General features: G+C 47.0%; 2 protein-coding genes and 1 long non-coding RNA gene across 5 annotated transcripts; all 3 read left to right on the forward strand.

The window, feature by feature from the left end:
• Nucleotides 1-12,073: 12,073 nt before the first annotated feature.
• Nucleotides 12,074-43,296, forward strand: VDAC1 (voltage dependent anion channel 1). Of its 3 annotated transcripts, none has more exons than XM_048960292.1 (9): nucleotides 12,074-12,095; nucleotides 34,389-34,458; nucleotides 35,011-35,060; nucleotides 35,632-35,784; nucleotides 35,875-35,927; nucleotides 37,712-37,939; nucleotides 40,898-41,048; nucleotides 41,518-41,575; nucleotides 42,338-43,296. In XM_048960292.1, the coding sequence occupies exons 2-9, from the start codon at nucleotides 34,392-34,394 to the stop codon at nucleotides 42,427-42,429; spliced, it is 852 nt and encodes a 283-aa protein (XP_048816249.1). In that variant the 5' UTR covers nucleotides 12,074-12,095; nucleotides 34,389-34,391; the 3' UTR covers nucleotides 42,430-43,296. The 3 variants fall into 3 exon arrangements, with proteins under 3 accessions (XP_048816249.1, XP_048816246.1, XP_048816247.1); XM_048960289.1 differs by lacking the exon at nucleotides 12,074-12,095 and adding an exon at nucleotides 28,344-28,498; XM_048960290.1 differs by lacking the exon at nucleotides 12,074-12,095 and adding an exon at nucleotides 28,888-28,910.
• Nucleotides 43,297-44,069: 773 nt separating this feature from the next.
• On the forward strand, nucleotides 44,070-49,839 carry C14H5orf15 (chromosome 14 C5orf15 homolog). The gene is made up of 3 exons (XM_048960293.1): nucleotides 44,070-44,226; nucleotides 47,096-47,691; nucleotides 48,305-49,839. The coding sequence occupies exons 1-3, from the start codon at nucleotides 44,127-44,129 to the stop codon at nucleotides 48,434-48,436; spliced, it is 828 nt and encodes a 275-aa protein (XP_048816250.1). The 5' UTR covers nucleotides 44,070-44,126; the 3' UTR covers nucleotides 48,437-49,839.
• Nucleotides 49,840-50,977: 1,138 nt separating this feature from the next.
• On the forward strand, nucleotides 50,978-56,585 carry LOC125700068 (uncharacterized). Its single transcript, XR_007379770.1, has 3 exons — nucleotides 50,978-51,026; nucleotides 51,944-52,186; nucleotides 55,714-56,585. It is a non-coding gene; the product is annotated as an uncharacterized LOC125700068 (long non-coding RNA).
• The last annotated feature ends 4,363 nt before the right edge of the window (nucleotides 56,586-60,948 follow it).

The raw sequence follows: 60,948 nt of genomic DNA on the forward strand, positions 1-60,948 counted from the left end.
GCATTCAGTGCAGTTTGTTGATTTATTTTTTTAATAATACATATATGCATTTGCACAGTATTGTCTGGGAAATCCTGCACTATAAATGGCAGCTTCTGTGTAAGGCATGATTTAGGTTTGGACTCTTGGTCCAGTGGTCAAGGCCAGGTGAGAGCCAGGACTGGGAGCAGCAGGTCAAGGTAAGTGCAGAGGGTGGATGGAAAAAGTGTGGCTGGGAGCTGAATCACAGCTAGAAAGCTGAGGGAAGGTGGAGTTGTACCACCAGATGTGTGATGGTGATGTGGATTTTAAAACAGCTGGGATCGTCCCAACAAAAAGCACTTAGAGCACGCACAGTTGGAGGCCTGTAGGTATCTTGAAAGTGGAAATCACCAAGAAGCTTGATAGGAATAAGAAATTAATCAACTGAAAAGTGCCTTCTACAACTGAGAAGTAACCTTTTGCTTAGAAAGAGCAAGGAATTTTATTAATCCCTTTTGCTCCTTTTTGCTTACTATTATCCCACCAGCCTGGAATAAAATAAAGCAAGGGATTGCCACAAAGTCTGTGCAGCTTTCATAGCTCACATGCAGTTTGAAGAGAGGCATAAATAGGGGATCCTTAAGCTGGCCTCACATCTGAGTGTCAACTTTTACTTCTGGTGAATGCTAAATGTTCATTTAGCTGAAAGTGAAGCACAACAATTCTGTTTGAGGACCTAATCCAGTTACTTGTGTGTCTGGTTCCCAAGAAGCTCTGAGGAGGCTGGGAAAAGCTTTCAGCCTGTTTGTTGATGTCTGCTTCCCATTCTGATTTTACAGACAGGTTTACTTGTCTACTTACCCAAGTTGTGCTTTTTATCATCTGTTACAAAGACCCAAAGTTGTGTTTTTCATCATCTGTTACAAAGACCAAGAAGCCATCAATCACAGTTAAAACCAAACTCTACAGACTATGAGAGAAGGAGAAAGCTCTTTAAGCCATCCGAAAACGGAGTTAGTCAGAGTCATCATCTGGGTTTTATTGGATTGATTTCCCTTCATTAATTTTTAAAGATTGGTTGCAAAGAAATAGATCCTCTTCGGAACTGTGTGACTATTGGAATGAATATTTAACACACGATTCCCAGAGAGACGGGGATTTGAAACACACAATGTTGTAGTTATTACTAATTAATGAATGTTCTCTTAAATATTTCTGTTTTATATCTTTGCTTCCTTTAAGCCTTGCCAGCAGAGGGGAAAAGAAAGCTTAATAAAAATAAGCAAATTGCTTTTCGGTTTGCTGGGAGTGATTAATTTCCATGGACAGCTGAATGGCTCTTTCAGCAGTGCTGGGAAACTGGGCAGGGATCTTGTGGGATCTCAGGTCCTGCAGCCTGAAGTTGAGTTTGAGTTGCCATGGCCTTGAATGGCATGAAAACGAAACGGAATCACAGGATCGTAGAATGGTTTGGGTTGGAAGGGAGCCTTCCAGGCCACCTGGTCCCACTCTCGCAATGTGCAGAGATGCCCAGAGCTCCATCAGCTGCTCCAGCCTGACTTTGGATGCCTGCACCTCTCCAGGCAGCCCGTGTCAGTGCCTCACTGCCCTTAACATAAGCACCATAAGCACCATCTGTCGTACATCCAGTCTGAATCTCCCTTCTTTCTTGCCTTAGCTCTGCTCCAGCTCTTCCATGTTACAACCACTCCGCTTGACAATTCAGACCTCATTTTCCCGCTAAAAAGTTTCACGTGCTGATTGAAATATGTGATCAAAGATATTTATTTCACAGTTAGGTATTTAGCTGTGTTCCAGCTGTGGCCAAAGCATCCCCTGTGAGCCGGGTGTGCGGCCAGCTGGCACCACGGAGGGCTTTCAAAGCTGTGTGCTGAAGAAGTAAGAGATACATTGGGACTTCAGTACAACGCTACGAATTATAAAAGTTTCCATTGTTTACTTATCTAATGAAGCATCTATCTCCATACAGGCACATGAACGGCAGGTACGAATCTATCTAGATGTCTATCTTTGTTCCACTGTACGTTTGCCAGTAGGTCTCTATACATAGAAACATAAAACGGCGTGTATATCCTGCTGGCTTTTGAAACTTACAGAAAATTACCAACAGTTTCTTTTCTCTAGTTTGCTCAAATGCTTGTGGTTAGGTATTCTGAAAGTATAGAATAAAAAAAAAAAAATAGAGAAAAGAGAAAATTCAGACGCTTTGAAAATCTGTTGCTTGGTTTAAAAAAAAATGCTTTTTTTAAAAACAAATTCTATTTTTTCCTAATAAACCAACACAATTCTTGACTTCTGCTTGTCCTGTTCTGATGAGATGAAGCCAGGTAATGGGCAGTGCTGGGGTCACGAATGCTGTGTGGCACCCATGGGGATCCAGGAGCAGTTTGGTGGCACTTTGGGTTCTGCATTGGGCGTTTGCTGCCTGCAGCCCGGCTGTACGAGATGAAGGCTTTGCTCAGAGCACACAGAGCCCCATTACGTCTTATTAACTGTCTCAAAATCCAACGTGTAAAACAAGCTGAAAGTTGAAAAGGGAGAATTTGAATAAGTCTGAGGGATATTCCTTGTAATTTTTTATTCAAATCAGAATCAAAACATTTGGTAGCAGCACTTAAACATGAAGAGTTAAATAAAAGGGGAAAATTCCTCGGTGAAATCATACCTAATGAACATAATGAGCACAAATCATATTTAATAATTGACTTAATCTGGCTTTCTTATCTCTTGGTTAAATTTGATTCTTTTCCCAAATGTAGGATTTGAATATTAATGGCTAAGGAGTGTAAACACACCTGGCCTTATTATTTGCTAAAATGAGAGTGAATCAGTGGGGAGCACTTGGAATGGAATAGTTTGCATCGGTGCTTGAAATCTCAAAAGGAACAAAGACCCGTAATGTGTTGTTTTAAACAGTTTCACTTTGAAAGTTATTCCAGAACTGTCCACAAATTAGTATTCAGGCAAAGGAAAACCCTCCACACCGGTGGATTTATGGTGCTGCAGTGTTCCTGCTTCCAAACACCTTTCTCTCTGCTGTGTCGTGTGCTGAATGAATTCCGTACTATTCCTAGTTATGAATCTGCAGGGCTTTCTTACTCTTGATTTTGTTAGTTCTAATTTATATCCATTTCTGATGATTTTAGTATGGACTCCTACCAAAAAGAATCAATGGCTGAATCCTGGTGTTCTCCAATAAATGATGGGGCAGTGGCTTCAGTGGAAGGAAGATCAGCCCTGTTTCTTTTCGTGCTCACAGCCCTGTTCAGGTGCACCGTTAAGCACAGGCAGGAAGGTAAACACCTGCTCAAATCCCAGCGATTCTGGGGGTGTTTCAGGATCAGAGTGTTGGGAACATTTAGTTAATATTGCATTTCAGTGCCAGCTGCGCCAGAACTGTTGCAATCCAGCTGGCCAAAATTGATCAGCTTTGTGTGGTACCAAAAATCTTCTCTAAGTTTATAGAAATGAACGCAGAAAATGGTGAATTTGTCTAAAAGGGTCCCAGCTCTTTCAGAAATGAGGACAAACCCAGCACCCAGTGCTGCGAGGGATGGTCCTTGTCCAGTTTTTCTTTTCCTCCAGCTGGGTGCTCTGCGAAGGGCTGAGCATCAGGTGTCTGAGGAGTGCCTCAAGATAGTCTTTTGCAATCAGAGTTCATTTGTGAGTAGCCCAGATCTGAGAGCCCAATTACTGGGCGGCAGTGGCTGGCCCTGTTGGTGGGAATTGCTCTTTTTCTTGATTGAATTGTTTTACTTTTCGCTTTGTTTCCATTGCTTCCATGGCTGCGCTCAAAATGACTATTTGCTTTCTGTAAGCACTCACACTATTGGAGAAAAGAGCAATAAATCTTGACAAAATGTTGGGGAGCAGGCAGAAATGAGCAGGAACCAGTTTGTAGGGTGCTGAGCAGGACGCAGCCCAGCTGATCTGGCAGTGCCTCGGTGTGGTGGTTCCATGGGAAGGGTCACAGTGGTGATGCCCTTCTGGAGAGCCACATCTGGGCATCGTATGCCTGAGCAGAGCTGCCTTTGGTCTCAGGGAGAGCATTTCAGGTGATTCAGTTTGAGCTGTGATGGTATGGGATGATTGCATGGGGCTCTGAGCAGCCTGCTCTAGAGAGAGGTGTCCCTGCCTCCTGCAGGGGGGTTGGAACTGGATGACCTTAAAGGTCCCTTCCAACCCAAACCATTCTGTGACTCTATGGCTGAGGGGTCTGTGCTTTGGAGGAGAGTTTTGTTAACGAGCCACAACAGCCCTAAGTTGTACGGGGAGTCTACGAACCAGCTATATCCCCAGATATGACTTTGATTTATCAGAGCTTCGGGAGGTCTTGTCTTAGCAGAATTTCTGGAAAAGATGGCTTGCATTAAAGAAAGCTGAGGGTTAGTTTTGGGCGTGCAAAGTTTTGGGATCTGCTGCTTGCAGGGGGCGTTTGAGCAGTGCTCTCTGTTCCCTTCTGGGATCTTTGCTGGAGGGACTGGTGCTGCCCTGCTGGTGTGGGATCATAGGATCATAGAATCCTTAGAGATGAAGGGACCTGTGGAGTCCAACTCCCCTGCAGTGAGCAGGGACACCGCAGGCAGAATGGGATGAAAGTGGCTCCTGGGCTCCTGCCACCAGCACAGGGCAGCGAGGACAAAGCCTGGCGTTCAGAGCCGCCGCCTCCCTCACCTCCCTGCTTTCAGATCGATCTCTTTCAGCCGTTCTGTTAGTGAGAATCACAAGGAGGGAAAGTTTTCATCTGAGCGTTCAGACACACGCACACAAATACGAATGATCTGGAAAAAAATCCCCCAAACTCCTCTCGCCTGCCCCGCGCCGTGAGATGGAAACAGGGGCGGCTGCCGCCTGTACTCGACAACGCTGCGACGTGTGATATTTTCGGAGGTATCTCGGGAGCATCTACCACATTTACAGCATGTGAGCCATATCATCTGGAGCCGTTTTGATCTCCCCTAAGCCGTTCTCAAACGCACACATCTCATAACAGGCCCCGCGCGGCGATAAGCATCTCCGAGTTTCTTCTGCGCAGTATCTGCAAACAATTCAAAGCTGTTCCACACAAACAAATGTGAGAACCCCCTGACCACAGACTGCCTTTAGAGCAGACCAAGATTTGATGTTACTCATATCTTCCAGTACCTGTCAGAGTTCAAACAGGAAACCTGGTTTTTCCTCTCATGTCAACAACTTCTCTGCAGCGGCGCTCGCGCTGAGCGGTGGAAGTCCTGTATTTCTTCGGGACAAACAAGCACTTGCCCTGGTACGTCATTGGTGACATTAACAAGAGCTGAATATGTGGTTTTCGGTGATCCTGTGGGTGCTTCTATAGAAACGGACACACTGGCTTTGAGCAATCACACAAGAAAGGAATTCATTCATACAGGATATAGGTAGCACACAGCCGCAGCTTGCTTAGGAAAGGTCAGAAAAAGTGGCTGCTCTTTCTTTCGGCGTTGCGGGGTTTTGTGCTTATGCAGTAACACCTTTCATCGCTGCAGTGTTTGTCACTGGTATGAATATCCTGGTGCCTGTGTCGCAGCAAGGTCACATGAAAATATTCTTATCTAATGAGGGTTTCATCTGAGCATCTTGGCTATTAATTGACTGACGTGACCCCAGCAGCACCTCACACACGATTTGGCCACCTCACACCTTCAATTTGGCCACAGACACTCGTGTATTTTGGCCTCTTGGGAATGGAAATTAGGGATGATAATTAATGTATGTCCCTCCTCAGCTGAGCCCATAATTTATCTCTTAATGCTAATCAATAAACACGGTTCAATCTGAAACTCAGCACGCCCCATTTCCACTGAAATGCTTTACTAACATTTAACTTAACCTCCCCACGAGTGTAGGAAGTATATGACAAAAATAATCATTGACATCAATTAATGCCAGTGACACAACCACGGACTCTATCAAGAGATGCACCGGTCCTGAAGATCATTTTTCCCATTTGATTTATGCCTGACAGATGCAAAAACCATCTCAAAAGCATCTGCATTGGGGAAAGAACACACAGACATTTCCATGGCTTTCATCTCGCTTTGTTTTATGTGATTATAAAACATGCTTTTGTGGCATGCATAATCAAGGGGCAGAACATCTGGCAAAGCCTTGTTGCAGCAAAATGTCCATAAGTTAAATATTATTGTTGTCTTCTTGATTTTTTTTATAACAACAACAAACAGCTGCATCATATTATGACTGGTGCTAATGCTGTGAGTGGTACTTGCTGAAATGATGCTACAGACCCGTGCAATGAGCAGCACTGGCACAGAGCTGCCCTCTGAACCCCACAGGCCAGCTCAGCACTATGCTTCATCTGCTCTTTTTTTCTGTCATAGAATCATCAAAACATAAAAGTTGGAAAAGATGCCCAAATCCAACCCCAACCCGCCCCCCCTGCGCCCCCTGACGTGTGTCCCAACTGCCATACATCTATTCCTGAAGGGTTTCTGCCCAGGTGATTACATTTGATTCTCCTGCAGTTTTTCCAGTAGCTCTTTCAGGGCCAAGCACATCAATTGAAACCCGATGTTACAAAGACTCCTGGAATGGGGTACTGTTGTGCTGTTGGAGTAACTTGGGGATGCTGCTCGCTGTGCTTGCACTGCTCAGCCACAGATCTGAGATCTTTCCCACTCCTGGTAGGGCTAGAAGTTCTTGGTGGTCCTTTCCAGCTGTAATGGTGCTCTGATTCAGTCCTTCATCCTATCTCAGCCTGCAGACAGGTGGCAAGAAGACAGGAATTATTTGCATTCGTTGCAAGAAATCTTTCCTTTCTAATTTCCTTTCTAACTCTCAATAGTCTATGAAACCTCAAGGAAAAACTAAGTACAGATAGAAGGTAGTGATTTATAAACCTGATTCAGAAAAGCATCCAGACTCATCCCCTGGGGTACACAGCTAAAACCAAATATATGCTGCAAAGTCCTTCAGTACCTGCAGCTCAAATCAGCAGTTTGTAGCAGAAATGAGTAGTAAAGCAATTCCAAGCTCTCAGCTATTTGCTCCTGCTGCACAAAGCATTCACATGCATCGATGCTTCATGTTATCCCATTGAAACTGCACCAAAGGACTGCAATCTGGGGGGGCTGGGACCGACCCAGTGCAGTGACATGAGCCCTGTGGCTGTGGCTGGGTCCCTCGCTGCAGGGTGACATGACATGGGGTGACATGACATGGGGTGACATGACATGGGGTGACATGACATGGGGTGACATGACATGGGGTGACACGAGACGGCAGGGCAGCAGGCAGCCCAGCCCTGGGAACCAGCTGTGCTTACATGGGATTAACTGCTGGTGCTCGGTTCCCAAAGGGCTGTGGGCACAGTGCTGCAATGTTCCGAGGCATCTTCATGAAAGTGCCGCCAATCCCTCTTATTCGGGGTGTGATAAGTTGCAATTAGGTAAATATAAGTAATTACAGCCAAGCAGTGTTTTAGGGCAAACTGAGCTTTACCCGGTAATTGTAGGCATTGCTATTTTCAGCCTGCACACAGTAGCATGTGTTTTCATGGCTGTGAAAGCTTCCTAGCAATTGGATGGCAGATTACTGTTACAGCAGGGAGACAACAGAATTATTGTTTTGCTTTTTCGTGGATTCTGTTACAGACAGTAGAGTTGGCCATGCCGTAATGCATAGGACATAAATGAGTTCATCTTGGTGGAGATCAGCGTGTGCACAAGGAGCGTATGCTCCAGCATCCATAGCAGTTGAGATTAACAGATTCCTTTGGATTCCTGGAGGGTTTCTAATGGCTTGAGCAAAATGATGGAGAATGTAACACCACACCCCTGGGAGCGGGGTGCTTGCTGGCCCCTGGGATGTCCAGTGGGTGCATCTCCAGGCTTTGAACTCCACCAGTGTGTGCAAAGCTCAGGAGTTCCATTCCAAACCACGCATTTCTATACTATATTTCGTATTTTTTTCTGGCATCCTTGCAGATTTAAATTGCTAGGGTGCAGCCTGACTCCAGCCTGGGTGACAGATGGCGATCTTCCTGGCTCTGTTAGCCTGGGATGGATTGGATCTGTTTGAAGTGGAGGACTTCTCAGTATGCCAATATCCTCTTGTTTGGCTACCTGCAGTGTTTTACAGCACAGAAGGCAGAGAGTGGCTGCTCGTGTTAACCAGGTGCTCTCCAGACTCTGCTCAGAAGCAGCTGCAGAGCCTTGGCTTGGGTTTTCAGACTCGGGGTAACAAAAGGGGATTTGCTGGGGGGGAAGGGAGGTGCACAAGTGGCAAATCACTGACAGCTCTGCTGGACCAGGCACATTGGGATGTGCTTTTGGGAGGATGCAAAGCTTCTCCATGCCTTATCTTCAAGGCTATAACCTGATATGTCAGGATGGGGCAAAACCAGTCCTGCCTTCTTCTTTTGCTCCCACATATCTCTGCGCAGACCCAGCCAAGATGGCTGCAACCTGCAAGGGTTTTGCTGGAGGAAAATGAGTATCTCCAGCTGCTGCAAGTAATTCTGTTTTGGCTAAAACCAAACACAGCAGTCATGTGCCACAGCAGCAGCAGCGCTCAGGCCAGTGGCAGTCTGCTGAAGCACAAAGAGCCCCTTAATAGCTGAGATGGAAAGATAAGCACTGCCAAGCTATTTAAAGCAGAGCATTTATGCCTGAATAAAGTCACTCCAGTTTCAGAGCTGGGAGTTTGCCCGGAAAGCCGGAATTTACATTGCACCCCAGGGACAGCAGCACCCTTATACCCTTTCACATCTCCTTCCTTCAAAGCCATGCACCCCACCTGTGGGTTCCTCACTGCCTGTATTGCAGCACACAGCTCGCAGTCTTGTTGCTTTGCTTGAGGAGCGGCAGTGACATTTGCTAGCTGGAAGCCTGCACTTCATCCCTGTGCCCTGATATTGGGCATGTGCTCCAGGAACTGTGCACCCAGCTTTGCAGGGTGGCAGGGAGTGATGTCTGGCTGTGCCCCAACCACCAGCCCAGCTCTGCTGCCAGGCAAGTCTGCCAACACCATTGATTAGAAAGTGCTGGTGGAGAAAGGTAGGAGCAGCCAGACTGTGCTGGGAGACATGCAAAAAATGCACAGGAAGCAATAAACAGTGTCATGCAAATCTGCTTTGTACAACTCCTTTCTGCTGCAGTAACCTCAGGTGCTGTTTAGGACATACGGGCAAGAAAATGTCTGTTTTTAAAAAGAGATATGGTTTTAACCAGATAAAAGCCCTTTAATTAGCCTGACGTTTTTGCTCATGTTTTATAGCTACATCTTTCCATGTGCATGCCAGAAAGTTGGGGAGGCGTGGAAATCGCTGCTGGGATAAAGCAGATTATTGTAATGGAGCTTGGATGGGTCCTCTGCTTGCAGAAAGCTTTTATTTGGTGGTCCCTTGCCTTTGCTTTGTCATCATCCTCTGCACATCTGTTTCAGGATGGAATAAATGAGTCCATGCATGAGAACCAGGTTGTTTATGTGATGCAACATTCAAATGATTTTTGGTTTTTGTATGTCTGGAAAAATAATTGTCATCTCAGTAGCAAGGGTTACCATAACGGAGCGCTCCCGTTACTGCAGGCGGACGTGGGCCATTCTGCAAAGCACTTTTCTCCCAAATAGAGATGCACTCAGTCGATGCAGGGGCAAAATTTATTGCACAGTGACAAAGGGAATTTTGGAGCCCGCTGCAACACAAGTGATAGAGCTGATTAGCTGGGAAAGGGGAATTCCACCCCACGTTCCTCCACACAGAGCCCTGCACTGATGGCACCGTGTGAGTCCCCGCAGTGCAGTGCTGGGGCTGCAGCACCCCAACCCCGACCCCAGCCCATCGTGTGCTCAGTGCCTCGCTGCAGGGCTCAGCACAGGACCACCCCCTGTTCTGTGCCACCCGTGTGTGCATCTGAGCCCTCTTGTCTAGCCAGCGATCTGGTGGCTCTGCACAGAGCCCTCCATCCCCTTGAGTCTTGCAGCGACGTCCATCCTATCTCAGTTTACCCATCTGTAAATTGCTACCATATTTTCCCATCATGTTTTTTATGCTGCTTTTCTGGGAGGTTCGCTGCCAGCTCACGTGCTGCCTCTAGCGATGAGATCTCTTCAGAAGCATGGCGAGATTGGGGGCAATTTGCAGAGCTCTGCCCAGGAATCCACAGGCTGTGACCCAAACCCACTGCACCGCCCCCAGCTCCCATCCCACAGCCCTGCAGGGCAGTGCTGGCTGAGACCAAATGGGATCACCAAAGGATATGACAGCAGAGATCCCCCTCGAGGCCCTGCAGCCATGCGGGTTGATGGGGTCTTGGACTGTGAAAATATATGCAATGTATAACAAAAGTGAAAACTGTCAGAACGGAGTATTTCGCACTCACTGTAAAACCGAAACTCAATTTTTTTTTTTTTTTTTTTTGTGAAGAAATTCACTGATTTTTTTTTTTTCCATTCTGAAATGAGTTCTTTTCAAACAAAGAGATGAGGCTTTGTTTAGAAATGAGTAATTGTTGTCCCACCTTCGAGCAGAGGGGATTTGTAATGGGAATACCTCGCTTTGCAGTGACATAACTCAGAGGGTGGTGAGGCACTGGCACAGGTTGCCCAAGGAGGCTGTGGATGCCCCATCCCTGCAGGCATTCGAGGCCAGGCTGGATGTGGCTCTGGGCAGCCTGGGCTGCTGGTTGGTGACCCTGCACACAGCAGGGGTTGGAATCAGATGAGCATCGTGGTCCTTTTCAGCCCAGGCCATTCTATGGTTCTATAAGCGTGTACATCTGTGTGCCAACTGCTCTGTGAGCTTGGAGAAGCAGAAAGCCACAGCTGGGCAGCAGTGTTTGCAGAAGCACCTGAGAGCCCTTGTGAATGTGAAGGAGGAGAAATCCTTTTGTTTCTACATTCTGTGTATTTTGGAGAAATGAGGACGTTTCTGCTGGCTGAAGGAGCAGTGGGTGACAGGAAGGAAGCTGTGCTTTTGCCATCTGCACCGTGGTGATGATGGTGATGGCTCTGGTTGTGCTCTGTGTTGCACAGCAGGGAACTGGGAGCAGGCACAGGCTGGCAGAATGTTACAACACACTTTGTAAGAATCTGGGTCCTGCCCTTTCCTTTCAAGTTGGTCTCCTTCTCTTGTAGCCGTATTTGGATAAGAAAACACCAACAAGAAGACAACCAGACAAACCGAGCCCTTCTGTTTACCCATTGGTATTTGATCAGGGATGACAAAGATGATTAAACACCAAGATAAAGTTTCTCCTCTGATACTAATTTATTGAGGAACTTACATTTTCTCTAGTGCATCATTTAGGTGATTAATAAAACTGGACAGTCTTCGAGGTCCCTCCCAACCCTAAGCCATTTTATGGCTCAGTCTGCTCTCCTGTACAGTTTTCAGCATTGGTGCATAGAAATTTCAGGGAATATTTTTTTAGCCACCCATTCTTATTGAATTGACACTATATAATTGAAGCACTGCTGATATTTTGTGTTGAACATGCTGGAACCCAAAAGCTCCAGCGCCCTGCAAGGGCAGCACCTGCACCAGCAGGAGCCTGGGGGGGATGGAGAAGTTCTGTCCCTGTGAGGGGGGCATTGCCTAGGAGAGGCTGCAAATCCCACAGCCCTCATTTGGCTCCATTTTGGGTGTCAGAGGTGCAGAGGAGCAGCCACAGATCAATGAAGGCAAATAAAGGTTATTGACTTCTTGTGCATCCATACAGAGATAACTCAGCTCATACACTCCATGCAGGTGAGTTAACACCTCAGTTTATTGCCCAACCAGCACCTCCTGCAGCTCTTGGACTTAACATGACTTACGTTAAACCTCATCCTTCACAAAGAAGAGATTCTGTCTGCTCATTCCCAAGTCATTTCCAACTCACTGGTGCTGGGATTCTCCCCCTTTAGCTCCGTTTCTGCAGGCACTGTCACCATCTAGTGGCACTCTGCTCCTGGCTGCAGGTGCAGCAGCTGCGTTGCCCTCCCCCGTTATCACTCATTTCTCCCGGGTGTTGGTGCCAGCTTTTACCAATGAGCACATTTAAAGCCGGCAGGTGTGGGTGCAGCCTTATCAGCCTGCATTTCCCTATGGCTCCATTAGGAAGTGGCTGTCTGGTTGTAGGAGGAAGGTGCTCCTGGTAAGTTCCTGAGGGGGACCCTGGGATTATGTGGGTTCTGTCTGAAGTGTTGTTTTCAGGTGTTTGAGTGCAGAGAGCTCTCATGGGTGAGCTTTGTGCTCTCAGATTATTGTAGGCAGTGCAGTGAGTGGTGATCTGCTCTGAGGGTCTCTGGCAATGACCCTATGGGGTGTTTCTAATGCTCAGAAACTCAAAGGGAACAAGTGCTGCAGCTGTATACTGGGTTTCCACCCCCTTGCTATGTCTGTGGCAGCCCTGGGGTGGGTGATGTACGCACTGAGCTGGAAGGTGGTACTGCCATGTGCTCAGTTTTGCAAGAGCTGTTTCTGTGCAGGAATACAAGCGATGGACCTCAAATTACAGCAGCAGTTTCCCTTCTCCAAGGATGAGGAGTGACACTGGGCAGGCCAAGGCTCACAGTGTTCTGCCTGGTATTGTGGGTTTCTCAGAACTGATTTTCAGCACTTTAGATCCTGCTCGCTTTACATAACAATGTAACTTCTGGATGCTTCTTCCCTATGTGCAGCTTGAGGCTGAGTTTTCTATGGTTGTGAGTCACTGGTGGTCCAACACCACGTGGAATATGGCTGTCAGCTCTGCTGCTAGGTACAGCCTCACCCCTTCAGCATGGGTCTCTGTGTTCAACTGAGAGAGATTGTTTGTGGGATGCCAAAGGGAGGATGGAATCCTGGAAGCCGGGAGAGGAAAAGGCAAAGCTGGCTCTCCATCATGGTCAGCATGAGCTGCAGCACCACTCCTGCTCCATCCCAGCCCTGGGTGCGTAGCTTGGCTTAGGAGAGATGGTTAAAACATTAAAGTTAAAAAATGGAAAAGCAGGCTGGCGTTGTGCTGTAACTTCTCCTGCTGCCAACATCTCTGTGCAGCTGAAGGTTTCACTGCAGGAGGAACACGGGGTCGCCTCCCTGGGGAGAGCGCAGTCCTGCACGGTGCGGTCGAGGGGCTGTGTGGACTTGCAGCCCCAGATAACGTCTCACCCACTGCACTGGGAGCTGCGTGTGGTTTTTCAGTTTCCTATTTTTAACTTTAAAGATACCTTCCTCTATCCAAGTGCCCACAAGAGCCCTGTGAGCAGGGGAGAGAAGGCAAACAAGGAACCGTTCTAAGAAAAATGAAGGTAACCACATCTGAAAAAAAGAGCATAACCCTCACAGAAAATGAAAATGACTGCTTTTAGACCAATTAAGCAGCTTTTTATGATGATTATTATTAATCCTGGCTGAAGCTTGGAGCTAATGAATCATAGTGAGATGGCAAACAGATATCTTCCTTAGGACACCTGGTAGTCTCTTCCATGATAATTTGACACAAACTACTGAGAGAGTTACGTGAGTTTGAGTCAACATTTGAACTAAGCTATGAGAACTCATCTGCAATTAATTTTGTTGTATCCTGTGTGTGGCACACAGGATAGGTGCCTATGGGAGAAAGATGGAACCTGTGCTCTTATTATTATTTCTAATTGTGATTGTTTCTGACCTTTCATTTTCCCTTTATTGGCATAACTTAGGAAAGGAAATGGGCCATGTTCAGCACATCTACATCCTGGGGATTGCCAATTAAAATACTTAGCGAGCTCATGCTGGAGTGAGAGGCAGCAATTGGAGGTTGGTTTATTTGCAGGTCCATTGAGCGTCGTGGCATGGAAGGAGAAATCATGCTCGCAGAGCAGTTGGAATCTGCAATAGCAGCTATATGCCTATATGTATAGAGGCTTGTGTTAAGCTGCCTTAAATACCCAACCAGCTCCTCAGCAGCTGGAGCTGCCCACCGGTGAGGCACCCTGCCCTGGGAACTCACCTAGCAAAGGACACTGGAAGCCAAAATGTAATTAAGGTATTGGTGTTTGACCAGGATGCCGTGATCAGCTCTTGCAAGAGGTCACAAGGTCTCCACTAACCACAGGAACCTGGTGTGCATCTCATGGCACACAGAGCAAACCTTCAGTTAATGTTTCTGTACAACACATCAGGCTTTGATGTCTCTGTGCAGTAAACCTTCGTGCCTCATATAATAGGCTGCTGGGAAAATCCACTTACCTTTTTTGCTGACTTTGTACAAAAGATTAATTGGACACCTACTCTGATACTTGCTCCCAGGTTTCTGATTCTTCCCACTGGTGTGGTTTGAGTTTGTCTATGGAAGGAGGAACAATGTCTGAAATGTCACCGTCCCCATGAGAAAAGCAAAGCTTTAAAATACTTCATGCAGCTGTTCTGCAGGACCTGCTTTTGCATCCTTTAAGAAAGGAAGTTTGGGGTTTTGGCTGATGTGGTTACCCAGTGCCATGGTACATCTCTGAGCACTGGAGCACGAGGTGCTGGGTTGGGACTTGCACATGGGCTAATGGACACAAACCCATTAATGCAAGTTCTGACAGCGCAGGCCGGACTCGTATTTGTTAGTTTTAGGGTTCGTCTGTTCTCATTCCTCTAATTGTGCTCATTTTCTGCTTTAAAAATAATTGGCAGAAGCTTATGATGTGAAAACAAAAATCTGTGAAGACAAAACCTTGTAATGGAGCTCATGTATTGAGCTTTGCTGTCAAAAGATGCACCGAGAGGTGCGTTGTGCCACAGCCTGCCTCCAGCTGGGGCATGGGGTCAAAGCAGCTGAAAGGTTTTGATCAGACCTGAGTTGCTAATTTCTCACAGGTGGTCATGTGGTGAACCTTTGTTCCTGGGGCTCCTTCTGCTTTATTCCCATCTGTACTATGAGTTCAGTGGTGGCTTTGCTTTGGGGAGCTCTGAGGGCTGTGCATTGCCATGTGAAAGGAAAGCCTCTGTCCCATAGCCCCCAAAGCCTGGAGATGGGAATTCCATGCCAGCCAAGTCCTTGTGTGTCCTTCAGTGAAGCTGCAGTGTGGTTTTTGGGTTTTTTTGTTTGTCCAAATGTTTCTTTATAAATCATATGCACATGTATGATCTCTTCTAAAGAAGATTCTCTTGTTGAATTAGCAGAAGCTTTCTAGGAAGCAGGGATAGAGAGAGGAGAGAAAGCAGGCTGCTTGCAGCGATCCTGGCTGGACTGCTGTGTGACCTGCTGCAGGGCTGGGCATACCTGTGCTGGGCCCCCCAGAGCCTGGCTGAACTCAGACCCCTGCCTTCTGCTTGTGGGTCTCTGCACAAAGCAGTGCTGGGTGCTGCAGCTGGGCCACGCATCCCCTGCTTTGTGACTCAGTGTTCTCTCCTATCTCCAGGAGGATCACAGACAGGGACCTCATTGAGGTCCTGCACAGTTTCTGTGCTGCCATAGTTTCACATGTGATTTTTACTTATCTGCGTTTCTGAGCGATTTCTGGGTGTGTTTGGATTGTGAACCCAAGCTGTTTGCTTTCTTGCATGGTATGCTGCTGTTCCCTTGGCAGAAGGATGTGCTTCCAAGTGTCTGCTGTAAAGTCCAGCACAAGGAGCTGAAAATAGTCTTTTTGTGCTTATCCCAAAGTGTGGGATTGCAGTTTGCTGCCTCAGAGACTATTCCTGGAAGGTTCATATGCTCAGGCATGGCATTTTGTGAAGGCTTCATGGAGTGAGCTCCCCAGAATGGAAGTGCTTCCATTGTATGTCTTTCATGAGGGAGTCTGGAGGATAAAGCTGAATAATTCCTACATGGTCCTCTAAAAACTTCAGCCAAAATATTTGGGTGAGACCAGCACAAATAGCCATGAAAATAGTGGAAAGGAATTCGATGGGAGATGGAAGCACACATTTGCAATGTGGGGGTGAGGCAGTTGCAGCCATTTTGTGGGCTGATTGAGGGGACCATTGGGACATCCCTTAGCAATTGCTGTTGCTTATGCCAAAGTGAAATTTGTAGCTTTTTCCAAAGCAAATACCCTTCTTTTTGATGGCTTAAGAGAGACTGAAGTGAAATGCAGACTCTGCATGGTGGTACATTTCACTCCAAGAGAGCAGAGGGAATTGCTAGAGAGCCCTTAAGGCTGGAGACCTCTACCAGGTGAAGAGATGCATCCAGAGGTTTGATGACTCCTAAGGCACAGATCAAAGCCCTAGAGTCTCTCTGAGGTGTGTGTGGGGGCTGTAGAATGCAATGACGGTGAGGCTTCTGGTGGCTTTATAGCCAGCATGTGAGTAGAGATTATTCAATTCTGCTACAGAATTCCATAGGGTATAGTAGAAGAAAATGCAAGTAAGGCTCCATGTTTCTGCAGCACTTCATGCAAAGCCTTCTCACTGTTTTTGCAGCTCTGTCACATCCTTATGGCATGAGGATTTCTTATACCTGCTGTTCTGGCAGTGGGGAGCTGAACAGCTGATGCCTGACTTCATGGTGCCATTACTCCTGTCTGCACTCTATGGAGCTGCCCATGATTTTTTTTCTCCTCTCAGATCTCACATGCTGGAGGCTCTGCAGTGGCCCCTGTTGCACAGAGCAACGAATTCTCTCCTCCTCTGAGAACAGAGAAAAGATGATGGGCTATTTTGTCAGCTCTGGACCCAGCTTCAGGCTGCAGTAGCTTTGACCATGGCTGGCCCCACTCTTGCTCTGTGCAGATACATCAACTGCTTTTGTTTTTTAACCACGTGAGGAAAGAAACTGCTTAGTGAATGAAGCCAGATGCACAGGGTTATGCTGAAGGACCTACAGCCCCTTTGTAAAGAGCTCCAACCAGAAACTTTGGAAGAGGCACATAAAACATTTGTGGAATTTATTCCTGGCAATTAAAGGTAAATACACATTATGCAGATATTCTCTTTTAACTACACTGTACCCCTCCTTGCATTTCCAATCAGTCCATGTGGTGCAGGGCTGCAGCATGGTCTTTCTGTTCCTCATCATCTCGCACAACCTGCTGTAGGACATTGGGCTGGGGAGGTTCCCTGGGCTTTTATTGACAAGAATGGGAAGATCCAGCAACACAGGGCGCCAGAAAAGCAGCTGTGAGAAGAGCATGCCTTCAGATGCTGACGAGAAAAGATACAAGGTAATTCTTGCAGTAGGGCCAACTCACAAGCTTGCACAAACACCAGTTTCAGCCTGGACGATCCCATTGACCTGGGCAGTCTCCATTCATTAGTCAGCACAGTCTGACTGCCCTGCGCTGCGCCCTCAGCATCTGTTGGGACACGTTGTTCCATGAAATAAGCGAGTTAAAGCTTCCTGTGAGCTGCTGAAGCCCTGCTACACTGAAAATAAAATGCCTCGTTAAAACTGGATGGGGTCAGAAGATATCCTGCAACAGCATGGCTCAAATGCCCCTCAGCTTCTTCCATACCCATTGTAGCGATACCAACCAGATGTACCCCCCATTGTAACCTGGGTGTATTTAAAAAAAAGTTAATATCCGAAGTTAATGATTAACTCTTCCCTCAGAGTCTCATTTTGACCTCTGTTGAACCAGTGGCACCATCAGGGCATGCTGTGGCTCTTGTTGGCCAAGGCATGGTGCCACCAGCGTGGCCCGCGGCTGTGGACAGGACTGGTGGCAGCTGGGTCAGCACGGCTGATGCCATTCTCATGACACACAGGGACCAGTGCAATAAATAGGAGAGCCAGAACTTTCCAGGTGAAATGAAATTAAATCATTTGTGCTTGCTTTAATATAGGGATGTATGATATTATCTGTCTACAGCATTAGTCTGTTCTGCTGCCTTTGAAGCTAATAATTGGTATTAGGGTGGTGTGTTGGAGTTTCCTTGTTAGGCGAGATTTTGGAATGGATCACAGTTATCCAGACAAATGGGCATTTTCATGGTATTACCCACTACCACATGATCTTACATATTCCTCATCAGTGGCTGCATTCAGGTTTGGGCATCACTGGGGTTTGGGGTTTTTCTTCAGCTAATTAAGAATTGTGAGAAGGGCAAAAAGTATTTGGGGTGTTGGAGAAGAAAGGTTAAACTGGTAGAATGAGGCAAGCTTGGCTGAGTAGTGCTTAAAGTGGTCACAGCCTGTGGTGCTGTAAGGTTCCAACATCAGGAGGCCAACGTTCATTAGTGCAGTGTGGGGAGCTGTAGGGAGAAGCAAATGCAGTTGAATTATCTGGCTGTACCCTTGGAAACGACATCTTAAAGGCACACATTGGTTTCTTGCAAACTACATTGCTCAGAATCTCAAGGAGATCTGGTAGAGAGAAATCCCACAGCAGCACAAGGGAGGCTGGGCAGCCCAGGTGCTGCTTCCAGGCTTTAGTTCGTTGGTTTTGGGTGTAGCTGTTGACTCCGTTGCAATGGGCTTATATTAGGTATGAGTTGGATCTGGTTTGTGCAATGGCTTGAGTTTTTTTGGATTACAAGTGCTTAGATGATGGCCACAAGGAATTTTAATTAGGAAAGTAAGAAAGGTTTTTCTGGGAGACAGGCAAACCACGAGAATTATTGGCAGTGAGAAAGCCAGCGAAGAACAAGTATCAGGGAATGTACATAGGTCTTATTAATAATTACCTAAATTGGGGTTTTAGGGATATCCACAAAAGAATCTTTTCAACGGCCAAGGCCTAAACGATGTTAATGTCCCCTCCTGTGTTTTATCTGGTGTTCAGCTGTACTTACAGGCTCTCAGGAACACACAGATGAGACTCAGAAGGTGTGACCACGGCAGATACAATCCCTGACTGTTGGGATCCCTGGAGGAACCCATTGGAAGCTGCTGGTCCTATCCCAGTGCCCATGGGAGCTCCCAGGAGCTGTTGAGGTGACTCAGACACAGGAGAACTCCTCTGTCTCACCGAACCACACATCCCAGTGTTACCACACTCTTTTAAGAAGAGTTCTGTAGGAGTTGGTATTTCCAAATGCATCTCTCTTGAAATAAAAAGTTGAGATGTTACAGTAGTGTTACCTCTTACATTTTTCTTTAGGAAATAAGGGACAGTGATGTTCCCATCTCCAAGAGCTTGGATGTTAACTAACCTGGGAAGGAGATTACCATGCTAACATAACACATCCCTTGTTTGTGTTAAACTAACATGTCCAAACTCACAGGGAAATGCTCTTGGAGTGCTTGCTTGGCTAAATCAAGAATTCTAGTTCTGTCTTCTAGAATGCAGAGCTGCACACATTCTCCTCAGAATCCAGAGATGTCACTGTGCTACTGATAAAGCCTTAGCTTTTCTTCATAGTCAGCTGATGGGACAGGCAGTGTATGTGGTGAATACTGGTATGGAGCAGGACACCTATACTGGGCAGGAGATGGCAGCCAGTGCTTGGTCTGGAAGCATGGCTGGGCTGAGGAGTGTGCACATCTACTGTCATCTATTCTGGAGGAATAAGGGCACTGTCAGCTTCTGTGGTGTTACCTTCTGTTTCATAGAAAGATTTCACCAGAAACCCCTAAAAAGATTCTCATCCTCTCTCTCCCTGTCTGGCTCTGGCTGAGTGCTGAAGAAGACTATTTGAGCAGTTGAAATTCGTTGACTTCTCAGGTGTATTCAAAGATCAGATCTCATTTTCTTTGGCTCTGTGGTCATGGCTTGCTCCTTGCTAATGCTACCTTTGTGTACCAGCAAACAGGGCTGCTGTCAAAGGTGCAGGAGGTCTGTGTGTGTGTGGGAGCAGAACCGGTGTCTGCAGCAGAGCTCCTGGGGGAGGGCGCTGGTTCTGGCACAGCCAGGGCATGCAGCTTGCACTGCTGCTCGGGACCAGAAGGCAGTTAGGTGCTGGTCACCTTTGAAAAGCTGCTCTTTAACCTCTTGATCTTCTTAATGAAATGGGAGGAACTTGAGCTTTCTTATGTGGATTTTGCTAATTAGTCCAGATGCTTCTAAAATGCACGTGGACTTTCAAGGCTATAGACACCATTAATGCAAAGTGCTTGCTTGTAACGGACTGAACACACCGGGGTGACCACAATGCTCACACCAGCAGACTCCTGATTTTTAGGTTGCACAAGATTGCTCGAGGTGCACGTGGGAATGGGTTTTGAAATGGTGATGCTGCATTTTTCTGGTGTCCAGCTGGTGACAAAGGCTGTGGTAGGTGACCACAGGAGATGATGCTCAGTGCACCTGGTGCTCATTGCCTCCAATGCCCTGCACAGAGCACGTGACATCTACGTGTCTTTTAAGGTCTCCAGTCCGGCTGCTGTAGTATAAAGGGCTCCAACAACTTTGTGAGCCAGCTTGAAGGGGGAACACAACTGAAGTGTGTTTGAAGTTGTGCTGTTCTGAAAGCATGATTGATCTGTGAAGCCTCTCTGTCGTCACAGACTGTATTCCTCTTAGGCTCAGAAAAAAAGACAGCTCCTTCAAGTAATGAATTTGAATATACAGAAGCAAATGGAAGAGTAGGAGGGAGGTGACAGGTGCTTCAGGAAGGTGCTGGAAACGTGCTCAAAGAACCATGAGGTCTCTCTGTGCCAGTGTCAGAAGCAGCTGCATGCACCTCTGCTGTCCTTGTGGAATGACTCTGTGTTTTTCTGTTATAGCTGAGGCCATCAAATGGCTGGAGTAAGGGCTTCTGGTGCCACTTTTGTACAGTGATTGTGCAGGATTTTAGACAGTTATTTGATTTCAGGGAGATTAAAGGTCATTTGTGAGTCTGTATGATCAAGAGAAGTTTGGAAGGCTGGACAAAACCTGTCCCCACATTGGTTGTTCTGAGAAGCTGAGAGAAGAGCCCTTAAATTGTTGGGATAACCACAAGCTACAGCAGTGCAGCAGTTGTGCTTGGGGCTGGAGAGCCCTGGTGTTGGTAAGGGAACTCTGCACTGATGTTATGGACTTGTATGAAGGAACACACTGAGCAGCCATCATTAGAACAAATCCCATTTGTTTAATCTGACCTTATTTTTTTTTAAAGAAAGCAAAAATACCCTTCTTCCTATAAACCTAGAAGCTTTTAACCTCTTTCCTTCAATATGACACTTTCTGAAAATGCTTGCAAATGAGATTTTTTGCACGATGCTGCCATATGGTATATTGCTGCAATATCTTCCACTGCAGCTATTCCACAAGCAGATGATGATGCTTTTGAGAAGGGGAAAACCTTGTGCTGACTTTCTTGTGACCTACTTGGCTCGGAGAGGCGCTGTGCAGAGCAGCTCTGCACCTTTGCTGCGATGCTCTGCTGGGTGCATGGCTTACTGAGCTTTTGGGGGCATTTTTGGGTGGCTCTTGCCAACCTTTCAGCTTCTCACTTAGCCTGCTGAGTGTGGGCAGAGGTGGGAAGGGTCAGAGCTGGAGGGGAAGCTGGCAGAGGTGCAGCTTGATGCTTTGAGCTGGATGGAGGGGGAGATGGGATGAGACCAACGCCTCCCGGTTGCTGAACTCCTCCAGAAGAGCTCGTGTGAGCCAAAGGAACTAACAGAGAGAGAGGAAGACCTAAACTAGGTCAAACCTGGCTTCAAAGTGGAACCAAGTGTTAACGCCTTGTGTGTGATCTGCCCTGGGAAAGTTCGCAGCCCATTTCTGTTTGGGGCTCAGCTGTAACGTATGTGTGCCACACACGGTCGTGGTGGGACTGCTGCTGCAGATGATCTGCAAGAGCCTGTGAATGTTGCAGGAAGGCTGCTGCTGTGCTCCTCTCCAAAGCTAGTCTCAGAAGGTGCCTTTTGCACAGTAATATTAGGAAAAATAAAGTTGACTCAGTCCTTCTTCTCCCTGATTTTTGTGTATGCTGCAGGATCAAACAAGGAGTGGTTTCCAGCATGGGAAGTACCATCCATGGCTTTGAGAGTGAAGGCTGTGGGCTCTGCTCTTTGGGGAATTTCTAACTTGTCATCTCTGGGTTATGTGGTTAAGCTCAGAGCAGGTACAGGGATACAAGACGTGTGGGCAGCTGCCAGTGCAGAACTTGTTGGTCCTTAAATGAGAATGAATAAATTTCTTCACTTGCATTTCCATTTGATGAGACCTTGCCAAGGGAGAGCATGAGAGTGGATTTCCCCAGGGGATGTAGGAAACTTGGGAGCAAAGTGATAATTCTTGCCCAGAGCACGAGCAGCTGTTAGTTGTCAGGATGTGTAGCACTGCCCAGAATTGCTGAGGGCTTTGCATGTTTCTGTGGCTTATCTTCCTGCACTTTATAGTTCCAGGCCCAAATTTTCTTCCTGAAGCCTTGAAACTGAATTAAAACAGGGTGTGACTTAAAGTCTGCTGTCATAACAATATCAGCTGGTCACCTTGAGTTCTGGATGTCATGCTCACATCATCCCATGGCACATTCCAGTGAAGGTCTGGCTGTGCCCTCCTTGAGCTGCTGGCTATAACTTAACAGTGAAGGCACACAAAGCTCTTTGCTACTGCTGTGAGAAATCTTAGGCTTAGGCACAGATGGAGGTGGACTTTGGGGATGGAATACAGAGGGCACTGGGGCTCCAAACGGAGCAGGGAAGAAAGAAACAGGGAATAGCTGCTGTGGAACTAAACCTCCATTGAGGAATACAAACCAGCACTGGGAATGAGCAGCATGACTTCATCAGGGCACGCAAAATGAAAGAGAAACTATTCCTGAGCTTGTGAGCAGCCTGTCAGAGCATTGCCCAACTTGCAGGTTGGTGGGGGCTTTAAGTTCTCCTCCAGTCGATGAGGTTCCTGCAAGAGGAGAAACCTGGAACATGAGAGAGCCGTGGTGCCAGAGGCTGAGCCAGGCACTGTCCCTGCTGCTGTGCTGGGTGCCCTTCTCAGCTGGAGCAATCTGATGGAAAGAGGAAAGGTTAGGGCCAAGAGAACGGGGACAACCAGATTTCTTGCTGAGGGAGACGCCCCAGCAGTAGGGATGGAGGCACTATCAAAACATGAATGCAAATGGTGCAGTTATGTCTTTCAGGCTGGCACCTGAGGAGCACCTTAATGTCTTGCCAGGAACAGTGCTCTTAATGTTAAAAGAGAAGCTGCAGGCCATGAAAAGCAAGCAAGAAGAATTCAGGGCTTTCAGGTATAAACTTAAATATGAGAGTAGGTGGATAGGGAAATGAGAGATAAAATCTGTAGTTGTTTCAGGGAAAAGGGCAATCATTTGAGGGTTGAAAGCGAGTCGAACCATTCATCTTAGCGAAGGAGCAGGCGATTAAAGTTTAGGGAAAATCTGGAGGCATCTTCTAGCTGCCCTTGGAGGAGAATGGAAGAGCATTTTAGGTCTGGGTATGTTCTCCTGGGGACATGCAGTCCTCTAAGGAGCATCCCACTTCTGGTAGGAAAAGGGAGTCAGTCTCCTAGAATTGGAAGCTGTCTCAACAGTGGTAAATGAAGCTTTTGGGGTTTGGGACTGGTAACACAGAGGGGCAAGGTGCCTGGGAAGAACAGCTTTGGGAAGGGAATTGTCTATTTGTTCTTCTCTGTGCCTCTTGTGCTCTGGAAGAGTATTTCTTACAGAAGGTGGTGAGCTATAACAATCCTGTGTGGTTGTCCTGCGTTGGACTTACTGGGATTCAAATTGGTTGTGTCACAGCTGGAATGAATTTTGGGGGCTGCTGGAGCTCAGTGCCTGTGTCTGATTGACAGAGCAGGTTCACATCTCTCTAACACCCAGCCCACAATGTGTCTGAGGCTGCTCTCGTGGCCTGGTAAGTCCTGCCAGCCCCAGGGCTCTGTGTGTGTGCAGGCATGCTCTGCCTTTGGATAATGGTCCCAGCACATCTTTGGTTAACATACTCATAGAAATTGTGTGGTGTTCTCAGATTTCAGCCTTGGTTCTTCCCTTGCTGTTTAGTTTCCAATTTTGCCAGCCATATTTTTTTGCATACACACGTGGACATGTAAGATTGAAGCACAAGCCACGTACTGCAGAGCAGTGTGGGACGGGGTGCTCTGAGCACTGAGCTTTGCTCCTCAAACTTCCCTGAGCATTTCTGATCCTGCCGGGAGAAGTCGCCCTCCATGTAATACCAGCATCACTAGATGGCACATGTGAGCTGCTCTCATCCTGGCACAGGACTTGTTATTTTATGTCCTTCTAAATATACTTCTGAGGGCAGGGAATGCACAGCACATCCAAACTGCCCTGTAGCCCTGGGAAGTGCCACACTGCTGTGCTCTGTCCCAGGAGCCTCAAGTCCGTGGTTCTGGTTGACCTCTGCCTTGTTCTGTTAGTGTTTATTGTAGGAATTGCTGTTGCACAATGCTGTGCATTTGTCAGCAGTTGGTTTGCTCTCTCTGGGCTTCTGTTTCCCTTTCTGCTGCAGTTCGGACAGGTTCAGGCTTTGCAGGAGCCTCCTAGGCTGTTCTTTTATGGATTTGCAGTGGCAAAGCCCTCAAAGACAGTCCCAGCTCTTACAGGGGTTGTGTACTGCACCTCTCGGAGTAATGGAACTGCATTTCCACACCGCAACTGCTGTTTCTCAGAGCCGAGTGGAAAATTGCCTTTCCCTTGTCCAAGGTGGAGTAGATCAAAGGGCTGCATTTCTTCCAGACAAGAAAACACATCTTTACAGCAAGCTGTTATTACTGTCCTTCTTGCTGGACTTAGGCCAGGCTGGATGCAGACAGGAAACCAAATCCCAAGGAGGAACAGGCCTCTGTTTTTGTGTAAACACAGAACTAAAAAGTCTTAAGTATTCTTGGCTCAAATCAGTCACTGCTCGTCCCTGCCAGGCTCAGCAGGGTGGCAGATGTGGCTGGGAGGTAATAGCACTGCTCATCACCAGCTGTAGGAAATATTCCTTTAGGAATAAATCTTTTTTTTTCTTTTTCCCCATGCACTCCTACAGCCCAACACGAGGGCTGGCTCTGGGCTGGGAGGTGTGGATTGTAACAACCACAGGGCTCCCATCTGAGGAGCTGGGAGCAGATGTGGTGCAGCTCTTCCAGCTCAGTGATCCTCCTCCACCTTCCAGGAAAAAAACAACACAACTTTTTTTTCATGGATCAGTCCCCTGACTTCAGCTGCACACTTGTCTTGTGCTAATGCAGTTCTCAGTTTCCAACCAGGAATGCAATTACAGCTGCACTCAAAGCCTGACTTTAATCTGATGCCAGGCCTTGCTTAAAGGGCTGAAGAAAGTATTTCTTGCTGTCTCCTGACCATGTCATCCTTCCTCTCAAGTTTCTGATGTGTCCATGCTATTCTTGCCAGCCAGCGTTAGCTGACCAGTCTGAATATTTGGGGATATCTGAGCAGGGTGACTGGAGTGTGGTGGAATGGGCTTGAGAGCTGTCTGATGGCCCCATAGGATCCTTAAGGTTGGAAAAGACATGTAAGGTCATCAAGTCCAAGCACCAACCCATCGCTGCCACCCCCCTGACCACATCCATTCCAGCTCCTCCCAGCAAGGTCCTCTCTATGGGCACATTGCTTCCCTGTCAGACTGCCTGGAAGGAGGTGAAAAGCTGCATGTGAAATAGCAGATGCTGCCAGAACCATCCACGTACACCCTCCTGTGTGGGTGTATCTATCTACCCTGGGATGTGCAACAACTTAATGCTATTTGTTCGCACTAAAAAGTTGAACTCGCTCTGCTCTCTTACTCCATTACTCCATAGTAATCTCCACCATCCCCAGAGCTGATTGTAGCCAGAGTCATCTGGTGACAACAGAATCGTTTTGTGAGCAGCATCAGAGACATGGGATATTTTGTGTTATGTGCTCACCTCTGTCCAAAGCACAGAGAAGGACTTGCAGGCTGAATGTGTCCTGCTTTATTGGCTTCTGAAATGCAGCTCTGTTTAGGGCTGAGGGCGCACACCTGTAGCTCAGCCACCTGTAGGTTTGCACTCCTGCATTTTGTTCTTGACTGTACAGAGAAACCCTGAAGTGCCAGACTGCATTCTATTAATCGCATTGGTTTGCAGCCCTGTGACCGCAAGTGGAAGTCTTATCTGCCAAATTAATACCAGTGCTTCCCTTTACAGCAGCTCTTTGAGTTTAAATAGCCTACAAAGAACGTTGGCAGGTTTTTATCACTTATTTATCTCACATACCAAATCTTTGTGAAATCGCTGCTTCCAAGATAAGGTGGTCATGTAGATTCAGAAAACACTGTGGCTGTAGGGATGTCTCACTGCTGTTCTCTGAGATCAAAAGAAGCTGTGGGAGTTTGCTGTTATTGTGGTCCCCCTTTATTTTCTGATGGTCTTTTCTTACTTCCTTCAGCGATAGGAATGAAGCTGTGTTTGAATCAGCCCTAGCTGTTAATGTAAAACACACAACATGGGGCATTTGAGCAGTGTTTTAGGCAGATAATTCTTACTGGAAACAGAAGAAAAAAACCCCACAACTTCGTGTATGTTAGCCGTGTAAAAACGATGAATGAAAGTGCTGCTTCCTGCCCCCGGGTTGTGACAAACGGAACGGGAAGAAGCACGCTTTGACACAGAAGGGCTGCCCATCCCGTGCCCCGTGCATCACCACCACCGCTCCAAGCAGACGCGGAGCTGAGCACCGCCAGAAGGCGCTGAGGGCACAGCGGGCGCACAGCCCTGAGCGCTGATCCACGGCTCTGTGCCTGACTCGCGTTTATTTCCAGCTCACACTGCATGAAACTGCACCCAATGCAGGGTCGCAGCCGCACAGCGCCGGGGATACGGCACAGAGCTTAGAAATAATCCTGTCGGATTTATGTAACAAAGAGAGGAACGGTTTCCAGCGGCGAGGAACGTTTGGGTGGACGTTGTGTGTGAATTATTTGGGGGCTTATTAATTGTGGAATCCATCTTTATGTATTCTCTGTTATTCTGTTTCCACCTGGAAGAGTAAATTAAGACACAGCGTTACCCAAACCACGGGCAGGCAAAGCAGGAGAGGGAATTGATGTCTAGAGGAAAATGCTCTAAATATCTGAATGCTCTTATTCTGCTGCTGGAACCTCTTTCCTATCAGGTGACATCACAAGCAGAGATTTCCCCCTTGGGGACACGCAGTGTGATCCCCCGTTTATCTGGCACTCACCAGCGCAATTTGCAGCTCATGGAGTGGATGAGAAGTAGAGCCCTGCAGAGCAGCTGCCACCGCTGCCAGCTCCATCCCAGGGCGTCTGCTGCCATCTTCTGGCAGGCGCGTTATGCAAAGTGCTGCCAACGGTCCTCCCCTGAGTGCCTCCGCTTCGCAGCTCCTTCACCCCCTGCTGCATCACGCAGACATCTCCGGTCCTACCCGTGCCCTCACTGTGAGTCCTCTGGGATATAAAAATCCCCTAAGTTAGGGAAAGATGGAGGGAATAGGCTGTAATCTCTGCAGAGGATCTCAGCTCTTCACGCATACTTTGTGCTCTTCTTTCTTTTCGTTATGTTCCCTAACTACAGACAAGCAATGTGCTCCTTGCACGCCACGTTCCCACACCTGCTCCTTTACCGCCTGCTTATGGCCTTTACAGTTCTGCTTGAATGCAGACACGGGAGCTTTCCATCAACTGGAAAATAGGTCTGCTCCAATCTGATAGGAAATGCTCATCCACTCCCCAAAAGGGGATGAAGTGAACAACAGAAATGACAGCTGGACCACAGCACGGGGCTGAGCTGAGCCACCTCTGGGCTTGTGGCCCAGCTCTGGGGTTGCTAGGGCCCTGCAGAGGGGCCTTCCCAGGCCCCTGGTTTATGTTGATGCAGTTCTCGAGTGCCGTGTGCTCTGGGTTTGTTTTCCAGCGGATGACTCTGATCTCCTGTGACCGCGGTGCACAGAGCTGTGCAAATTTATGGGGCAGCGCTGCTGGGAAAGTGATGGGGTGAGCCAAGCAAACACGCTGCTTTGCTATCTGCTCCTGATATGTGAAGGAGAAAAAGAAAGCAAGGAATCATTGTTAAAAATAATCATAAAAAACTTTGCATGGATGGGATGTGGAGCCTTTGCAATGATTTTTCTGACAACCCCTCTCCCCATATGCCGCTGCTAGTAGGGCCATATCAGGACCAGCAGTTCTCCGGGCGGATTGGTGCTGCTTATCTCTGGGGGACGATCGGAGCCTCCGGCAGAGCGGAGCGGACGGGTTCCTATCTCTGACAGCAGGGTTTTGCTGCGCTTTGTCACAGGGAGGACGTGGGTTTGGAGTCAGCCCCAGCTGAGGCTGATTCACGCCTCCAAGAGGCAGTTCTGAAAGGTGCCCAACGCCCTCATTCACCGGAGCATCTCCACGCCCCGCGGTCGGCCGTGCCCCGGGATGCTGGCCGCCTGCTGACTCACAGCCCGCCCAGCTACCTGCGGGAACGGGGATTCCAACCCGACACAGTTTCCAGCCGGGGCTGAGGGCCGCGCTCCGCCGGTCCCTCGGTGCCGCTTCGGGGGGGGGCTGCGTCCTGATCCAGCCGGGGTCGCTCGGTGCCGCCGAGTCCCGGGAAGGGCTCCCGGCTCCCGGTGCGGCTGCAGAGCCCGCCCCGTCCCGCCCCCGCCGCCCGTCCCCTCCCCGCCGTCCCCGCCCGCCGTCACGCAGCCGCCACCGCAGAGGCCGGGGAGGCGCTGGGCCGGAACGGGACGGGGTCAGGGGGAGCCGCAGCAGCCCGAGGCGGCACCGGGAGCGGAGCGCAGCGCGCGGTGCTGCCGCCGCGGCGGGGCCAGGTAGGGCGAGGGGGGTCCGGGTCGCCGGGTCGCCGCGCTGCGTGGTTGGGGGGGGGGAATGGCCGGTGCCGGGTGGCAGCCGATGGCGGTTCGCCTTTTTGCCCTCCGAGGCGCGTCACAACGGCGAATAACTGTTTTCTTACGTAATGTTCGGCACCCTGTTACGAAAGCACGGCGCGGCTCCGGGGCCGTGACAGCTGAGGCCGGGCGTGGCGGAGCCCCCCGGGTCGGGAGCCGCTGCTGAGGGGAGCTTTGAGCCGCGGGGCTCCTGGTGTCGGAGCGAAGGTAGGCAGCCGCGCCTGGCACCTGCCCTGCCCTGCCTCGCTCCGGCTGCGGGGAGTCGCGGGGAGGCGGCCGGTGGCCTCGTGTTACCCCAGAAGCCCCGAGCAGCCGAGCCGCGTCCCTTTGCCGGGTTAGTTTCTCTTTCTCTTCTAATTCGGTTCTCGGGGTGGGGGGAAATGGCCGCCTGGGAACGGGAGGGAGTCGGGTTTGCCCTGGGAGCTCTGAGCGGCTGCAGCGGGGAGCTGCGTCCGTTCTGCCTCGTCACAGCCTCGCTGGGGACAGCTCTTGCTGGAGGGTAATGGAGTCCGTCTGTCCGTCCTGAGGGGTTTGGTTTAGAGAAAAAAAAAAGGAGAGAAAAATGACAGAAAGTGAAGCAAAGCTGACTCATCCTTCCTGACCTGTGCACGCTGGGGGATATTCTGGGGAATATTCATGACGGTGCTGACATGGAGCCCAACACGGTGTGATGGGGATCAGGAGCACTTGGAGGTTTCTGCTCATGCAGAGGATGCTTGAGTGTTCAGGTTGGGTATCAGGAGAAATTTCCATCGGTGATGGATGAGCATGGGCTGCCCAGGAAGTGGGGCTCACCATCCCCAGAGGTGCTCCAGAATGCGGGGATGGACTCTTGGAAACACGTCAGTGGGCACAGTGGGGCTGGGGTGGAGTTGGATTTAATGGTCTTAGATGATCTTTTCAACTTTAATGATTCTGTGATTCGTCTGCCTCAGGGGATTTAATCAATGTGATCTGGTCGGTGTTCCTTTCAGAAAGGCCTTACAAGGCCTTACCCTGCAATAAATCCTGCACCCAGCACGTTCTGTGGGAGGCTTACACATATCCACAGTCTGCACCCTTTATTCCAGCCTGTTTGGGGCTGCGTGAGTTGGATGTGATGATGTGGGGCATCAATGGGGTTGCCCTGGCAGCAGGAGTGATGTCCCCTTGTCCCCACGGGTTGCAGTCAGGGAGCTCCTCACCTACGTGTGCTGTAGGAAGAGAGAACCCGTGTTGCTCTTTGGTGCTGGAGGAGCAAGGTGTCAGAACGTGCCGGGAGGGAAGGCGTTGTTTTAATTAGTCACCCCTACTGATGGATGTGAGGCGTTGCTGCAGAGGGGCCAGGCACCAGGGATGTGTCCATGAGCACGTTTGAGCTGTGCCCCTATGAGTGCACGGAGGGCCCTGGCCCTGCTGGGAGTGACAGCAGCACTGCTCCTCTCCTGGTCTGCAGGCAGCTGAAAGGAGCTGAGAGTTACTGTCATTTTTTAAGTCAACGCACAGCATGCGTGCTTCTTCCTTCTTGTACTTTTAATGCAAACAGCAGCTACAGCAAGCTGCGGCATCCACAGCTCTGTTAAATTGATATTTATATGTGATAGCTTAATTAGGGGTTTTGGTACAACGCTGTTCATAATTTATACCCGTGCAATTAAGAGCAGACTCTTTCTTTCTTTAATTCTGTAAATATTAGTTCAGACTAAATCACAGTATTTACGTTTGCTTTTAAGCTGTTTATTTCCCTTCTGCTCCAGTGTTTGTTGTGCTACAGATCCATGGCATAAATCCATCCTTAAAAACGAAATCTGCTCTATGGTTACGTAGTTTGAAAGCAAGGCTGCGGTCCTGCAGGTGCTGTAGATCATCACAAGGACGCTGCACATTTCACTAATACCTGCATGAATGAAATTGCAGGCTGCAGAGCTGTAAATTTGGAGCCATGATGGTCTGTGGATGGATGATGGCACAGCACAAGTTGGGGCAGAAAATGTTATTGTGTATTCTGTTCTGTAATGCAGAGCATCCCAAAAAACTTGTGTCCATGCCTGACGTGGTGTGTGACCCATGGCACTGCCCGGATCATTTGCGACTTAGTTTATTTTTACATCTCTGCAGAATTGGGATTCAGAGCACACTGCTGAATCACAGAATGGCCAGGGTTGGAAGGGACCTCAAGGATGATGAATCTCCAACCCCCTGCCACATGCAGGGCCACCAACCTCCGCGTTTAATGCTAAACCAGGCTGCCCAGGGCCCCATCCAACCTGGCCTTGAACACCTCCAAGGACGGGGCATAATGAATGAAAAGCTTGAATGGCTTTGAGATCTGAGTGGGAAAAACCAAACTGCAGAGCCAGCACCGGCCCCAGCAGTCAGTGCTGCCCCTGGCAGGGCAGGGCGCTGTGCCACACACTGAGCACTGTGGGTTCTTGCTGATGCACCGTATGGGAAATGGCTGCACAGCTGCGAACCCAGAAACGTGCTTAAGAGCTACTTCATACCAAGGAACAATTTTCCTTTCCATAAAGGAGATAAATAGGAAATGCATCAGATCTTTCTTTTTTTTTTGTCTTGAGGCAGAAGACCCTCATGTGATGATACAGCACGGTTGGTGTCACAGCCTGATGCCCTTCCTCCCAGTCCATGTGTCAGAGGGATGCATCTGCTGCATGCCAGAGCTGCAGTGTTCATCCTCATGGGCACAGGGAGCAGAAGCATTTAGGCCTATGGTTATGAATCAAGGAATGCTGCACAGGTTCAAGTTTATTAGGAAAAACGTGACTAGAGTAAGGTTAAATCCAGCCTTTTAAATTTCTTAGCCACAAATCTGATGGACTCCCCTTGTCTTCTTGGAAACTCAGTCATCCATTGTTTATATTCTCATTTTAAATTTTTTGAGAGCTCTTCCCCCTCGTGTAAATTTCATGTTGATAAGTCTGTTTGAAGAAGCATTGAGTAAGAGAGTAATCGATCACAGAAATGGACTCAGATTTGCAAAGGATGCCCTGATGGCTTGCTGTCTGTTGGGGCTGAACCAGAACCACACTGAGACTGAAACTTTGCCACCTGTGACACTGGAAAATATTTAAACTCGTTCTGCTGGGCTGCCTTGTGTTCAGTGAAATTTGGCTAGGGCTGTGGGTGCCTCAGTCACGACTTGCATGGCAGTGTTACCCACTCAAGAAAATGGGAATATTTTACTACTTGAACATACAGTGCATAATCTCTTTGGTCCGCTTCGTGCTGGAGCTGTCGTTTGTGGTCACTCTGAGATATTTGCACAAATGGAGAAGGATGAGAGCAATGATTTCATTTCACTCCTACCCTAATCTGAGTTAATGTGCTGGGATCCTACTGGTGAAAAGCAAGGGCACTTGGCCACGGCCATGCCTTGATCCTTTAAGAGTTTGAATCCCCGCTAAGCATGCTTGTCTCACAACCTGCACTCGCACAGGATGTAATCAGTTTTGTTTTCCATCTGTTAAACCAGAGGCTTTGATTAGCTCAGGCAAACAGAAATAATTATTTTCGTTCTTGCTGATGTCAACAGCAAAGTTAACCAGCACATGCATATTTCATCACTCAGCCATTTCAACCACCTTGTTCTGTGTGTTTTACCTGATTTGCCTTACAACAGGGATTTGGCTTCCAGTATTGTCCCTTAATTATAGTAATTGCCTAAGTGGAGATCTCAGCATCACCTGCTGTCCCATGGCAGCCATGGCCGTGCTGCAGCCTGACCTGGCCTGTCCACCTGCCAAGCACAAACACTCTGCTAAACCCGACCCAAACACACAAGGCATCCGAATTTCAAGAAAACATTTTGATTTTTATGGAGTGACTCAAAGGGGCTGCTGATAAAACGTGTCTGATAGATGCCAAAATGCAGCTGGCGGAGCTGTGTGATCTAATTTTCAAGCGGAGGGATTTTAGCATTTTGAATTTTTGATGATGCTAAATGGGAATAGCCATCAGAGGGTTCTCCTGAGACCACGCTGCTCTGGCTGGGAGGATGCATTCCTCAGCCTTAGCGACCCATCCCTCATATGGGGGCCCTATGAGCGCCCCCGAGCTCTGCCCCGGGCTGCCATCTCCAGCACATGGTGCTGTGCTTTGGGGACTTCAGTGAGGAGCAGAGGATCTTCTCAGAGAAGTCTGTTAGTACTTGTTTTGTTCATTGATTGATTTCTAAAGGCTGGTTTTCTGTTTCCAGAACCACATCTGATCCACTTTTGAAATGGTTTCTCCTGTAGAGAGCAGCGCTTGCAAACTAAATCCCAGCGTTCTGCAAGAAATGGAGACATGTAGGCCTAATATGAGCAGCTGAAACTAATTTGAAATATGCTCAGAATATAAGTATAGTATTTTCTAAATGTAACTGTTTGGCTGCTTACTCACGTGGAGTTGCAACTTACTAATGAGCTTTATCTGGACATGATGGGCCTTCTTGATGCATGCCTTCAAGAAAGGTTTGGGTTGGATACTGGGAGAAATTTCTTCTCCAAAGAGTGGTGATGCATGGGCACAGCTGCACAGGGAGGGGGGAATCCCCAGTGCTGGAGGTGTTCCAGAGCCGTGGGGATGTGGCACTGGGGGGCACGGGGGGGTGAGGTGGGGTTGGACTCAGTCATCTTGGAAGTCTTTTCCGGCCTTAATGGTCCTGTGGTTCCATGCAGGTTGTGTCCCCAGCTGAAGCCGCATCGCAGCACGCACCCTGCTTTCAGTGCGTTCTGTGAAGACGGTTGGCTTTGATTCAGCCACCAGATGCAGTTTGTTCCCTCTAGGATAGGGATTCCTCACTTATGCAATAGCAATATCCTGCTTTAACAGGCAACGGCTTGTTGGGCCGAGCGGCTGCCCAAAGGAATGCCTATCTGCAGCTCGTGGGGTGGTACCTGCTAAAGAGGCTGCAGGCTTTGGGCAAGGCTGCGTCCCCGGTGCTCACAGCCAGCTGCTCTGTTGTGGCTGAAGGGAAGGAAGAGTTTGCTGCTCAGGTTGGCTGGAATTGTGGTGCAGTGAGGGCCGGCTCTGCATGTGTGGTTCATCTCCTTCACTTTTATAAAATGAAGTCTTGCATAAAAAGGCAGGAGCGTACACTATTTCACATCACTTGGTTTTGCTTCCCTAGAACAACAGAATATGGATTTAGTTGGTGTGTTCCTCTCAGCATCGTTCATGGCGTCCCTTCAGTCCTCTTCACAACAAGTTTGGGTTTTCACCAGGAAAACACTTCCAGGTCAATGGCTAAGGAGAAATTGTATCTGTTAATAGCAATTCCAGAGCCAAAGAAAATGGAAGGTGAAGAATGAGCACTTGTTGATTTTGCTAACATCAGTGTTAGCCATTTGCTGCTGTCAGTTAGGGAGGGATGGGAGTTACAGCTGCTGGATGTCTGTTCTGGTTACATTTGCTGAGAGGATGACCTTGGCGTTCTAATTCTTTGCATCAGAACGCATCGATAGTTGCAAGTAACAGAAGTGTTTCCTAGAAGTAAAAGTTACTCATTCCTGTGGTTCTACTGATAAGGGCACAACTGTTAGCCTTTGGAAAGGCACAGACAACTTACATGTGTTTTGTTGGTTTTTTTAATGTATTTGTTCTATAATCTCAGTGGTAAATGCATGTTTATCACTTAGCAAAAGGACAAACTCAAATAGCAGTATTTGCTGTAGCTGCTTCCTTCTGCCTATATCTAATTGATAGGTTGTGGATAGAAAACTGTCTGAAACTTAGCAATTAGGCTTTAGTTGCTTTTTGCTTAAGCAAATTTAATAAACAGCTTTTTGAGCACCGTAACCATGCCCTGTTTTTTCTTCCCCCCCCCCCCCAGAAAATGGCTGTTCCACCTGCTTATGCTGATCTGGGCAAGTCTGCCAGAGATGTGTTCACCAAAGGATATGGTAAATAAAGCCAAAATAAGTGATTCTCTGATTCTTGAAGCTGTTACGATTTTGTTATTTTTCTCTGATAAATATTCCACTAATTTCCATTAGAATCCAGAGTTTCCTATGTCCTAGCTTCACATTGCCATGGCTGCCTGCAAAGGGAGGTGACTTATTCTTGCTTGCACAAAAGTCTTCATGTTCCCCGTGGGTCTGTTGTCTGCTTTGAGAGCAAACGGGGTGTTGCATTTTGACTGTTTCCATCCATCATGAATAGGACTATTGATGTCAGTAATTTCCTAGTGAAAAAGCTGCTGCTCAGTATGAATGAAGGCATTCTTACCTAGGCTGCTCCTGGTGCTATGCAGGGCAGCAGGGCTGCTGCCTGAAGGCAGCGTGAGCTGTGTAAGCTGCTGCTTTACAACCTGGGATTCAGCAGCTGTAGCCATGTTGTGGATTTTGTTTTATTTTAATAGTTCACAGCAGATTTAGAGAGGAGCTTTGAGGAGTCAATCAGACATGCTTTTCAAATTAACTTGCACTTAATTCATGTTTTTCTTCATCTTCTAGGTTTTGGCTTAATAAAACTTGATTTGAAAACAAAATCTGAGAATGGACTGGTGAGTGTGGGCAGGGGCTGAAATCCCAAACGTGGCAGTGTTCCTATGTTTGCCCTTTTTAAAAATAGAAATGTCTCCCTTGCTCTCCCCATATCAGCTTTCAGATGTTATAGCCCTGCAAGTTACCCTGCCTTTATTCAGGGCCTGGAGCAGGTGCTGCAGGGATGTGCTGTGTGCTGTTCTTAGCACACACTTAACGCATACAATGGACACGTAACCATGTGTTGGAGCTGATCTTAAGAGCATCTCTGTGAAGCACTTGCAGCCCTGTGTGCCCATTCACAGGTACAGCTCACACACTGAGCTCTCAGACCAGCTGCCAATGCTGCTTTACACCGGTGGTACGAATCTTCTCCTCTCTGCCCCACGTCCTTCAGCAGGCAGTGCTGCTTTTCCCTGACGTTTCTGTGGGCATGTTGATGTTAATGACTTGCAAACATGTTCTTAAATCTTTGAGAAAGATGCAGGTCTTATTGTCCCAAATTACTATGACTAATGACTCTACAAGGATCAGTGATGCCGTGAGTACAAAAAACAGAGTGATGTACATGGCTTCCTTTTTCCTCTTCAGGAATTTACAAGCTCAGGTTCTGCAAACTCAGAAACGAGCAAAGTCAGTGGTAGCTTGGAAACCAAATACAGATGGGTGGAATATGGACTGATGTTCACAGAGAAGTGGAACACTGACAACACGCTGGGAACTGAGATCACTCTTGAAGACCAGGTAACTTTTGGCCTAAAGCATGCAGCTCCCAGATTCACTTGTGTCAATGTCTGATTAGAAATCCAACCATTGAATTTCTTTTCTGTTCAGCTTGCACGTGGCCTGAAGCTGACTTTTGACTCCTCCTTCTCACCTAACACTGGGTAAGATGTTAGTAAGCTTCAGAGACACACACACACACACACAAAGCTTTTTTTGGTTGTTTTAGTCTTCCAAAGTACTGTCGTCTTTACTCTTTCTGTTGACCTAAGACATCAAGGCATTTAATAGTCTGCCTATGCACAATGAAATCTTGTATATTGAACTATTAGTGAACAATCACTCTCTAAACCCAACTTTGAAATGCAGTAACTTGGAAATTACAGTCAGAATCAAGAAGGTTTTGTTTCTGCCCCTGTTGCTTCTGGCCATGGCAGAAAATGAGTGCTTCGTTCCTGCCTGAATAAAAAATGCCAGACAAATCAGCTGTAATGCAAAGCTTAACAAGCTCCACAAGCCAGTTGGCCGTGGCTCTAATAGGTCGACACAGTAATTGGGCTCTTTTCCCAAGCTGAATCTGTCATCTAAGTTCCTGCTGGCTGCAGAGTGCCGTGGTGCTGCACCCTGCGATTGGATGCCACAGTTATGTGGGCCAGAGGGATTAAGCAGCAGCTGTAGGGCTGTATGTTGGTTGATTTTTTCTTTCTCCTCTTGATTATCTTTTTGCAATCAGTGCTGCCAGTTGAGCCACAATGGTCTGTTCCGAGCTGCTCAGAGCTGCAGTGGCTGTAGTCCCAATGGTGGCTTCATCCTGACTGAAATGTCGTGTTCCTCACTGCCAACTGCTTGCTGCCCATTCTTTATTCTGAATTAACTGGATGTTTTTGCATTTGTCAACCAGAATAGTCTCCAGTTTTTGTTGATAATTATTCCTTAGCTTCTGCAGTAATTGCAGGCAAGCTAATGCTAGCATTTCTGGGACTCCTGCTCTTCATAAATTCCTGAATCAGAAATAATAATAATAATTGTTATAACAGAGAGCAATCTCTATGCAGGTCTGATGCAGCACGTTTTGCAGATCTTGGTGACTCTGCTAGCTGAAGTGGGCAGCTGATTAGAAATTTCATGTCAGCCTTACTTTTCTGAAAGGATTTCAGTAAATGATTTGGTCAAAGAAAAAAGAGACATGAGAAAAGAAAAACAAACAAAACAACCTTAAAGAAGAGCAGCTGCATGTTACTCTGCAGTGTGAGGATCTGCTCCATTGATGTCAGCAGTCACAAGGACACACGAGCAAGCACTGTCCTGGCCAGTAGTCTAAAAGAAGGAAGTGACTTGGGAAAGTTTGTTTCTGCAATTAGCTTTCTTATGGCTGTAAGCACGGAGTGCTCTAATGCATCATAAGGAGGAAAGGGGGCTGTCAGAGCCACTGAAGCAGCCTGCTTCCTTAGCAGCTGAGACCTTCCCCTGGGAAGCTGGAGGCAAAAAAGTGGTTTGTTGTTGTCTGTCAGAATAAATGAAATTATGCAGTAACCAGGATTGCCTAAAAGCTGTTTGTCTGGGACAAAAGGTGAACTGCTTTTGTCTGTGGCAAACCTGTGAACTGTTAGTTTCTGTTATTCCCTTGTCACTCCTGAACTACTGAGAAATCAGTTTGTGGTGAGGATTTGCTTTTGTCACCTCGAGTCTGGCGACTTGTGCTGCTGCTCAGCAGAATGCAGCTCAGAAGGGCGTAGAAAAGCACCGCAGTGCCTGTGATTGCATCTACTGATCTGTGGATGAATGCATTTTTTTCATACATGAAATCTCAGGCGGTGATGTATCCTGACTCTCCAGGTACGTATACTTCATCTTCACAATCTGTTACATGGAGTTAAAGTAACTGATTTGATTGAGTTGCCACCTGAGTGCCTTTGCAAGGATGTGAGATTCTTTCCTTTTGCTTTAGGAAAAAGAGTGCTAAAATTAAGACGGGATACAAAAGGGAACACATCAACATGGGCTGCGACATGGATTTTGATATCGCCGGTCCTTCGATACGTGGAGCCCTGGTGCTTGGCTACGAGGGCTGGTTGGCAGGTTACCAAATGACTTTTGAGACAGCAAAGTCTAGAGTGACCCAGAGCAATTTTGCTGTTGGCTACAAGACCAATGAGTTCCAGCTTCACACTAATGTGTAAGTATTGGAGGATGGGCATTCAAAAGAATTTAAGAGGATTTTGACACTTCCAGAACAGTGATGGGGCAGAGTTTCAAAGCTGGAAAAGAGGGAGAGGTGGCTCTGACATTGCTTCTTCATTTGGGATGGCAAGCTGAGTTTTACAGTTGCATTAGCTTTCCACGTGTATGTGGGTGCATCTATAGTCCATCCTTCTGACACACAGTGACACACAGTGACTTCTGAAATCTCTTAGTGAAATCATAAAACAAGTGGGTTTCAAAAATATTGTTCAGGAATGTTGAAATAAAAGCAGTGCCTCCCTTTTGCACACGTAGAAATTGAATAACTATAGTGGTTTGATCTCTGGAAGAAGGAATTTATGACAGGATAAGAGGATGACAGTAACAGAAAAAGGGGATCCAGTGGAAGAGATATGGACTGGCTTCATTTCAAGATTGGAAGGGATAGGATTGGAAAGTTTGCTTTAGTATTGCAACTCCTGGTAATCTATACATCTATACACAAGCATTTGTGTTTTCTGAACGTTTGTGCAGAGAGAAACCAGGATTAAATTCCTCAAATGCAGTTTTTGTGCCTTCTGTTTCTCTTAAAAAAAAAAAAAAAAAAGCAATTAATGTCTTTAATAAGACAGGCTTTTTAAAATTATTATTATTTATTATTATTATTTTTAAGATTAGGCAATCCCTACTCCACCCCCTTTACCACTCCCTTGAGTAACTGCATATTTTGCATGTAGCAGAGCTGTTGCAGGCTGTTCCCATTTCAGGGCTGAACAACCGTTCTGCTTTCCTGGAGCTGCTGCTTCAAAGGCTTTCTGTTCTGTCTCATGCTGTTTTGCAGAGATCTGTTTTAGGAAGCTGCTTTACAGAACAATTGAACCTTCACAGCCCAGGCAGCGTGTTTGAAGGACTGCCAAAGCACTGAAATGTGGGCAGAAACTTTCATCACACCAATACAAGGGGTCCCCTCCACTCAGCAGTTATGAACTATTCCTTCAAGCATGATGGCTTCCGACTTTGTTACACTGTAGTAGTTCAAAACATTGTATTATTGGCTTTTGCTATAAAACGCAGTAATTGCTATTAGTCCTGATTAAAGCAACAGCAGAAAATGACATCAGAGCATTACAGTGGGGGCTGAGCCCCTGCTGCTGTTCCTTGGATCCCCGAGGGTCTGTTATCAGGTCACTGTTACTATGAGTGGATGATGAATGATCTTCAGAGGATGCCTCGTTTCCTTGTTTAGCATTCATACTAAATGCAAATGTGACATGAACAGAAAGCTTTATTATTGATGTTAATGGCTTAGCTGGGTGCTGATGGCATGTTTCAACTTTGAAGCGTGTAAAATCCAGGAAACTGTCCTGTTTGGAATTTGCATGACTGGCGTGCTGGGTCCTTATATCAGGGCATCAAAAGGATGCTGTGGCATGGGAGATGAATGAAGAAGGTGGGGCTTGAGGCATCGCCTTCTGCTCTGCCTGCTTCACAGAGCAGCCAGGGGCCTGAGCAAGTTGCTTTCCTTAATGGTGCCTTAATATCTGCATTTCCATAGAGGGGTAATGTTTTTGATCTATGTATGAAAAGTGTTATTACGATTACTAGAATTAAAAAGAGCTTTGATTTTTATTTTTAAACTTTAAAATAATGTAATAATTCATGATAACTAAAGGGAGGCAGGGCTGGATAATTTCTAGTTTTAAATATGATTTTCCTCACTCTTGGAGCTTAGCTCAGACCGCCCCCCCCAATGTTGCAGGTCAAGACAGAGCTGTATGGGAACCTTGCACAAAATCTGCCTGTGTAACCAGCTCTCCTCAGTCCTTTTTAATTCCTCTTTTTCTTGAGAGCCAAGCACACGCAGTTATATGTGAGCTTCAGTCTTATCTGAAGTAAGTATTGTAGCCTTTTATTGGAAGAATTGCTCTGACAGTTTAAAAAGCTGCTGCTATTGCTTCGACCTTGAACTAGGCTATCACTGTGCAACTGCTATGACCTCATGTGCACTGTGCCAAACAGGTACAAGTGGAAAGGTTCTAAGGCTGCTTTGTAAAATCACTGACGGTTTGCTGTTGTCCAATAATTGAAGCCCATTTATTTTAAGTTAGAAATAATAATAGGTATTTATCTGCAAAGATCTTGTGGTGTAGAGCTGTGCTGTGTCCTCTGTTAAGAAAATGAGTTACAATGGACGTTCAGATGCTCGCTTGTTTAGAGGGAATGCAGTGCTTACACAAATTATTGTTTTTGTCATCTGGGTGCTGTAAGGTTTTGCACTCCATTTTCCCCTTTTTATTCCCTCTGTGTCCCTGGTGTAAGCAGTAACTGGAAGTTCTGCTGCTCGGTAGCCAGACTGTGGGCGGTGGATGCTGTGGGTGGCTGCAGCTCTCTGCAAACCCAAACGAGTTTCGTTTCAGTTTCAAGTCCAGAGACTTCTATAATGCAGACATACCACAAAGGCCATTACATGTGGTATTCATTTGTAAGAGCTGACGGACTCGGGAATTAAATTGGCACCTTCACTTGTGATGCAGTTCATCTGTGCCAGGTAAAAGCACGCTGTGATGGAGGTGCAGCCTCTTCTGGGCACCAGGAAGGTGCATGTTTGGGAATGCAGTTATTTCATAGAGAATAATAAATGTTTTTTCTACAAAGATTCCTGTCTACAGAGCAGGGAAAATGGGAGGCTGTCATCATTATCATTAATTTATTTTTGATAGTTTCTCGTGGTTGGTTTTTTTTTTTTTTTTTTCATACATTGCTTGTTGAAATATGGTAACCTTCAATGAATTTATGCATTTAAAAATGACTTCATAACCAATCTGGCCAAAATCTTTGTTGTTACCGAGAGATTAAATGAGTGAATGTTCTCCAAATAGAGATCTAACTGGAGGGGAAAAAAAAAGATTGCTTTGGGATACAGTTTAAACCTCAGCTGCTGTGTTCCTTCCAGGAATGATGGAACAGAATTTGGAGGCTCCATTTACCAGAAGGTGAATGATAAACTGGAAACTGCTGTGAATCTTGCTTGGACAGCTGGTAACAGCAACACTCGCTTTGGAATAGCAGCCAAGTATCAGATTGACCCAGATGCCTCTTTCTCTGTGAGTGCCATACATTTATAAGCATTTGAAAGTAGCTTCTTGTAGTGGAAATGTGAAGCAACTTTACATCAATGAGTAGAGTAGTTTTGGGGCAATTCCATGGCATGTGCCAACTCTATTGCCAATTCGATTGGCACACGCCTCCACTTGTCTCCCTTTTGGCCACATGAGAGCACAATTATTGGATTCCCCTTGAAACTGATACAGAATGTTTTATCATATTTATTGGGCACTGTTTTGAGAAATTTTCAGTCCACCAAATGTGGTCAACAAAAGCACAGTTTACGGTGACTACAGATGCATTGATTTTGGATTTAAGTTACAGCAAAAGTTAACTCCAGATTATTTTGTGTGTGTGTGATTTGAAGCGTGAAATTGTTGATGCATTTAAAAGGCATTACTTAATTTGTGGGAAGGGTTTTGAAGAAAGACAACAAATTCTTGACATGTGGTATTTTTCTCCATTAAGGCTAAAGTGAACAATTCTAGCCTGATCGGACTGGGATACACTCAGACTTTAAAGCCAGGTAAGTCTATGCAGAAGGAATTCAGAGATCAGTAAATAGTATTTCAGTCTTGAAATAGCAGAGAGGCTTTGTGCAACAGTATGTGGTTGGTTTTGTAACACTGCTGTTCTGTATGGCAACCCAGTGGTGAACTTTTCCACAGACTGCTCTGTTAGTTTGGGATGCCTGTTGGAACCAGAATTGCTTGACCAACAACCACTGACCATCAGATACTCTTTTGTAGACACCAAGTCCTGTCACTGAGTTTCTTTGCTTGAAAATGTGACGTTCCCATGGGCTGCTGGTCCAGGAAGAAGGCAGTCTTACAGCTGCCCAAGTGGTTTTCATGTAGTCTAAAAAATCTGCTGCCAGGATACCAAGCAGGTTGAATGCTACATCAGACGTGACTCAGGGCTTTTCATCCCAGTGTTTTAAAGAGGTGTAGAAAGGTGAATAAGTGTCAAGGTGCCAGTTTTTCATTATACCTGAGTCTAAAATTAGATTCATCTGAAGGCCGCCAGCGGTGAACCCACTGAGAGCTTTAGTTATTTGGAAGGATAAAAAGTCAACTGTGTCACTGTGGTTTGTTTTATCCTAAGTTTGAGAATTCAGAAAGATTTAATATTTGCAGACTGTTTGAAGAAGTCCAGACGTTACGTGGCTAGCTGCCAAATCACACGAATGCAGCCACTCGGCAAATTACAGCAACACAGATCCTGCAGTTACTGAATGTAAAGCTCATTCCAAGTTTTAACTTGTCTTTCCTCTCGCTTCTATTTGCAGGTATCAAGCTGACATTGTCAGCTTTGTTGGATGGCAAGAATGTCAATGCAGGTGGTCACAAACTTGGTGTAGGATTGGAATTTGAAGCATAAGAAGAGATTTTACAATCGTTAATTTGAAAATACAGCATAGCTACCTTCAAAATATAGTGTACCTTTCAATGTTGTATGTCTGGGATGCAAGTAATGCTTATCAGTCCTGCTAGTCCTGGTTAAAGACAGCTAAGCTTTAAAATGATGTTTCAGAAATGGAGACAAAAAGCATTCTAAGAAGTCTGAATTCCAGGCTTTTATTTTTTTCTGTTTTGGGATGTTATTGCCCATCTTATCTGTCAGCTGCCATGTGATAGCAAACAGGAAGGTGATATTACCTTTACGAACATACTGACTGCACAAGGAATATGTTAGTGTGATACAAGAACTGTTATGTCGAGAATTGCAGACCACTGCTGTACTGTTAATTCCTTATGCAAAACGTTCTGGCACTTAAGGCCTCAATTCACTGTGGAATGTGCAAACTTGCCTGAAAAAAAGGGATTATTTTTTTTGTTCTGATGGATGTTTCACAACTGGTTTGTCTCATTTGGTTCTTCTACACCTACAGCTGTCTCCAGAACGCTTTAGGTTGTCTACTTTGTGTAACTGCTGCCGAGAAGGTTTGATGTGACTCAGCCAATACTACTTGTCCTGTGCTGTGGTTCCTTTCCCTTGCACTGAATGGAAAGCTTGTAAGACAGGGCCATAATCAGGGAAGAGTGTTTGTAACTGCAATCACATAGTTGCATCACTAAATTCAAAATGGACTTTTGTTTTATTACCACTTTTTTTTAGCAACTAAATGGGTACATTTTTAGAGTCTTCCATTTTGTGTGGAAATAGACCCCAAAGTGCTGTACCTGACACTACTGAAACTGGATACAGAAAAACCAAACCCAACTTGAATAAAATATTGAAATATCACCTTTTACTTTGACTTTGTGTATGAACTGTGGCGATGATTTTGTACTGTTTCTTTGGATCTGCAGGGAAATTGTCAGCAGTTCAGTGCTTTCTTTGGTGGCACACGTTAAAGAACTCAGAAAATACATGAATTAAAAATCAGGAGAATCACCAAAAAATACAGAGTATGAGAGGAGGAATGAACCCCAGCTGTTTGGTCTTCACAGTTGTCATTTTTTCTAATGCATTAAGAAAAACAAGGGCTCTTTTCACCTTCTCGGACTTTCTGCCCAATCTTGGCTGCCTTGCATGAAAGCTGACCTGTGCCTGTGTGGAATGGCTCCCACCATTCAGACATGATAATACGGTTCTATCGCCTGTGAACAGATGGGTGAAGCAACAGGCAGATGCTTCAGGGATAACCAGGAGTTACTGAGGGCGCTGTTAAAATGCCTCCTGAAATGCTCGTCAGGGTTGGGGCGTCAACCCCCAGCTGCCGTGGTTGTCATTAGGGATAATGGCGGTTATTTCTCTCCTGTTAAAGTCCATAAATCCGTCTGGCGTTTCTAGGGGCAGCGCGGGCCCCGCAGAGCTTGCGCCCGGCCTCCATCCTCCAGCTGAGGCCAGGGCAAGCCCTGCTCCCCCGTCAGTGCCGCGCTCCGCCACTCCCCGCTGCGACAGCCTGACCGCCTCGGGACCGCGCTCCCCACAGCGCATGCGCGTCGCTTTCCGCCCAGGCGCACGCGCGGCGGTTTCACGTCCGGCGCGCGGGCCTTCATTCCTGCGCATGCGCGCCGCCCTCCCTGCGTGGGGGCGGTGCTGTCGCCACGTCCGTGGGAGTGCCCGGCAAGATGGCGGCCGCCGGCGACGCGCGCTCCTTGGCGGGCCGCGCGCTCTGCCTCGTCTTTCTGTGCGGCTGGGCCATGGCGGCGCGCGGCCTGCAGACCTCCGGTGAGCTCGGCAGGGGGTGGGCGGGCCCCGGTGGCGGCGGCGGCTGTGTGGGGGCGAGGCGGTGCTGAGGGCGGACGCCCGGCCGTGGTTCGTTGTTTTTCTTCTTCATCACATTCACGTTCAGCACATTTCGGCCTAAAAATCGGCCTGGTTCCACTCGACCCGCCGGCGGCGGCGTCCGCTCCGTGCTCCCGCCGTTACTGCTTTCTTGACTGTTGTCTTCCCGTGTGCCGCCCGCTTTCTGTGCTGTGCCGTTAACCCCGCTCCGTGCCCGCTTCTGCTTCTCTCCCGGCTGTTCTTCATACGTAGCTCGCTCCGAAAATTCTGCCTCCCGTTTATTTCCGCGGAAACCACCGCAGATATTCCAAAAGCAGCAGTTCTTCCCCGCAGCCACCACCGTTAGCTGTGCGTTTTTGCCAGTGATGAACGAGGAGCTGCACGTGCCACAACTGCAGCAATGGAGGTGGCTGCGGTGCCCGCTGGGTGCTCTGTGATCACAGCCGGGTTGGGATCCAGGAACGCTTGTCAGGCAGCAGGGAATGCTGGTGGGTGGGAAGGTCGGACCTTTACTGCCTCACCACCACCATCTGCCTCTGGTGGCTTGGGCTGACATCATAAAATAGAGGCGTGACCTTTGGAGCTGCATTCATAAAGTTTGTATTGTTCTGCTGTTGATTCTTAGTTTGGTCTCTTGAACCTGCAGGCCAGCTTTACCAATAAGGTGTGTTTCAAAGGCAGTGAATTGCTGTTTGTTTTAGGTGAGCTACTGCTTGGGTGGTGAAGAGAGCATCTGAAGGACAGAACAGCGCTGTTCTGCACCTGTGGTTCCTTTCCTGCCCCAGTGCTGCAGTGTCCCCACAGCTGCTCTGCCTGGCTGATGGGTGGGGAATAATGGAGGAGGTGGCTCAGGGTGTGGAACAGAAAACTGTAGGAAACGAACAGTTTTTAGTTCCAGAAGCCACCTTGCTTCCTAAGAAGTAAATTTCCCTGGAAGTGAGTTGTAACCCTGTCAGATATTTTTACAAGCAGTGTTTGCTAGTTTGTCTGTCACCACAATTAAACATTAATATCTGTTTCTGAAGATAAGGCATCTCTGGGGCCAGGCACCATGTCTAATGTCATCAGACAGTGTTGTGTAACTGCAAACAATGCAGCCACCCATTATAGTGCCAAATAGTTTTGAGTGGATATCATCAATTAGTGCTGGTGCTAAGCTTGCCACTCCTGTTAAAGAGCCAACATTTTTCAGGAATAAGAGGAAGTTATTCCTTCTTGCTCGTTTGTGATCAGAATAAGGTGGATAAAATAAAGCGGTGTTCTTTGCTTTGCTGATCAGGTCCTTAATAGCATGTATATTTTAATTTGATGCAAGTGACCTTCCAAAGAACTAACTGAATGTGACTATATTAGGGCTCTGACATCACAGTCCGGAGGTGTGGAGGTGTTACTGGGCAGTTGTTGACATGCCTTACTATGGGAAAGGTACAAAGAATCTGTATCTGCTTCCCTTCTGCTCTTCCTTCTGGTTGAGCACTTAGATGAGAAATGTTTGTGAATTGTTCTCTTCATTTCCCTATCTAATGAAAGAAGCAGAATTTGGAGAGAGAGAGGGATGTTCATCAGAATTACTTAGTTCAGAAGTTGGAGTATTTGTAGAGAGATTCTTCTTTCTTTTCTGAATGAGAGTCAAATAGTAATAACTAAATAATTTGCATCCAGTGTATTTTCTTGTCTCTGTGAAGTTTTAAATTGAATAAATTGATAACACTGATCTGTCTGCTGAAACCCAACTAGCTATAAATGTGAGACTTTCCTTGCAGCTGCCTTTCCTCATATTTATCTCCACGTATGCAATTAGCTGGTTTGATTCGTGGGAGGAGAGAAGAGTTCCCTAAGCTTGTCTTCTACAAGAACTGAACAGTTAATGGTGATGTTCTGGTTTGGACTAATAATTTCTGCAGCAATGGCAAGTGTTTAAAGAGCTGATTTGGAGCTTAAGGCTTGAGAAGCCATCATATCTGGTTCACGTGGTATGAGTGAGTCTTCTCTGTTCCGTGATTAAAGGGTATGGAAAAGGTGCCATACAAACAAGCAGTGTTGTAACTGATCCTCTGTATCTATATGCATACATGAATGACATGATTCAGCATCCCCTGAATAATATTTTACTTGTGAGTACCTTGACACAAGCAGTTGGCTCAGTGCTTCATTTCTAGAACCTGTAACTTTCTGGTGAGGCAGGGAGCACTTAATGGAAGTCTTGTTCCTTGTTCTTGTAAATAAAGTTAGACGTGCCAAAAATACAAGGCGAGTGTGGTTCTCCAATTGGGAGGCCTGCTGAGATTCTAAAATATTTCTTCACTTTTAAGGTGCCTCCTTGATTTGGATCTGGGAATTTATAACTAGCCTTTTTTTTTTTTTTTTTAATTCTAAAAAGAAATAAACAGAAAAGAGCAAACAGGTCAGGTTTACAGAGTGTTACTTCCTGATTCAGGTCTCCCTGGTGATGAACAGCTGTGGTTGTAGGGAAAATGGTGACCAAGTGATCAGGTCTGTACAAATCTACAAGGGGAGCGAAGACACATCTCTGACCTTCCAAGGGAAATGAGCATGTGAATTTGGCACACGTGTCCAATAGGAGTTATTATATAACTCAGGTTATTGCTCTTGTCTCACTTAAGGCTTCTCTTTTGAATTTGCTGAAGTGCAGGATTCTGTATTTCTGTGGATGAATTTGAAAAGGTTTGTGGCATGAAATCTATCCTGCCTGTCTTTGTAAGATTTCATCTCTGTGCCTGCAGTAATTTCTGATTATAGTTGAAGTTAGTGCCTCGTCCTTAATATTGACTGTTTCTCATCCCTTTCTCAGATGCTGCAAGAACAGAACTGGTTCAAAATATTTCTTCTGGAAATGAGAATGAGACCCTGAGCAGCTCCCAAAATTTGACAGACAACTGGCAGAGTGTAACCCCAACAAAAAAGGAGGCAAGCCCCACGACAGCTAAAATCAGTTCTGTCACCGTAGGAAAACCATCCACAGCAAAAGAGGATTCTGTGCCGTATGTTCCTCGTGTGGTGACTGTTAGTCCTGTATCTCAGGTGGATGTTGATGCTTCTGAGGATACTAAAATTGAGGAGGAAGACCTTCTGACAGATTTGAAAGATGCACTGAATAGTTCACCGCCCGTAGAAAAAGAGATTCTGGATTCAGATGGGGATGACTATGATACTTTTGAAATGACATCAAATTCCAGGTACAACCCAGACCTCCTCGAAATGCCAGAAGATGATGATTCTGACACCATCAGCAATTACAACGAGGAGATCAAGTCGCTGGATGAAAAGATCAAATATGTGTCTGTCTCTGGGTTGGAAGAAGAAGAGGACAGCCATTTCTTTTTTCACCTGGTTATAGTTGCCTTCTTAGTAGCTGTTGTTTATGTCACCTATCACAATAAGAGGAAAGTAAGTGTGCTTTGAAAGGTGGAGAGAATTGACTTTTGAAACCAAGTCGTATTGCTTTCTGAGCTGTTTCAGAGGAGGAGCTTAGCTTTTTGGAAAATGAAATCTTTGGTCACTTATCTTAGTTGTGCCACCAATGTGCAGACCATTACTGTCATTTTTATCTCTATAGTGAAAATGAATTTGAATCAAGCATTTTAGATGGGAAAATGAAATGGTAGCATTGATAATCAGTTCGTGTTGAACGCTGGCAGTGTGTATGACTGAGTTCCAGCCGTGGGAGCTGAGCGAAGTAGCGTGAAGGTGATTTTGGTATTGCACAGGATTATAAACAGTGCATGCACCACACTGATGCTACACAAATATCTGTACTGAAGGAATGATGGGCCGAGTGCTGAGTGCTGTGTTTTGCCAAACTGCAACTGAATTTGTCAGCATTTGATGGCATTGATGCTGTGAAAATGTCTGACTCTGGTGCTGTGTTTTATGGCAGCAGTAATATTGTTGCCAGGATAACTGGGCAGTGCTGTGGTGTGAATACAGTTGTTAAGCTGGCTGTCAAAACCAAAATGCTTCTCCATAGCACAACGTAAATTTGGGCTTCTTTTTCTTTCAGATCTTCTTACTGGTCCAGAGCCGAAGATGGAGGGATGGGCTGTGCTCCAGAACAGTAGAATATCATCGTTTGGATCAAAACGTCAACGAAGCAATGCCTTCTCTGAAAATTACTAATGACTACGTATTTTGAAAGCACTGTGATTTCAGTTTGCTCAACTTATCACTCTTTGCCTGCCTAGTCATGTAATGATACCCAGGTATTCTAAACATGCCACTTGTGCTGAAGTGAGAAGTAGTCTCTTGGAGCTGGGTGCTTTTGAGATTAAACCTCGTGCAGGATCAAGGGCACACGTGTCTGCTACTTTGGTCAGATTTTAGATCAGCTGTAGAGGTGCAGTTTAACAATTAGTGCCGTTTCCATTCGTTAAGCTTCTTCATTTCTGTCTGGAGCAATCTTAATACCAATCCAAAAAAAAAGCATAAAATATTTTAGGTCTAATAAATTAATGAGTTTGGCATCACTAAATCAAATTAATATCTCTTTGCTAATCACTTATGGCTCATGAATCTTGCTATATTGCAAACTTAAAATACAATTGCTTTTTCCCATGCTCAAATTCTGATGCTGCAGATCTTTCATCTTGTCTTTTTTGGTTCTGTTCTTGCTTTGCATAGCTTGATCCTATTCTAGGCAGAATAGCTGGTATGTCAGCTTTGTAATTTCTGCATTTCTCACGCAGCAAATCATTTAAAAATAATTATGTAGAAAGCATTTGATTTCAGAAGTTACTTATTGCAAAATGTTCCTGATCTGTGAGAAGGTGTGCAGCTTTGTGACTGTCCCACTGATAGTAACGACTATTGCATTTTCTTTTGGAATTAATGAATGGGAAATAAGCCTTGTTCAATAAACTGACCTGAAAGAGAGGTAGTTGACAGGCTTCCAATACAGCAAAGCTTTCTGTTGAATTTTAAATCCGTTGGGGGAAAAAAGGTCTGTGGCTTGGTCTGCTATCAACAGGAGTGGGCTGAGAGAGTAAGAATGCTGTGTTTTGTTGTTATTCTGACCCAGGTAACAGGCAGATGGAAATAGCAGTGTGGGACTGCAGGTCTGCAGCCAGCAACTCTCCTACTTACACAGCAGTGTGAGGCAAGTTAGCGGTACGGTAGGGTGGTCTGTTCTGTTTGAACCTTGTCTTTTCTACTTCCATTATTTATGTTTCCATGAGTTGTAAAATATAAAATCATAGTTTTCTGTACATTCTGTCGGTGATTTTGTTTTCAAGTTGGTAAATATGTAAATAACGACGGGGCAGAACCCATAACTAATGGCTGGGTGCTGAAACAGTGATGTACCATTTTGGGAAAAAAGGAAAGATTCACAGCTGTTGGCTGAGGAGCCCAAGGGCACAGTGCTGCCTTAGAAATGAAGTGCTGCAAGCAGTGATTTGCTTTGTTTTCATAACCGCCAGAAAGTAAAGTACAGGCAGAAATATCCCCAGAACTTTTCTTGCAGTATTTTTGATCATATTTGGACTTGTATCTCTTAGTATTTTTGAATAAGGTTTTTAAAATAAATGACAATAAGAAGTTTGTGTTTTGTTTTGTTTTAATCTTATCTATTTCACTGCTTTTATACAATACCTTATGACAGCGAGCTTGCTTCAACTTGGGATCAGGCAGCATATCCAGAGTCAAATTTTGTTACTGGTGACATTGCTCTGTGCTGGGGCACTTGTGTTCCTTCCAGGGGAGCCTCTCACAGCTCTAACCTGGAGTCACTCACCCAACCTGCTTCTTTGCAGTTTGCTTTGCTGCCACTGCAGTGTATTTTGCAGTGCTCTTCTGTGACAGCACTCACCCCACAGCTTTAGTGCCGAGAGTTGCATCTGCCTGTGTTTAGGCCACCTTGGCTGTACTGCTGAAGGTAATGCATTCTCTTTTGTTAAGGCCCTTTATCTGTCTTTGCTGAACGTGCTCATGCCTGTGGTGCCCTTTGAGGAGAAAATCCCATCTCAAGCCTTGTGCTCCTGCCACTCGTTTCAGTACAGAAGTCTTTTTGTTCAGCTGACCCATAGGCGATGGTGAAGCCGTGCTCACACGTGTTCTGTAGCAGTGTGCAGCTAGCCATGCTTCCCTCCAAGCACTTCAGATGAAGAGCTGCTCTTTGCTTGCTCTGGCTATTTTGCACATTGTCTCACAGGTAAGAGAGAATTTTCTTTTAAATCTGCATTTTGTTAGTAAGGCTCTTTCTTTACCGATGACACTGAGGGAAGCTATTCTGAGTGGTTTTAAATTATAGGCAATTAACATTCATCTGAAATCCTTCTTCAAACAGTTCAAAGTTCTTCAAACAGTGAGTTTCATTTGAGGTTGTCTGAACAGATGCATTCCTGGGATGCTCACGTATTATAAGTGCTTGGGGCTCCACGGGGCTGCTGGTGGCTGCATGAAGCTGCCCCAGCTGATAGGCTCAGTGCTGTGATGGTACTGGAGCAGAAAGTTTGTGGATGCATCTCAGCTAATCAATTGACATAATGATGTTGGTGGAATATCACTGTGTATGGGAACTGCTGAGTCCTGGCCTGAAGCACCGATGGAGAACCTGGGGAAGGACCTGGGAGCACAGGTGAAGGCAGTTCAGCTGTGATTGGAAGGGCTGCAGCCTGGCTGCCCCTCTCAGACCCCATTTAAAGGCTGACAGGCAGTGGGGAAGGATCCCTTCCTGGAGCTCTCTCCTTGGTGAAGCTTCCCCTGCAAACCTGGAATCTTCTGATATGGTGAGCAGTTTTCTTCCTTTCTAGCACCTCTCTATCGTGTTGGTCCTTTGTCATCACACCTTTGTTGTAACACCTTTCCCCTCGTGTTGATCTGCCCAGTTGCTACACAAGGAAATCTTTTCATTCACAATAACCCTTGGAGTGCTGCCCATGCAGGGGAAGCACCTCGATGAATTGTCTGGGTGGCTCGATGTGCTGCTTCCTAATAGCACCAATAAAAGGGGAAAGGTTTAACGTGATCCAATTCTGTAAGGGCTGCAGTCCCACCAGGAGAGTGGGCTGTTTGTCATCCCTGGTGCAATAAAAGAGCCATTTGCTGATGAGGTAATCAGGGCTCAACTACTGCTTTTTAATTTCTTTAATTGAATTTGCTTGTGGAGAATTAAGAGCAGGCAATGAAAAATGCATAAGGTGCTGAGATCAAATAGAGGAAAAAGCGAACAGATTTATGTCGGATGTTGCCAACAAGAAATGTCTGATGAGTTCCTTCACTGCGGAAAGGGAACTTTCTCACGTTAGGGTGAATTATGGCTTCCATCTGTATTCTGATAAAAGGCATAAAATAGTGGTGAAGAGCTTTCTGATTTAACTTCTCGAGGGGAAGGTTGAGGCTCTGTTTACGTAGGTTCTCATTAGTTGGGTTCTGTGGAATGTAGGAAGAAACAACGAGTGGGATTGTTTAAACAGATGATACATTTCACTTTTACTATCCAGGAAAAAAGCTCCTTTAAAATAGCTTGATTTTCCTACAGCTCACAGCATCCAGCCGTCCTCAGCTGCTGGGGAGCAGAGCGAGGTTTTGTCTAAGCTGGGTGCTGAGAGTTATGGGGGACGAAGGGGATGGAAGGTGCGGGGTTCCTACAGCGCTGCAGAAACAGCGGGAAGGGAAACGGGCCGCTTTGATTCCCCTCGCGCAGGTTGAGCAGAAGAGGAGCGCCGCGAAGGGAGCGGGCGTCCAGCACGGCGCGAGGCGGCTGCAACGGTGGGCGGGAAGTTTGAAAGCTGCTCCTGATTCAGGAAACGTGCAGGGAGAAGCGAGGGAGAGCGGCGGGCGCGCGGGGTCCTGAGCTCCTGCGTCGCCAGATGGGCCGCGCTGTGGCCGCCCGTCTGTCGGTCCATTTGTCCGTCCGTCCCCACGCCGTGCATCCCTGCCCCTAAAGGTAGGTGTGTGCTCAGCCCGGGGTTTGCTCTTTTAACCTTTTTCCTAGTTTGGTTTTTAGTCGCCCTGTTACACTGAACCGCCCTGCTGTGCAGCTAGAGCAGAGCCGAGCTGGCCCGAAGTAATCGTCTCTTTCAGGGTGGAGATGGGATGTTCGTCTTGCAGCAGCAGCAAGCTTAATTTGGCTGCTTTAAAGCTGTAATCAAATTCTCGCATAAAGCCAGCCCCCAAACGAGCATTTGATACGATGAGAGTCTGAGTGAATGGCTGCTTGCTGAGGTATCAGCACGACGATGAGTTCTGTTGCTGCAGGCCAGGCTGGCCGGCTGCTTTGAGCTTTCTTTTCACAGAATCACAGAATGGCCGGGTTGGAAGGGACCCCAAGGATCACGAATCTCCAACCTGCTTTTGCTTAGGGCTCGCTCCTTGCGTTGTGTTCTTGGGGTGCAGGAGGTTTGGGATGCTGCCGTGCGTGTGGTCCCAAAATATCACAGCTCCCAAACCAAAGCTGCGTTCCTGTAGTGCTGAGGGTCGTTATGGTTGTGCTAAACCCTCGTGTAAGGCAGGCAGAGCAGCGATCCTCGGGGCCATGGATTCCAATGCCACAAAGCAGCGGAGCTAATGGCGTCCTTCCTGAGCCTTTTCTTTCCCAATCACTCTTTAAGGAGCCCAGGACGCTCTTTTTGTTAAACTTTTCTAATGCAGAGCACGCAAACGTCCTCGCCAACAAAAATGGTTCATTTCAGAACTTCTCAGCTTCGCTGTTTGCAATATACCTAATTAGAAAGAGAAGAATGAGATTTTTCTCTAATTGGTCTTTAAATCATTATCAAAATCATTTAGTAATCTCCTTAAACTTATTTTTAATTACAAGGCCTATTACCTTATAAAGTTATTAACTGAAAATCACTAATCTCGGCGATTTCCTCTCCTTATTAAAACGAAACTACAAAGGTCGTGTTATCCTTATTGAGGTGCATTCATTACTAAATATTAAATGATAGCGGATCTACTCTACACAAAGCTGTAAATCACGTTGAAATGTATGCAAGGAAGAGGCAATGGTTACATCCTCCACATAACCGCCCCTCTGCACGGGGGAACAGCGGGCAGAATATTCTGGGATGCCTCCAGGGCTCAGCTTCCTGCGTTATGGCAGATATTAAGGACTCACTTCAGGATGTCCCTGTTAAGGTTAACTTGCACTCAGCCTTAATGCTTCTGATAAATTCCCATATTTAATTATCGCGGGGTGATCTCTGGAGCTGTCATCGCTGGGGCAAGGGGCAACAAGGGAATCTTTCTTATGGTGCATAAGCTTTGGGGTTGCTGTGTGGGTCCGGCAGCCCGTTCCGTCGGGCTCAGCTCCTCAGGGCATTTCCCCGCGTGGCCACCAGGGGGCGCTGCAGCCGCGCCGATGCCCGCCCGGAGCTTCCCGAGCGACTCGTGGCTCTCACACTTCACACGTTAGTTCGTCTGTAACTGTTTCACTCTTGTGCGACACAGCAAAATAACCTCCAACTCCAACATCGCGGCTGTCGAACTCTCAGGAAACGTTTTCTCGACCCAGCGTGCGTTCGTGCTGTAGGACAAGAGGAAAGCGTGGGCATAAGGCACCAACCTGCCCAGAAGTCCCTGTGTGGGAATGGAGAAGTGGCTGCAAAGCAAAATGATGCTAACTGTGGCGGTATCAGGTGATGAATGTTACCTGAGAGCACCTCACCTTTCCCATAGCAATACCCAAACGAGTGCCACGTGTGAGTGCACGGGGATTTAGGGAGGCTGCCTGGGCTTAACAGACCTCTGTATTCATGCTGCCAATGCCCGTTTCTTTGTTGTGTTTGGTGTCTGAAAAGTGGTTGCTTTGTGTCTGTAAGTAATTAACTCACCTAATTACGTGCCTGTGTGGCACAGCTGAGCAAACTGTTGCACTCCGGGCTGCTCCATGCAGTGATTAATGTCTGCAGTCAGCTGTAGTTTCCAGCAGCAGTGCTGGAGCCAATTGCTGGGGGTCAGGGAATGACCATAACCCACCATTAGGAGCCCCCACACCTCCTGATTCCTGTCCTTCTTTCTTTCTCTGTTAGTGCTGCTCTTTGGGCACAGAGCTGGAGCCCGAGGGGGAAGCACCTGTGGCAGAGGTGGTTGCTCATTAAGAAAATGGCATTGAGACTTTGGGATAAGTTGGAGCTGATGTTGGGGCTCAGCAGTGGCACAGGGGTGGGCACTGGACCACGGTGGCTGCAGTGCTGCCTCAGGTACCTGATCATGCTGTGTGGGAGTAGAGAAGTTCTGAACTGACTTCAGGAGATCCCTGTATTAGTTTAATATAAGAGCTGTAGCTCCTTTAGGGCTGCATGGTGTGGTGCTTCCTGGGGTAAAGTCACGTGAAGCTCCTCAGGTTCTGCTGTTAATAGCAATAAAGGGTAAGGATGCTACCAGAGCTCCCCACTCATCTGCCTGTGGTGCTATCAAACAACCTGGCACAGGCTGAGCTCGGATGGATGGGCACGAGTGGGAATAACAGCTGCAGCATTCAGTGCACTGAGATGAACGGTGCTGCACTTTGCCTTCTTGGTGCCCCGGCTGCTGTCTTAATTCCCTCTGCTCATAACTGCAGACAGATGCTTGGCTAATTGAGGGCTGAGGTTGCAGAGGTGATGGTCCGATCTGTGCTGCTGTTTCTCAAGCTGGATTGCACCTTGCTTCACAAACAATCCCACCCGTTTGGTGCAACAAAAAACACTGAAGGGAAAATAAAAAGCCTCAATTAAACTGAGCACCTCGTGCAGCACTGTGAATAAAATCAGTTCCTGTTGGAACAGTGGCAGCTGTGCTGGAGGTGCAGGGAGGGCTCACGGTGCTCTTCAGCCCTCCCTGTGTTGCTTTGGGTTGGGGGTCTGCAAAGGATGAGGAGGAAAGCAGGGACGTGCTGTGAGAAACTGAGGCCCCACTGGGGGGGCTGCAGGATGGGGGAAATGCCACTGCTTCTCCAGAACCTCCATTGCAAAGCACAGCCCAAAGCAGCCCCACTCACAGCCCCCCCGGCTGCTCACACCGGTGCAGCAGCAGTGAAGGCTTCTGAGTAAAGCAGCGAGGTTCTGTATTTCAGAGCAAGATTATCTTGAAATATTTACTATAGAGGTGTTGATGGAAGCAGCATGTTTGTGTCAGAGCGTCTGACTGACACGTTGGTTTTCAAATAACCCTTTGCTCCTGAGATACTTAAAAGCTTTTCTAAACATATTCTCGCATCTCTGGGGGGATAATCTTGCTGGTTTCAGATCTGCTCTGCTAAAGGCTGCCTTTTTGCTTGTGAGTGAGAATATTTGAATGTCACCATTTGTTCTGTTTGGTGAAGGGGACTCTCCCAGGTTTTTCTGCAGATGTTTACTGTTTGTTGTGCAAATCAGTGGTCGGAGGTTTGCAACAAAAATGAGAGATGCAATGTATCACATATTGCTGTCAAACCTGGAAAAAACAAATAAACCCAGGGCCCAAACCCTCTGCTGTTTTCTTCTGTTGAAGGCACATGAAAGCCCATTGCTTCCAGCAGAACATTGACCCCGAGATGAAAGTGTGAGAGTGAGTGGTTCTCAGAGTTACTGCAGTTGCTACAAATCCTTGGATGCAGCAATTGCAACGTGAGACACCCGGGTGTCAGAGGAGAGATGGGAAATGTCTGCCATCTAAAGAGAGCCTTGTGACAACGTGAGGTGACCCAAGCAGTGGGAAGCAGAACATCTGGAGACAGAAGAGAGCATCTGCAGCCACAGCATCTTGCTCTGCAGCTGGCTGGGCTGGGTGCTGCCATTGGGGATCACATGAAGTTCTGCTCTCATTCCACAGCCCAATGACTGTGTGGTGTTTCCCTGCTCTGCTCTTTGCACAGAAACAGAGGTTGCATGGCCCAGTCCCCACTGCCCCAGTGTTGGGATTATGGGAACCTGTGGCGCTAGAATTTGAATCTTCCTTTTCATTTATTCTAACAAATTTTAGAGCTTTCTCTGTGAACTCCAATCTCTTATTTACTTTAAGCAGATTAACTCTTTATAAATAAAGATAAGAGAATTACAAAAGCTCTGGAGAAGGTCAGGCTGTGTGGGGATATGCTGTGCAGGAGCCCTGCCAGCCCAGTGACACGCTTCATTCGGTGCCATGTGAAGGACAAAGCTCTCCTTGCTTTGCAGGACGCTCGCCTGCAGCCCTGGGCTGTAAAGGGCCACGGCCTTCCCTCATTATTTCCCATTTCTGTGCCCAGTGATGGCCATCGGGGCACGGTGTGCTGTTGTGCACCTCAGGCTGCTTACAGCAGCACAGCTGTGTGTTACAGAGGGAAAGGAGATGCTGCTAATGCAGGCGTGTGTTCTCCAGTCCATCCACACAAGTGTCCTCTCTGACTGTAAGGCTTTGAATCCCAGTTGGCCACTGGTATGTGCTGTGAACGTGTTTATTGCTGATTGATAGCAATGCGATAGGCAGAACGTGCATGCAATAAAGCGTGGCTAGCTTTCAGCTGCTGTTGGCAAAATGCTTGATTTGGTTCAGACTGATCTCCACAGACCATCTCTGCTGGGGATGGGCTCTTGGGTGCTGTCTGAGCTGCAGTCACAATAGTGGGGCTGAAGCTGTGTCAGACTGCAGAGCTGCACATCCGTGGTGCTGCCTGCAAAGCGACACCGAGCATTTCCTTGTGGCTCTATGATTTCCTGTGAATAATTGTATTACAGTGCTGTCTACAAGCTTAAACCCAGCACAGAGCTGTGATGTGCTGCAGATGCTTTCACACCATGGGAAGTAGTGAAGCTGAGCTGACAGGGTGCTGCTTATATGAGGAAAGGTTGGGGGATCTGGGCTTGTTTAGCTTTGAGAAGACTGTGGGGGACCTCATTGCGGCCTTCCAGTACTTGAAGGGAGTGTATAAACAGGAGGGGGAACGGCTGTTTGTGAGGGTGGACAGTGATAGGACAAGGGGGAATGGATTTAAACTGAGACAGGGGAGGTTTAGGTTGGATATGAGGAGGAAGATTTTCATCCAGAGGGTGGTGAGGCACTGGAACAGGTTGCCTAAGGAGGCTGTGGATGCCCCATCCCTGCAGGTGTTCAAGGCCAGGCTGGATGTGGCTCTGGGCAGCCTGTTCTGCTGGTTGGTGACCTGCACACAGGTTGGAACTGGATGAACATTGTGCTCCTTTGCAACCCAGGCCGTTCTGTGATTCTTGGTGATTTTCTCACAAGCATTGCAGGGCTCTCTGGTCGGCAAAACATGGCAAGAGTTCACCTCCCTGCCTCTGGCTGTGGTGTCTGTGTAGCAGTTTGTATTTCTGGGGTGGTTGCAGCAGCTGATTTACACTCAGGCAGCTTAATCTTAAAAGGAAAGAGATTAACACTTCTGTGGCAGCACCGTTGGCAAGGAATAGCACACCCCTTGTCGAGAAGATCATCATTGCTGTAACTAATTAACGCAGCATGCTTAATTGCTTTGTGCAATTGAGGGTGGAGTTCCATTTTACCTCCAGTTAGATGGAGATGGAGCAGGGAGCTTTGGCATCCCTTGCATGCAGTGACTGGCTGTGTGCAGAGTTCAGCATCCAATTAGTTTATTTTCTTTTAATTTTTGAACGGATGGGCTGCCTGGCTGTATGGTTATCAGAATGGATCTGTAATGCAGGCTACCCAAATATTTGGAAGATGAATCTCAACAGCCCTTTGGCTTTCTCCAACCTGCAGTAAGGGGCCTGGGTCTGGAGCCTGCAATTATTTTCCCTTGGTTGAACACTGAGAATATTTAATTGCCTGAAAGCTGTGATATCTGTCAATCACGTGTTGCCTCAGATTTGAGGCTGAAAGGGCACAGTGATTCCTGAAGACTTGTTATTAAAGGAAATTACTGGTACAGCTGGCTCAGATATTGCTAAGAAACAAGATTATAGATGGGTAACGTTACCATGGAAAGCCAAATGCTTTAATCATAGCCCAGCACCTGGCAATAGAATTTTGAAAGCCACGCTACCACAAAACGTAACAAAACCTGTGTGTCAGGCAGGGATCTGAATATCAGCAGGCACTGAGGGAACTGCTGAATGGCTGAAGTGGCTGTGGGGTTTGCAGCCCCAGCACTGAGTTCTGGCGTCTGTCTTGCACGTGTTTTACATGTGGGTAAATATGTGCAGAGCTTCACAGGGCCAATGAAGAATTGAACCCCGTGGGAGGATGAACACAGAACTGTCAGTTTTACAGAAGGTGAGAAATGTGTGTGGGGAGGACTTTGCCCTGTGAGGCTGTGGGTTGGTTCCTGTTCACAGCTGTTGGGTGCACCTTATGTCTGACCTCATTTGGAAGCTGTTAGCTGTGACATGGGCTGCCCTCAGCCCAGAACTGTCCCAAAATTGGATGAGCGGCAAGAAATAGCAATGGCAAATCACTGCTGTGAGTTGGTGGGACTCAGTGGAGGAAAGGCTGCGTGGGACTTAGTAGAAGGTGGCTGCATCCAGTGAATGAATACGTCTGGTCCTTTAATTGCTGGAAAGTTTTCAGGCTGAGCACCTGATGGAGCTGTAGGCGTCCCTGATCATTGCAGGGCAGTTGGGCCAGATGGTCTTCAATGGTCCCTTGTAACTGAAACCATTCTATGACTATGACGAAAGAATTCATTTGCCAGCAGTGACTTACACCAGAGTCTTTGCTCCTCTTTTTCCTCCAGGGAGCAACTGAAGGAGGAGGATGAGTCCTTTGCTCAAAGCAGACATTAGAACTCAGTGTTCAGGCACAGGGTGTTGAGATGTCAGGGTCATGTTTTAGGGCATGAAGGCACCGCAGTGGGCAGCAGCCAAAGGCGTGGGCCAGGACAGTCTGCCTGGTTCTAGTGGAAAGAAGGCCAATATCCAGGATCTGAATGTGTGCAGAAACACAATGCCAGCAGTCTCAGGTCTGTTCAGAACAGCTGAAATAGTCTCAAATGCCCAAATTTCTCTCATAGCTGGGATTAGTTGGGTCTTACCATCCTCTGTGACTCGGGCTGAACTAAGCAGCAATCAACTCATTTGGGGTTTCCTCCTGTTGTGGGAAGGACTCGCCTGGACATTTCATTATAGCCAGTGGGAACCAAATGTAAATTATACGTTTAAAAAATGGAACCGATAAAAAATGAGGAGATTTAAATAGGAAAATGGCACATAGCAGTCAGATTTAAAGCCAGCTGGAGGTTATGTAGTGGCAATGAGCTTAGGAGAGCCAAAAAGAAAGCCCTGGGACATAATAGAGCTGATTTGTTATGGGTACATAGCTGAAATAATAATAATAAAATTCGATTCTGCCTGTTGCCACATTCCCTCCCCGTGATCTCATAACGTTAATAAGATTGTAATGAAATGCTGGCAAGTTTTGGCCTCAGTCATAAAACTTGAAGGGCACGCTCTGGTCTTCCCCACCTGAATGTCACAGGACAATGCCTCTCCAAGCTGCAGGCCAATATTAGTTTCTTCTCATGCAATCAAGTTATGAATATTTTGATGCATGTTCTCTTCAGCAGGATTTAGTGCCTGAACTGTGTTGGTGATGAGATAATACCTTGCTTTCCCCTTCTCTGTCTGTGCATAAAGAACAAGCATTATGGAACACAGCAAGGAGGTGAGCCTGGTGCAAGCAGAACTTTCTGATCGTGCTCCTGTGAAGGAAGCCTGCTGCTCAGGCCTGCCTGCAGACGTGCTGACACACAATGAATACCTGCCAACAATTTTCGTGATGGAAAAAGATATTAATCTGTTTTCGCAGAAGACATTTCTTGGTCCATTAGCACTGGGTCAGTGCTTTTCCTGAGCTCCCAGTGTCTGGGAAACAAAATGAGAGGAGTTTGCAAATGCATCTGCGTGGAAGTTGGTGTAAAGGAAATGGGGGTAAATTCCTTTTAAGAGGTTTATTTGGTCTCTGAGCTCAGATTCACAACTCAGTGACATTAGCAAACAAGTGATATTTTTAATCACTCCTTTTGCTGCTGAGTTTGCAGAGATGCCCTCATACCTCTGCACACAGAGGCTGTGTGAGATGCTGGGGTCTGACACAAGCTCTGCCTTGTCATTGCCAGCTATGCTTTCCATCATATGCCTTCCCAGCCTCGCTCTGCCAACAGCACTGAGTGTTGCCATAGAAATTCCAGCTGTGTGGGTTTATGCTTGTGCAAAGTTTGTGAGCTGGTGGCATTACAGCTTCAGAGACACCTTAAACATCTCTCCTGCTGCTTTCCTCTTCCTTTTTCACTTTCTGCCCATTCTCCCTCACCCCCTTATTTAAAACAAAATAACCTCCCACTTTTCTCTCTGCTACTGACCTGTGGACTTATTCTTAGACAAAGGATCTGGGCCTCCTGGGCAGAGGAATTTGTTGGTAAAGTCAAAAGGAATGAAATTGGCACCATATCCCACTACATAAGCACTTAGCAGTGATTCAGGTTTGCTGTTAATAGTAGGTAAATGGAAGTCACTTTTCCTCTCCTCCCCATAGATAAGAGTAAATGTTAACTTGTTACACCATTGGTAGCACGTCCGGTACTATTCAGGCATGGCAGAGGAAAGGAAAATGTGGGATTTGGGAATACCCAGGGCAAAACTGGAGCTCAGCTGACGAATGTTGTCCAAGGGTGCTGCATTTAGTTTTCAGTACCTGTGTAATATTATCTCCAGCAGAATTTCTGTCTTTTTTGACCAGCTGATCCCTGGTGAGGCTGTGGGAGCTGCGTTGCAGGGAGGTTTGCTGCTGCACAGCTGA

This window comes from Lagopus muta, chromosome 14 (genome assembly GCF_023343835.1).
Source record: "Lagopus muta isolate bLagMut1 chromosome 14, bLagMut1 primary, whole genome shotgun sequence".
Taxonomy (NCBI): Eukaryota; Metazoa; Chordata; class Aves; order Galliformes; family Phasianidae; genus Lagopus; species Lagopus muta.

Coding starts and splice junctions, on each gene's coding strand:
- VDAC1 (XM_048960292.1), top strand. CDS start 34,392: ATGGCTGTTCCACCTGCTTATGCTGATCTGGGCAAGTCTGCCAGAGAT. Junction 35,785..35,874: donor AGATCACTCTTGAAGACCAG/GTAACTTTTGGC, acceptor TTTTCTGTTCAG/CTTGCACGTGGCCTGAAGCT. Junction 41,576..42,337: donor CACTCAGACTTTAAAGCCAG/GTAAGTCTATGC, acceptor TTCTATTTGCAG/GTATCAAGCTGACATTGTCA.
- C14H5orf15 (XM_048960293.1), top strand. CDS start 44,127: ATGGCGGCCGCCGGCGACGCGCGCTCCTTGGCGGGCCGCGCGCTCTGC. Junction 44,227..47,095: donor GCGCGGCCTGCAGACCTCCG/GTGAGCTCGGCA, acceptor TCCCTTTCTCAG/ATGCTGCAAGAACAGAACTG. Junction 47,692..48,304: donor CCTATCACAATAAGAGGAAA/GTAAGTGTGCTT, acceptor TTTTTCTTTCAG/ATCTTCTTACTGGTCCAGAG.